This window comes from Pinus tabuliformis, chromosome 2_1, assembly GCF_031772625.1.
Source record: "Pinus tabuliformis cultivar Carrire ecotype Pingquan chromosome 2_1, CPIR1, whole genome shotgun sequence".
Lineage (NCBI taxonomy): Eukaryota > Viridiplantae > Streptophyta > Pinopsida > Pinales > Pinaceae > Pinus > Pinus tabuliformis.
Window position 1 is genome coordinate 403,710,463 of NC_142299.1, and position 72,089 is coordinate 403,782,551.

Here is a 72,089-nt window from a genome sequence, read left to right on the forward strand (position 1 = left end):
ATTGATCATATGATCTAAACTTAAAATACATCAATTGGAGCATTATGCGTCTAGATTTCACTGACAAATCTTAAGTGGAACATAGTAATAACTCATCAAAGATGAGATTTAAAGTTCATATTGTATGCGGTATCAGAATTTGTGATTGTCTAGGGATTCATAGACTAATATATCCCCCCCCCCCCCCCGAAAGTCTAAATAATTGTACCAATAACTTCTTTTCATCTTGAATTTAAAATTGTTCAACTGATCTTCAATGAACATCTCCTTGAAAAAGCACCAATATCTAAATGTTTAGAAGTGAGTAACTAATTAAGAAAATAATCTATTGTGAACAAATAAATTCTTGAAGATAGAACCGGGAGTTAGAATCTATATTACGTCTCATCACCTATTCAAGATAGAGGTAAAAACATAGAAGAAATAACAAACGGTAAAAATAAAAGATTACCCATAAATTACTCAATATGATTTTGGGCATGACTTGGATCCAATTCCATATGTTTTTTAAAGTAAAAAATGGTACTCACCACACCACACCTCAATCGGGGGCACAATGATTGAAGACACCTCTCCTACACCTTTAGGGTTGGAGTAAATTTATGTAATGAAGATGCAATAAATTGATGTAGTGAATATGGTTAGAGATAAACCCAAAACCACTATATTATTCAATTGAAGATAGTGGTAAAATAGAAACCACAACATCAATCAAATCAAATTGTTTAGTGGTCATTTGAAACTGTAACAGTCCTGGTTAAAGCTACATGTAAAAAAATATAATACCATAGTTGATGGGACACGTATTCAAAATTGAATGTTGTGCAGGACTCTTGGACACTTAGAGTTTTCTTGGAACACTTTGGCATTGAATCAAGAAAAGCTAAGAAGGAAAGAGGAAGGAAGGAGAGAGAAATGAAGAGCAAGATCAAGCAGCTACAATAGGATTCTTTGCAGGTAATTGTTTGCATTTGTGTTTTCCTTTCTATATTTGGCATGCATGGTGTTGCATGTGGTTCTTTTTTTGTAATGGCATGGGTTTTTCCAGGGGTGACAGTGTTTTCAACCTATCCTTGCCATTCCTTGATAGCCTTGATGAGATGGGTTCTCATACTTTGGTTGAGCTGGATTGTCAAATGGATTCGAAGCTAAGTGGGGTGGATCTATGAAATGACAAACACATGGCCTAATGGTCCCTGAACCAAACTATGGATCACAGTAAAGCGACTATCCTAGTAACCCCTAAGCTAGACTCTAGGTTGCGGTAAAGTCAGGATTGTGTGCCTCTGTGGGCCTAGGAATCCTTGCTGGTTAATGGTAGGATATACGGTAAATCCATGAGGTGGATTTCTCTCCATTGGGCCTAGTAGTCTCAAGATGGGATATATTGTAAAGCTTGGAGAGTGGGTCTTGATGTAGGGCCTAGTGATCCCTAGAACAAATTTTGGATTGCAGTAAAGCTTGAGAGACTAGGAGACACTCAAATTCCTCATGGTGTAGGTGGAAGAACTTCAGTAGCATCCATGCTTGTTTGGTTCTTTTCGGTTGGTTATGAGTCCCACATTCATGCTTGGAATATGGCATGGGGGTGATTAGCTGAGCCACTTAAGAGAGATTTGGCTCAGCCAATCTATGGTTGGGTGGAACATCTTAGTCCCATATCCAATTGGTTTATGTGTTCATTAATGAGAAATTCATTCCCTTCGTTTTCATGTGTAAATGTACTCATTTAGATGTGGATTTTATGGCTAATGTATTTATCTTATTTTGTTGTTACTATGTTGGCTATGTATATGTTTTATGACAATAGCTATGTATGGTCGTCATCATGTTTTTACTTGTAAATGAATGGAAAATGTATCTATGAACTAATAGATGATAATGCAACAAATGACGTGAAGTAACAATGGTTCTTAGTGATTCTCAGATAAGTATGAGATCTCAATGCTTGCTTCTGTTTTTTACACCCGTAGATTACATGTTTATGATATGTTTGATGGAATGCTTGTCATGGCTAGTAGGGGTCTGGTTAAGGGCTTGTTTAAATAATTGCTTCTGTATCATTGTTTCCTTGTTATTTTACTGCTCTTAAGATGCCATTCCATTCTGAGCAGTGACCTCGGCTCTGGGCTTGAAAAAGTGACTAGAACCCCAGGGACATTGGCATAGAACTGGACAAATTGGTCCCTTGACACTGGCATCCAGGTCTATGAGACTGTTGAGAGGTCCCTGGACTCTGGCATGCCCATAGCATGAAAGTGTATAGAGATCAAGTGATCAAAAAATTTAGTGGGACCTAGGGGAATGTTGCTTGAAGTGTTGGCATGGTTCTAAGGGGTCTTGTAGCTGATATGGAAGGTCTGTATGTTGTGTTTCCATCGATTCCACTTCCTTAATGTAACTTATGAGATTGAATCCAATCATAATAGCCTCTCATTGCATGTTTACCCTGATTGGTCAGTTACTTGGGTAGATGTGGGAGGAGGGTGTTACAGAAACCACCACTTTGTTCAATTCAAAAGAGCTAGTGGTAAGCCATAAATTACAAATATCAATGGAAGATGGTTAATGGTCAACCAAAAACCACATGAAGTGAAGATGGTTCATAGTCAACCAACAAAACTACCGTAGAAAGAATTCAAATCTCTAGCTTGGATCCCTTCAACAAACTTTTGCACTTGCCAAGGGGAAACCTAAGATAGTAAGACTTCAATATTCAAAGACTAACAAAACCAAAATTTAATCAACATTTGACAATTCCAGCATAGCAAATGGTATCATGAGAAATCAATCAAATAACTATTGGGATGATAATCAGAAAGATTGGGTAAATGTTCTAACTGGATAGTTGTTCACTTATACACATGTAGTTATTGGCGATTTTTCGAGCATATCTTCATAGAATCTTAGGTCAGTAGTTTTATATTGAAGATGACAAAATTTATTATTACATTCATTCAAACTTGTAATTGAGAGATGAAATGTTAGACTATGAGTTGCTAAATAATCAAAAAGTTTGATACTACATATATATGAGTTGTAAACCGTATCTTTGATAAGAATTTGTAATCATCGATTGATGAGTTGTCAATGAAATCTAAATCTAAAATGACTCAACTGTTATATTATAAATTTAGATCCCAAAATCAATACAAGTGTTGAATATAATATAAAACCTTTTTGAGTAGCCTCTTGTTGTGTCCTACTTATTCTTAGTTAATAACCTTCAATTAACTTTGTTATCCTTTTAAAATTTTATACTATATATATGTGTGTATGTCAATTGACATTAACATTTTGATCTTTTCAAAGATTTTAGTACATATGTAACATCATTTTAAATAACTTTATAATATATTGTATATTGTATAGATGTAAATTTAAATATATATTAACATATTAATGTTTTTTTTTTAATTTCTTTTAAATCTAAATTTTACATTTTCTAGTCCAATGTGAGTTATTTTGTTTAATCCATCATTAACAAATAAAAAAAATTATTATTATTATTTATAATATTATTTTTTATATAATTTTATAGTTATATTTTTTAATTAAATTTTCATTAATAATAATTATTTAATTATATATTTAATTTTAAGATGAAAATCCTATCTCCTCAATTATTTCAATTTTTTAACCTACATGCTTTAAAGGCATTGTGTAAGAAAATAACCATCATTTTCATACATCACAGAAATGACGTATTAACCAATGACGTCGTTCAAAGCATGGTATCTTTACGAAAAGTCAATGACTCGTAATAATGATTGAGCGTTCATGGCCCACGTGTAAACATCAAACATTTTCTTAGAGAAAATTAAGTTTGTGGGGGCACTCGGGCTGTCGCATGGATAACCAGCACTTATGCCGACGGGTTTTGGGTTTCCTCTATCTTAGGATGCGTGTAGATGGTGACGTGTTGTGTGAGTAAGTCAATGTAGTGTAAACATCAAACATTTTCTCACACAAAATTAAATTTGTGGGGCTGTCCTATGGATAACTAGCAAGCATTCAACGTTGGAATTTGGATTTTTTTTATCTATTATATAATTTTTTTTTTTGAATTTTAGGTTTTTATGCTATTTTTTAAGAAATATTATGTTTAAAAAAAATGATAAACTAACCCTTCACTAATAAAAGTTTCATTAAAAACACATATCTATTATGGGAAAAAAACAAAATGACTATAACACAGAAATGATTTATTGAATTCTCAATTTTGGTTTGAAATTGTATGGAACACTCATAATAAAATCTCCATAGCTCTGAAATCAAATGTTTTTGACTTAGACATGCCATAGCAATTGTATATATGAGATATTACTAAGGGGAGATTATGGGACATATAAGATGACCAACAAAGTAAAACTATAAGATGGACTATCTTCTACATCGTCTCCACAATTATAATCACATGGAATAAGTGTGGGGGTCCACCGCAGAGAGTTTGTAGTCAAGCAAGTACAATGTATTAAAAGTGTTTTAGTATTTCATAAGTGGTGGTAGATATCGTTCGTCATGAGCTATACTTTCAAATCTTTTAAGTGATATGTTGAGACACTTGATATCTGGTGCAGATTGTAGTCGAAGTGACACTTCCACTGTTCCACATGTGACATTGTGACATAGGATAACTTTCATAAATGAGTGGTGAGTCTGTGACACTGTGACAGGCCTCTGGCCCAAACAATCCAATAAAGGTGGGTGGCTAATACACTCAAGGAGAGCAAGTGGCAACAAGTAAGATTGTGGTCCAAATTTATCATGACAAGGAAGAGGTTTTGTTCTTTCATCTACATAGGTTAGATGATGCACTAACACACTCACAGATTGATTGTTTTTTATATTCAAGTGGGAATTTTAATGATGTTTGCATAAGAGATAGGTGCATATTCATTGGATTTCAAGGAAACTATTTGGACTTGGATTCTAATCCAACTTACCTTGACCAAATGAACGAATTGTGAGTTATTGAACTACGTTCCTTCTAATGAGCATGAAATATATATTTTTTCTTCCCCTTGTCCATTCTAGGTGACACCTATGGGAATTCAATCATACTAAGATCGAGCATCTGATGAGATCACATGATGAACAAAACATTTCAAAACAAGCCAAATTTGTTGTATTGTGGGCATATATATATATATATATATATATATATCACATTATTTGATATAAAGTCTCTATTAGACTAGATGCTTATTGTTCACTTAGTTTTGTAGACACATATTTAAGGAGACTAGGTAATAACCTTTGTTGAATCTTCTTAGATCCATTTTTCGTGGTTGTGTGTCCTTAGGCTATAGGTGCTTTTCTACAAGTTGTAAGTATCTTAATTCCTACTTTAATAAAAATATGTTTTTCTTTCTGTGTGTGTACATATTTGAATTCACTCGGGAGCTCTCTTCAATTGGCATGGTCCACTCACATGCACCTCAAGTTGCATCAATGAGAAGAAAATCAATCAAAGGTGAAAATGGGACTAAATAGATTTACCCATGGAAAATTGAAATCTTGCAATATCAATGGCACAAAAGAAAATAGAGAAAGACTAAGAATGTGAAGACTAACTCTCTTCAATTGGCATGGTCCACTCACATGCACCTCAAGTTGCATCAATGAGAAGCAAATCAATCAAAGGTGAAAATGGGACTAAATAAATTTACCCATGGAAAATTGAAATCTTGCAATATTAATGGCACAAAACAAAATAGAGAAAGACTAAGAATGTGAAGCCTAGGAATAAAAATACCCAAAATTGTTATCTATAAGTTTATAGTTTCTATTTGTAATAATCCCTAAAGCATAAAAGAGCCAAACAAATGCCATTTCTTGATGTTTTTGTTAAAAATGTTTCCAAGGAAATATATCTACATTATTATCATGTTTACAATTGAGTTCTTCAACATCATTTCTACATTTATTAATTTTAATAAATTAATAAATAGTTTCGAGTGATGTTTTAGATTTGTTCATTCTAATGGTCAAAATGTACAATTAATAAATTAGATTTTGGTTTACTTGAATGCTTAACCCACTTAATGTATTACAAGTGTGTGTTTAAGTAACACACCTTGTTGGTGATGGATAGAGTAAAACATAAACGACAATAATAGTTAAATAGTAAAAATCACATCATCAGAGTTTTACTTTGATGATGTGATTTTTACATAAAGTTTTCTTTCTTTTTATAATATGGATCACAAAAGCCTAAATTCAAATGTACACACTTCTTACAAATTTTATAAAAGAATTGTGTTTATAAATTGGAATTGTTGACAATTTTCCTTTTAGTTAAACCTAGACTCATACTATTAGTAGGGTAATTCCAAGGCCTGGTTTTTCTTGAATAACCAAGATGAGTCAACTTGCATTATGGATAGCTACTAGTATCCAATGTGAGTTTCACAACTGAATTATAATATTTTTCTCAATGTGTTAAAAGAAATAGACAAAAAAACATTAAAATATTATAGAGAACAATTCACTAAACTCCCTGAATATATTTGAAATATATTTTTAACTAAAAAAATCATTAAAAAAAACCACTAAACTTTAAAAAAAAAATGTATTTATCAAATTTTAATCTTTTAAGGTTAAAGAGGATTTTAAACATAGTGATTTATACATTGAAAAAACATTTTGTTAGAATTCCAAAATTTTGTAGTAGATATTTCAGATTTTGAAATCCTACTGCGTGAACATTTGAAATTAAAGTTTTTTTGTTGAGAGAATCATTATGGACTTATTATGGAGTTAACTTTGTGCAATTTTTTGAACTTTCTGTTGTTGGAATTTGGTGGAAAAAATTGAGGTAAAATCTTGATTTGTGTTATTTAAACTGGTTTTTTTTACTGTATATATGGATTCAACTTTCTTCGATTGCACATGATTACCCATCAAGTTTGTGATTTCAATAAGTTCCCGCTGGATTTTAGGGAAATTTAGAAAAGATTTGATTCAATGTTTTGCACATGATTACCCATCAAGTTTGTGATTTCAATAAGTTCCTGCCGGATTTTAGGGAAATTTAGAAAAGATTTCATTCAATGTTTCACATGAGCAACAACGGAACAAGGTATATATGGATTCAACGTTCTTCGATTGCACATGATTACCCATCAAGTTTGTGATTTCAATAAGTTCCTGCCAGATTTTAGGGAAATTTAGAAAAGATTCGATTCAATGTTTCACATGAGCAACAACGGAACAAGGTGTCCCATTTAGAAAAGATTTAATTCAATCTTTCACAAGAGCAACAAAGGAACAAGATGTCCCCTTTTGGAAACAATGATTTTTTGAGGTTGTTTCTCTTATGTGCTAAGTTGATCCTTGGGAAGCATCTTTAATTTCAAGTACCTTTCCTAATTTATTGTGAACGTGTAATATAAAGAAGCATACGAATTCATAAAGATTATGAAAATTCATAAGCACTAACTACAATATAATAAAATCTCTATATTTTATGTGATTCAGTGAACATTAATGCACTTCATAAAATTGATAAACTATAAAGTAAAAACAACATGCTAAAAAATATGATACAAACTTACCTTAAAACTAACCATTAATACCCACAAATCATAAAATGGTTACCGATTTAGTAAAACCAAAATTAAGGAAAAAAGACGTAGGACATGTATTTTAAGAATCAGAATTCCTATCTTGAGGATAAGAATTTTCTTAGTAATAAACGCTAGTGAGAATATGATCCTTAAGTAATGAAAATTTTAAATATTTTCATTATTGCTATATTATTTTTCCTCCACTAATGTTATAATTTAGAAAATTGAAGTACGTTGTTTCAATTTTTTTTCTTTGCTTCAGCTCACCTACTTCGTGGTTGTAAGACATGGTAGTGGGTGTGGCTGCAATCCACCATTCAGATTTCGTCATTTCTTTCCCATTGCGTTTTGAAATTTGTGAAAAAATATTAATTAATAAAATAAAGTAATAATGGGTTTGATGTCTAGCTACTCTAATTTACAACATATATATTATAATATTAGATTAATGGGTTTGATGTCTAGCTACTCTAATTTACAACATATATATTATAATATTAGATTATAGCTGTACTGCTGGTCTTGAGTTGTGTCGATTCGAAATTTGTAACAAAATATTAATTAATAAAATTAAATGATAATAGGTTTGATGTCTAGCTCCCCTAATTTACAACATATATAATATAATATTAGATTATAACTGTACTGTTATAGATTACTGCCGGTCTTGAGTTGTGTGGAAATTTCGTGAGTAGTCTAGTCCGAATTATATTCCATCGTGCTGAATTGCATGTGATTTGATGTGACATGTGAGCCTTGGACTCTGAAACATCTGAATCTTCCCATGATTCCGATATAATCCACTCCACATTAAAATTAGAATCAAGTGCACAAAGTCTCTCCCAGCATCACATTTCTTGCGTGGCTGAATTTAAAAGTCTACTTGTTTATTACATTTTGTTTTTATTAGCGCACCAGATGAAGCCTGGAATTTTAGTCGTCCTCCCACCTCCTATTAATGCAGGGTTAATTCTGCCCCAGCGACTCACTCTCATTTTCGTCTGCGGTTTGATTTAGAGAAATTTGGCCTGTCTTTATTGTGCCTGCGCCTCCTTCATGGCGGAGTTGAATACAAATCCAACAGCCGGAGATGATATTGAACAGACAGAAAGAGCGCAGGCGGTATTGTTCAACGCTACCCGCCATGCCCATGAGCTGCTGCGGTTGGAGGGCCTTCCGGCCTACAAATGCAGCGGATGTAAAGAATTTGGGGCCAACATTGGTTACAAGTGTAAGCTTAACGATTCATCCTCATCCTGCCACGACTTCACTCTGCATGAGGTTTGCGCCACCCTTCCCGATGTCCTCCAACACCCCTCTCGCAGCGATGTTACCTTAAACTTTCGTCCCAAATGGCTTCGAGGGGATCGCTGTAACGCATGCTGGGATGTGGTGAAAGGCTATGTGTTCGAAAGTGATACGCATAACTTAAGGCTTCATCCCTTGTGTATGGCCCTCCCTACAATACTCGACTTCGGTGGCCACGCAAATCACAAACTGAAACTTGTGATGGGTGATTTAAAGGGGAAACCACATACTTGTAGCGCCTGCCATAGTCACATCGATTCCGGCAATTGGAGATATGGGTGCGAGCAGGTGGAGTGTAACGTTCACGTGGATGTGAGTTGCGCCAAAAAAGACATGCTTGGTATTCACACAGTTGCACCTGTCAGCCGCAGCAAATCAGCTTCGGTCACTAACGGAAGAGTCAAGCCGTTCGCTAAATGCTGTTGCCGACCAGCTTTAGTAAAAGTAATCGTTAAGCCCTTCGTTAACTGGTTCGCTAAGGGCATCGTTAAATGCTGTTGTAATTGTGTCCACTCTGTTCTCAACGATGACTCATAAGTATTTTCAAATTGCCATGGCCAGATCTCTGATCTGGTCATCAATTTTAGGGTTATGTTTGTAAAGGGTGGTAATGAAATGAACAATAAATTAAAATTGCCATGACCGCCTCCATGAGATGGTCATCAATTTTAGGGTTCTGTTCGTTATTTTAGGTTTTAGGTTGTATTATGTAATAAAATTTTATGCATATTTTGTTTTAGAGTAATAAAAATGCGTGTTTAATGATATCGGATGAATATCAGCATGTTATTGTAGTTATAGTGATGAGAAAGTTATGATGATGAGAAGTTTCTGTAGTGAATTATAGGATAAGCTATTTCAAAAAACACGATTTTTTAAAATCTTTGCAGACACTTTTTCAAAAAAAATATTAGTTTGTCATCTATTATTAAGAAAAATATTACCAATTTTAAAATATATATTTATTTTAAAAATAATATTTTTTATTCAATTGAGATATATATTTTAAAAGTTTACAATTTTCTCCCTAAAAATATTTATAGTAAATTCTACTTTTATTCATTACAAAATCTGCAAATAGTTTCTAAACTTAATAGAAAATGAAAATATCATAAGATTGAGAGAAATGAGTTTTCCATCTTTGAATTTAAAGAAGCTTTGCATGGTAAACTTTGGTAAAAAAATTATAATCGGGCAATTCTAAGCCATTTGTATTAGATTTTTGTAAAGCTTTGTCTTGGATCTCTACTATCCGCTAGCTGGTAGTTGTAACTTGCTTCGCGAGGCCCATTTCAAATTGGTAGGAGATCTTTGGCAAACTGTTTTGAATTGTCATTCTTTGAATATCAAAATCAGACCAACCAACTTATGCTTTTTTGGTATTTCTCACAGCTTTGTATAGAAACACTGATGATGATGATGATGATGATGGTTAACGTCCATTCAGACCAAACTTTGGTCTGTCCGACCTAAAGAAACAAATTATTTAGTTTGATTTAAGATTATAATCCTATGCTCAAAAAACACTTTTAAGACAATTTTTTAAGACAAAAGAATTCTTTGATCTTAAAAAACCACTTTTTATTTTAGTTATTTTACATTAAAATTTAATATCAATTGAATTGTCTTAAATATAAACTTTAAGACAAAAAGAGTTTGAGACAAAAACATTTTAAGACAAAACTTTCTATTTAAGACAAAAATAATTTAAGACAAAAATACTTTAAGGCAAAAGCAGTTTGAGACAAAAATATTTTAAGACAAAACTCTATATTTAACACAAAAATAATTTAAGACATTTGAGACAAAACTTTATATTTAAGACAAAAATAGTTTAAGACAAAATTATTTTAAGACAAAAACAAATTAAGACAAAATTATTTTAAAACAAAACTTTATATTTAAGACAAAAGCAGTTTGAGACAAAAATATTTTAAGACAAAACTTTATATTTAAGACAATGACCACTTTGGATCAAACCTATTTAATACAATTAACCAATAAGACACAAACATATAAATTTAAGACGATATTATCTAACAACTGCAAAATTCACTATGACAGTGCGCCCTAAGTCCGCTAGCTTGTAGACAACCACTGTCTTGCACATATACCGAGGTTGTTATTTTACTTACCATTCACATTATCTTATATAAAGACAACGATTTGTTGGGCTCTTCGTTTTGTGGGGGTAGTCGACTAAGAAGAACGTGATAAGTTTTATTGACAAGATTTCTCAGACATCAATTCCTCTTCTGTCCCTTTCATATATGGTGATACGATTAGAGACAAATTGTCTATTGTTGCATTCAACACTACTACATGGAGGGGGATTTTAAGACAATTTTTTAAGAGAAAAGAAATATTTTGTCTTCAAAATTTCAATATGAGGCAATAGTAAAAAAAGGTAAAGGTAAAGGATTAGGGGCCTGTCTACTAGCATTCACCGAGTGTTTGGTTTACCATGGTTGTGAAGTGATATTCAACAAAGGAAAAGCATTCATGAGACACATAGCCACAGGGCAAGTGAAGCAGATCGGGGTTCGTGTGAAGAACCTATATAAGCTAGATGTGGAAGACTGTGCTACATTAAGCACTAAGGCGGAGAAAGTGAAGGTCGCGATGTCGATGAACTTTGATCATTTGTATCATGGTACCTCGAATATTATAGAACAAATAACCACTCGCCCCTCTAAAGGAGCACTTAACCAGTAGGATATATGCAAAGGATGTACATTGTAGAAGTACATAAAATCCACATTCCATGATTGGGACAACAAAGCACATGTAGTCCTAGAAAGGATCCACTATGATGTTTATGGGCCTTTCTGGAAAACGTACACTGTCAGACACATATATTTTGTCACTTTTATTGATGACTTCTCATGGAAGTGTTGGATCTTCTTCACGTCGAATAAAGATGAGACATTCTCTAAGTTTGTAGAATTTAAGACACTAGTTGAAAAACAAGCTAGCAAGAAGGTGAAGGCTTTGTTGTAGAGGCTGCAACACCCTCCAAAATTTTGGCCTGCACTTAAATTTCAGAGCCTACTATGGATATTGTGATCAATCATTCCTTAGTCACTTATTGGTAAGTTAATGATCTCAAGCTCCCCTTTTCGATCTTAAGAGTCGTTCATGCTTTTATATTTACATAGAATGTGTCATCTTTGGGCATGGGGGTAATCACTTGTCATGCAAAGCGAGGTTTGTTTTGCTTCAAGGGGAAATCTTTATGAGAATGGGTTGTCCTCACCACATAGACATGTTTAACACTCATTTCACACAATCTTACACAAGTGTTGCCTTTATCCTCCCAAACTCTATAATTGGAGCCGCACTTGCCGTAAGCTACCACAAAGGTTGTTGCATTAAGTGAAGTATGTGTTATATGTTTTGGATGGTCTATGTTGTATCAATAAGTTTTCAAGTGTGTGATCATAGTCAAGTTTTATCACTATTCACATAAGTTCCACTAATCCCACACTTAGCTAAATTCAGAGTTTCCTTAGCAACCTAGCTATAGAAACTCCCACTGTAGATCAACAGATTTTGTAATATACTAAAACACAATACAAGGTCTACTTCTACAACACTTTGCGGAAGCTTAATCGAATTGAGCAAGATCAAGAGAACACATATCACTGAGAACGGAGAAATCAATCACACATAACACAAAATAAATATCATAGGGAAAGCCTTAGCCTAAAACCCAAACTTTGTATTATCATACAAGTGGAAATCTTGTTCAAGTTACAAAAAGAATCAGCTCTCAAGCTATCCTGCTTTCTCTGCAATCAAGCAATACAACTCATAGACTGAATAGACATAGCATATGTCCTCTTCAAGCCCTCCAAGCTTCTTATTTCCTTGTGCAATTTTTCTTAGGGTCCAGTGAAGCCACATGTGTGAATTGGTCTCATCACACTCATTAAAACATCTGATCTAACTGCGCAATCCTCAAGGCAAGAATTCCTTTTGCATGTAAGGAATATTCACAATGGAATATTCTAGCAACTGATAGTACACTACCCCTCCATCTAATCTCAACTAGGTCTATGTCTAAACTGACATGCATGAGTTATTTATGAGAGAATACTTAGTTATCTAAAGTGCAGTAGTTACATGCATGCAAGCATTAACTAACTCAACTTACATTAATTCAACAAACTGTTTGAATTAATCTAACTGGACTTGACTCAGTTAACTAAGTCAACTAATTACAAATCAATATTACAACTCATCCTTATCTATTTAACTCATGGATAAATTCCTCAATTAATGGAGAAACTGTTGCATGTCCCCACATAGACTTCAAGTTTGATTTTCCTTAACTAATTAACTCAATATGAATTAATTAATTATTTTACAAACTGCTGCTAAGATCAAATTCGAATTTTACTTCACTATTTTAGTATAGGGACTGACTAAAATAGGAAGGTATCCCAAAATGCTATTTATAGAATGTTATTTTTAGCACTTCCATTTTTCCATCCATTGTTGCTAAGATCAACACTGGTTGAACTACTATTTATAGCAGTGCTATTTTTAGAAATTCTATTTTTAGCATTTCTTGTTGCTATTTTCAACACTCCCTCTCAACAAGAAAGGGATTATCAGTAACCCCAATCCTGTCTCTGTGGAACTTGAACTTGCATCTTGACAATGCCTTAGTCAAGATATCTGCATCCTGTTCCTTGGTCGAAACATACAGAAACAACATGATCCTCTTGACCACACAGTCTCAAAGATGGTCATACCGGATATCTATGTGCTTGGACCTGTCATGAAAAACTGGATTCTCAGAGAGTTTGATACAACTCTGGTTATCGCAGTAGATCACTGTAGGATCCATCATCTGACCAAACAATCCCACTAGAATCTTCTGCATCCAAATGGCCTCACATGCAACCTGACTAGCAGCCATGTATTCAACCTCTGCTGAGCTAAGTGAAACTGATCTCTGTTTCCTGCTATACCAGGAAACTGTAGCTGAACCAAGGTTGAAGATTCCTCCACAAGTGCTCTTCTGGTCTGATGGACTCCCTACCCAATCTGCATCTGTGAAACCTTGAAGCTTCACTCCCTTTGTCCGTTTGTACCACAATCCGAACTAAGATGTGCCTCTGAGGTATCTCAGCACATGCTTTGTTGCCTTCCAAAATAGCTTGGTAGGCTGAACCATAGCTTGACTCAGCTGGTTCACCGCAAAGCATCAATCGGGTCGTGTGTTCACCAGATACATAAGTGAACCCACCAGCTGCCGATAAACAGTAGTAGCTACTACCTCACTTGAAGTAGCATCCTTCTTTCTCTAGTTCCCAGCTAGAGGAGTCTGCATGGGTTTGCACTTCTCCATGTGAAAGTGCCTGAGTATCTCATTAGCATACTTGCCTTGAGACACAAATACTTCCCCATGTTTCTGCCACACCTCCATGCCTAGAAAGTAGTGCATAAGGCCCATGTCCTTCATCTCGAACTCTTTTGCAAGGTCCTCCTTGCAAGACTGTATCAGTTGATCATCACTTGTCAAAATCTGATCATCGACATAAAGAACAATGATCAATGGTTTACCTTCTACCATGATGTGGTAAAGGTTCGCATCTACTTCACTCTTAGTGAAGCCCAAGCTGGTGAAATAGTTGTCGATCCTGGTGTACCATGTAGGGGGTGCTTGCTTCAGCCCATACAAATCCCTCTTGAGTCTGCACACATACGACTTACCATCAAAGGTCTCGAAACCCTCTGGCTGCTCAATGTACAACTCCTGCTCAATCTTCCCATTGAGGAATGCTGCTTCACATCCATGTGGTGGATCTTCCACCCCATCTAAGCTAATAGTGCCAACGTCGATCTAATCGGTGAGTACCTTACTACGGGAAAAAAAGTGTCAATGTAGTCGATCCCCTGAACTTGTGAGAAACCCCAGGCAACAAACCTTGCCTTATGTTTCTCAACACTGCCATCAGCTGCCTGCTTTACCTTGTAAAGCCATCTGGAACTCACCACTGACTTGCCCTGAGGCCTTGGGACAACATCCCACACACTGTTCCGAATGATAGAGTCATACTCCTCTACCATTGCATCAACCCAAACTGGTTGCTGCACTGCCTCCTCAAATGAAGAAGGTTCGGTATCTACACACTCCCCAACTAGCGCACTGTACCTAGTGTACCGCTCGGGTGACCTCCTCTGTCTGCGCTGAGAAGATGGTTGTCCCACATTTTCCCGCACATCCAACATCAACCTGTCAGCTTCCCTTGAGCGTTTCCACCCATCTTTGTAAGTATCAGCATGAGTGGGTGTCTCCACTCCCGGATCCTCTGCATGCGGCTGCTCCGCATCAATCTGAGGCTCCTCATCCTTAGGAACTAAAAGTTCCTAATCTGCATGCAACCCGAGCTCCCTCTCAAGTGATAAACGCATGACTTTCTGCTCCTCGAACTTCAGACCACTGCGTACCACAATCCTCTGAATGGAAGGCAGGTACACCTGATAGTTGTGGGGTGTAGCAGTGTACCCCACAAGTATTCCCAACTCAGCTGTTGGGTCTAAATTCTTCTTGGCATCTTTGGTCACATGACAGTAAACTGATGATCCAAAGATTCGGAAGTGACTTACATTAGGTCGCTTCCCAGAATAGGCCTCCATAGGTGTCTTCATCCCGAGTATACGGTGCGGGCTTCTGCTCTTCAAGTATACTGTTGTATTGCATGCCTCAGCCAACAAATGAAGTGGTAGGCTTTGGTCATGCAATATCACTCGATTTTCTCCCACAGTGGATATGTTCTTCCTTTTGGCCACCCCATTCTGCTGTGGGTTATGGGGTGCTGTCAATTCCCGTTTAATACCTTCTGCAGCGCAAAAGTCTTTAAACTATTGGGAGATATACTCTCCACCGTTGTCGCTATGCAAGGCTTTTATTTTCTTTCTAGATTCTTTCTCTGCCAAGGCTTTAAACTCATAAAACCTCAAGAAGGTTTGATCCTTCTTTTGCATAAAGTAGACCCATTATCTAGGAGAAAAATCATCACTAAAAATAACATAGTACCTTTGTTTAGCGATGAAGGCAGTAGAGAAAGGTCCACAAACATCTAAGTGAACTCTCCCTAGGATTTCTCTAGCTCTACTATCTCGATCTGGAAAGGAAGATTTTGCATACTTACCCAAGGTAAAACCTTTGCATGTAGTCGTCTACTCAAGGTTTCCCTTAGGTAATCCGATAGAAATCTGTTGCATGATCTTCAGGGCTCCGTGGTGCAAGTGGCCTAGTCTTCTATGTCATAGATTGCCAACATCTTAGCCCTGCACCATCTCAGCTTTGGAACTCAAAGCAGCACAGTCGTCTACCTCCAACTTGTAGAGATTCTTGACTCGAATCTCTATTCGCTTTGTTTGTCCGGTACGGATATGCCTCAAGAATACCTTTCCTTCACTAAAGACTACATCATAGGCTTTATCTGCTAGCATAGCGACATACACAAGATTCTTCTTCACACCTAGTACATACTTTACATCAATCAGGGTAAGGGGAGCTCCATGCTCCCTCTGAAACACAACCGTACCTTCACCTGAAACACGGTACTTGCCATCATCACCCATCTTGATCTGCATCTGGAGATCCATCTCCTCCAAGATACTGAAAAGATTCTTATCACCTATCATGTGGAATGAAGCTCCACTGTCCAGGTACCACACACATCCCGCCATGGATGAAACCATGCATGCGATAAGCGAGAAATATAGCTCAAACTATGAGGTCAGTGGCTCACCATTAGATCCCTTTGAGGAATCCTTCTTGGATTTCTTCTGTGGACAATTCGTAGCATAATAGCCCACTTCATGACAACGAAAGCATCACACTTTCGATTTGTCAATCTTCTTCCCACCATGGGAAGAATCGGATTTGGGATGGGATGCCTTCCCTTTCCCTTCGCTTTACTCTCTAAGGCTAGATTTTTCTCATCATCTTGCTTTGATGAGGATCCATCTTTGGTGCTTCTTCTTATTTCCTCCTGCATCAGATCCGACCAAAGTCGTTCCCAATCTAGCAGTTTTTCTCTTCCATTAACCGAGTCTTGGTAGCTATGCCAGCTCTTAGGAAGACCGAGGAGCGCAAGACTCACCATGTCATCATCACCAGTCATGATCCCTACACTTCCAAACTCATCGCTATAGATGGTGAGCTTTTTCAGATATGTAGAGATCGTGTCGCCCTTTTCACACTTGATCTTACGAAGCTTGTCTTTTAGTGCCAGCTTCCTCTGATCGTTGTTGTTCTAATATAAATCTTTCAATGTTTTCCACATCAAAAATGGTGTCTCCCTCCCATGGAGGCTCGAGACATTGTGGTCTCTAACTCCCTCCAGGAGGATTCTCCTTGCTCTGGCCACAAATTTCTTCCATTCTGCCAGTTGAGTAGCATCAGTCGGCTTGGGGACTTCTTGATCAATGAAGTCCTTTAGACCGTTATCCTCTAATACTACCTCAATGCGATCCTTCCAAGCTATATAATTTGAGCGGCCATCAAGGGCATACTCGAGTCTTAAACCACTTAACGCCATAGGTGAAATGGAGATGTGATAAGAACTTGATTTATATATTCAGGAACCAAACTTCGAACTTCTCATTCTTGTATATTGTTCTTCGCCTTGATCACCTTTGCCTTAATACCATGTAAAAATTCCCATTGTAGATCAACAGATTATGTAATATACTACAACACAATACAAGATCTACTTCTACAACACTTTGCGGAAGCTTAATCAAATTGAGAAAGATCAAGAGAACAAATATAAATGAGAATGGATAAATCAATCACACACAGAAGAAATATCATAGGGAAAGCCTCAGCCTAAAGCCCCAACTATGTATTATCATACAAGTGGAAATCTTGTTCAAGTTACAAAAAGAATCAGCTCTCAAGTTATCTTGCTCTCTCTGCAATCAAACAATATAGCTCATAGACCGAATAGACATAATATATGTCCTCCTCAAGCCCTCCAAGCCTCCTACTTCCTTGCACAATTTTTCTTGGGGTCCAGTGAAGCCTCATGTGTGAATTGGCCTCATCACACTCACTAAAACCTCTAATCTAACTGCGCAATCCTCAAGGAAAGAACTCCTTCTTCATGCAAGGAATATTCACAATGGAATATTCTAGCAATTGATAGTGCATTGCCCCTCCATCTGATCTCAACTGGTTCTTTGTCTGAACTGACATGCATGAGTTATTTATGAGAGAATACTCAGTTATCTGAAGTGCATTAGTTACATGCATGCAAGCATTAACTAACTGAACTTACATTAATTCAACAAACTATTTGAATTAATCTAACTGGACTTGACTCATTTAACTAAGTCAACTAATTACAACTCGATATTACAACTCATCCTTATCTCTTTAACTGATGGATAAATTCCTCAATTAATGGAGAAACTGTTGCATGTCCCCACATAGACTTCAAGTTTGATTTTCCTTAACTAATTAACTCAAAATGAATTAATTAATTATTTTACAAACTGCTGCTAAGATCAAATTCGAATTTTACTTCACTATTTTAGTATAGGGACTGACTAAAATAGGAAGGTATCCCGAAATGCTATTTATAGAATTCTATTTTTAACACTTCCATTTTTCCATCCATTTTTGCTAAGATCAACACTCGCTGAACTGTTATTTATAGTAGTGTTATTTTTAGCAATTCTATTTTTAGCATTTCTTGCTGCTATTTTCAACACTAGCCTCATCCAACTTCCTTGAACTACGCACTTCACATATGTAACCCTCAAGTTTTTCCGTTCCCTATTCGAACTATGCAATGTGCAGAAATCCCAACCTCCCTTACCATTCAAAACTGCGCAGTGGTTTCCTCCAGTGTCCTTCCCTCATCCAGAACCCACTGTCTCCAAAAACCGTGCAGTTTTGTCCCATAACTATTCAGTCTACCTTGCATCCTGAAATTGCATAGATGTGTCCTCCCAGGGCCTCATCCCATAGCAATGCCTTGCGTCTTAAAACTATGTAAATGTGTCCTCCCAGGGCCTTATCCTGCAACAGTCACTGCCCATTGAAACTACAAAATTATGTCTCTCACGGGCCACGAAGAAATATGACATGATAGATGACTCTCAAGGAGCTGAGGAGAAAAATAAGCAGACCAAGGAACCCAAGGTATGATAAAATATCAAGACCGCATGAAGACTCCATATTATGCATAACCCTTCGGAGGCTAGGTATGGAAAACAAAGCACATCCTTTGAAATACACCTCTTAATGTAGCTTAAAAGTTTGCTTATCATTCCATCTTCAATGACATTCATGGTTGCAAGAACTGAAAGTCATTTCATGTGTTTCCTCTATGTGTCTTGCTCCCTTTCACTTGTTTATTACATAGATTAGAAGATGAAGAGTATCACCACTTGTTTATTTAAGCTACAGAGGTTGTGACCAATATGATCTTATGACTAACCAGGCATGATGCAAGGCATCATAAGTGGGACAAAAGATGTTTGATGATATGTATGTAGTTAGTCCACTCCTTTGCATTACTCCATTGCATTAATCCTTGCTTTTTATCTTGCATGTACCCTCATTGCTTAATAGATTTGGCTACCTGCTCATAGTAGTCTCTTAGCTCTTTCCTGACAAAGCAGGGGAAGGAATTTCCTTCAACCTGATCTCTTCAAGGCTCTTCATAGAAACTATAGAGCTAAGAGAGGGATATGTGGAATCTCACTATCAAACTCTTGAAAATGCTTTGCATGTTCGAATATATTCAAACGATTAAGTTGCCACTCAACAACATTGTCAATCTTGGAAGACTCAAGAAAGATCACATCTCTAGATATTATAAACTTCTTATTCACTTCATCATAGAGATGGTATGCTTTGGACGTATGATTACACAAAGAAGATACATTTGTGACTCCTTACACTGACTTCTTTTATCTGTTCCTTAGGTATGAAGGCATAATAGGAGGAACCAAAAATCCTGAGATGCCTCATCGAAGGAATGTGGCCATGCCACATTTCATAAGGAGTCTTGTTTCTAATAGCAAGAGATGGAAACATATTATCTATATACACAACACGTAGAACCACATCAGCCCAAAACCTTATGAACTTAACATGTGAACTATGCCAAGTTCATAGTGAAAGTAATACATTCCAATGAACTATGTGTTGAAAAATGCAGCAATAAATTCTCAATTTGAATTTTCCTTGATTAAATTGAAAAAAATCGAATTTCCACATCAACAAACAACTTGGATGATGTTAACTTGTGTGACATGGCTTGTGTCACCTAGTTTACTCAATAAATTTGAGTTGGAGGAGTTAGAGTTTAGTTATGCATATGTGATTGCTAATTTGTAGCAATAAAGGTCAATTATCTCAGGTTGTTGTCAGTTAAACTAGTTCTAACTTTTGGAGGAACTAGTGGAAGGTCATTTAAGCAGTGGAACTTCAGTCAAACTCAGTGATCATCTAGTTAACTAATCAATCAACCCAAAATAGTTGGGGCATGAAGAGAAGTCAAGTTCCCTAAGATTGGTGGAGATTCGAAGGCAGTTTTAATTTCTTGTAGCTCACATAGTTGCAAGAACTTGCTATAACCATAGTGGAGGAGGTAGCTTGAGTAGGAGCTTCTTGTGAAATTGGAGAGGGAATGATTGTTGGTAGCATTAATAGCCTACCAGCAATTTGTTTTGCACCACACTTCAATGTTTTGGGTAGGGTTTTTTAGGGTGGATAACTTTTTTTTATGCTTTTTGGTCATGCATGTCCTCACTAAGTATCTTGGGAGGTCTGTAATAGTTCCTTGCATCCACATCCTCACTAAATATGTTTTGGGATGTCTGTACTAGGTCCTTGCAAATTTATGTTTCCCAAGGCTTAACTACTTATGATCTTAGGTGCTCACAACAATTCGATAGTTTATGGCACTTTCCAAATCACCATTCCTAAAGGAGCCAACAAAACGAATTGAGAGGAAGATGATAAGGGCACACTCTTATTTGAACTAGCCTAGAACTAGTGGAATTGGTTGGTCCCAATGGTTTTAGAGTTGTACTAGTCTAGTTTGGTGGTTCAGATTGGCTAAGGTTGTTCTTGTATTGAATTGACCTTAAAACACCAAAGTCACTAGTTCTCTAATAAATCTACCAATTATGAAGAATGTAGTGCAACATAGCTAATGACCACCAAATAATAATTTTTTAATAAAAAATATTGAAAATGAAAAAAAAATTCCTAAATCGAGGGCCCTACAAAACCTAACCCTAGTAATTAATGGTAATATTTAATTTTTAAAGTTAAAGTAAAAGTTGACATTCTACTTACCTTTCCTTTTTGAAAAAGGAAAGATTAGGATAATGTCAACTTTTACTTAAATTTTTAATATTAACATTAATTGTTTCAGTTTGTTTCAGAGTGGTTCCAACTTCATTCAATTTTGAGAAAGTCAAATTTTAGATCCCATTCAAAGCTTAGTGGTGATTGTTTGAACCGATTCTTTGTAATGAGTCCTAGACTTTGACTTCCATTTTTTCAGGTGCAATTATTGCATAATCATATTCCTCATGAGACTTTACTGCAGAAATTGATCTTTAATCCATTGCAAGCACTTGACCTAGCTTAGGGAACCATCAGCTACCCCTCCCAAGTTTCTCCTTAACATTGAAATTTTCTTTTTCAATAGACATTCATTTTTTCCATTAGATCATTTTTTTCTACTGTGACAGTCCAACGACACCCCTGCCAGCATATGCTTGACAATCCATCTCATCTTTACTGCTACCTTATAAACACTCTTAAATTTTGTGTCTCCAATCTAAAAGAGGAAGAACCAGAAAGGGACTTCTTGGCCCTCTTCACAACCCACAATATGTTTAGATTCTCTCTTGTGCTTACACTCTAGTCTTCTTGCAGCTTTAGAATGGTGAATCTTAAACACAGTCTCATGATGTCCATTTAGGGAAGCATAATTCACCCTTTCTTTGAATCAAATTACCCCCCTAGCATTCCCTTTACCTTTACATGCAGGCATATATTTTCCTTGTGGAGGACTGTTAAGCTTCCCATCTCTATTTCACCTCCCTCTCCTACCCTCATGAACCTGATAAGCTGAATTTAACCAATCTCAATGTATCTGAGATAAACAACCCATCCAACTAGGTAGATTGAGTTGAGACCCTTTTAGAAACTAAATCCATCCCTCCACAATGATATGTCCCTCCCCAACAACATCATCATGTTGTGTTCGAGATCTATCATTCCCATGATCACCATAAATTTCCGAGTCCTTCACTTACATATTTGGTAACATCATCATTCAGATCACTTATACTTTGTTGTATTGTTTCTTGTGTTATGATTTCCTTTAATGGAAATATCTCCCTAGTAGGCACGAGTAACCAAATTCAAGTTCTTATTGAACTCTTGCATTAACATACTTAATTTTCATTTTGACCTATTTGGTTTCAAATTCTAGTGTGGTTGGTTTACTGGTTGACTACTAGCATTCACCAAGTGGTTATTGATGATCATAGTTAGTTTAGAGTGAACATTGGAATTTGCCTTGAAAACGAATATGCAATTATCATGGAACATTTCAGAGCCCATACTAGTGGAAGGCCAATTGTGTAGTGGGACTTTAGTCAAACTCAGTGATCATCCAGTTAATTGATCAATCAACCTAAAATAGCTAGTGCATGGAGAATTCGAGTTACCCAACTATGGTGGAGATTCTAAGGCAATGTAACATCAATTGTAGACTAGCCTTGAGTGTGCAAGTGTTGCATGCAGTCAAATGATCAACCTTGGGAATTTCGCAACCCATTTTGTGAAAATTCCTAAATAATAGGGACCTAATTTCTCAAGGAATTGCGCAAGGAAATATGGACTCAAACAGAGGTAGAAATTTACTAAGTCTGGGTTATAGCTTCTCATTGAGACAAGAGACAGGTTATTCACTTGCAGGTTGTGCTTAGTTGAGCAAATAAATTGCAATACATTTCTATTCATCATATTAATGCAAGCAAAGATTGGGTTTTTTAGCATATTTCTTTCCCCAGGAAAAATTATGTGTGCATGTGTGTTATTTCTTATTGCATGTATGAAATTTTTGTTCTAAATTGTGAATTAACTTCGAGAGAGCAATAGAGTAGGGTTGTGTCTTGTGATTTTGATTAAAACTTCATATGTAGTTGAAACTCTACACCATAATTTCTACAAGGATGGTGGAGAGAAATTACAAAATATTTGTTAATAGACAATATCCCTACTTCAAAGTATCTATGACAACTTTTGCGAGAAGAAGACGTTGAGGATAAAATATTAGATTGTGGAAGAATTAGTCGCAAAATTCACAAGGGCAGTAATTTTGGTTGCAGGTGTGGAGGTAGATGGATTAAATGTAATTATGTAGTTAGACAAGTCATAGTCACTCCTTTGATATTTGTCGATGATGTGTTACTATTTGGTAGATTGACCTCTTTTGATCGGTCTCTGGACTCCTTATGAATAATAATAAATCTCATATGATTTCTTCTTACCCAAATGGTGCATTGGTACTGGAGATTTATCATATTTTTTTGTGTTATCTCCAATGCACTGGATGCAGATTTTAAATATCTTAGATTTATGCTCCAACCAAATTGTTATGGAATTAAGGATTGGAGTTGACTTATAGAGAAAATCCACTATCAACTTTTATCATGGGCATATAGGTGGCTCTCCCTAGGAGGCAAGTTGACTCTAGTTCGAGCAGTCGTCCAGAGAATCTCTGTATATTGGCTTCATATTTTTGCTCTGCTTAAGAATATCAATAAATGTATATTTCTGGCTTCATCTTGGCATGGGACAATGTGTCGTAAAGGATAGAGTGGGCCTGGTTTTGTTCACTATGTATGGGCCAGACTCATCTATTTCTTTGATTCTCCTTAGATAAATCATTCTGGAATGGTGTATTTAATATGTTGCATTTATAGGCAGATTATAACTACTCTTTTGTGGTTGATTGTATTCGAGACTGGATTATTGACATTTGGACCACTTCCAATATACATTGGGGTTTCGACCCAAAGAATGAATTATTGTCTTGAGCTCCTTTTTTGTGATACATCCACCTCCATCCTTGTCAAAAAAGCTAAAAGCCTCCCTGAACTTAGACATAACCTCCATCCAATATTCCTTTAGTAGATAAAACCCTTCTCTCATTTTTTGACTATGCCAATCTGCCCTCCATCCCATATTCTCTCATGAGCCCTGTGTAAACCACCATTTCATTCAAGGATGGGGATTTTGATTCGTACTCTAACCATATTTGTTAGATACTTTCCTTCTTTTCTTCCTTATGGTTTCTTGAGTTGGCCATCTCTAAATATCACCTACTCTCCTTAAATTATTTGGAAGGTAACCTTTGGCTGCTAACCCCATTTTACTGGAGATCCTTGACATGTCCCTTGAAAGTTTGATTCGTCCCCATGATCTATTTTATGCCACTGAGTCAAAATATTTAGATTGATTTGCCACATATTCATTCATTGCCAAACACTATACCACTAGTTCTAAGAATCTCGTGGATACTATCACCACAATAAATGTATAATTTATTTTAGAGGAGACAAGAATTGTATATTTCCCTTTGGGACACTCCAAAAATATTTTGATGCACCTTTGTGACCTTTATGACTTTATGACCTTAATTCCTGTTAGTTCTGCTACATACTTTGACATTCTGAGGGTCAAGTGCAGGCTTGGCCGTGTTGTTTACTCTCATAAAAGGAATCGCACCGGTCATCTTCTTCTTTCTCCTTCACTCCGCTTGCCCTCTCATAACCCCATGGCCTCCGTTTTACCTCTAAAATCATGTATAAGCCCTTGTTCCTCAGGCCCCCGAGCGCAGAGCTCAAACCGTCATGTGACCCCGTTCATGTGACTCTATGCTCCCATGACCCTTCCTCACCTTTAAACCGTGGCCATTCACTTTCCTCGCCACATTCAATGAAAGCTGCTCGATTGAACCTCCACTGTCCGATCACCTCCGCCATGATCGGACGATGATCGCTTCCCCCGCTCCCGCAAAACAATCGCGCAATAACGTGTGATGAAAAGCGGTTTTCCCGCACCCTTTGCTGCCATGCGTTGCCCTCTGAGTGGGATCGCTCGCCCCTGTACGATTACCACCCGACGATCCATAGCAGTGTGAGCAATACCGCTTACCGCTCAAGCCCGCTCTTCCCGCTTGATAAGCTCCGTGCATCTTCGGCGACCAGTGACTGTTGGATCTGCCTGCCTAAGATCCAACAGCCTATGATCATCTTCTGCCTCGCCTTCCCGATAGTCCCCGCCAAGCCATATCCGCCATCCATTCGTTCAATTCGATGGCCAATGTTGTTCCTCCATCCAGTTCATCAAATCTGCTATGTAGCTCACATCCTTGAACTGTTCCATGCACCTAAAGGATGAAGGCAACTAGTTACTAGTACACGGCGCATTAGATCCTCAACCACCATATTCAAGAGATAGTAAGCCCGAGAAGGAAAAGGACAGAGCCGAGTAGGTAAATGCATTCATCAGTTATGGGACTTCATCCCATATAACACTCCACCTACTTGAGAAGGAAAATAGAGCACCCAAGCAGATCAAATCATTCACTGAAGCAGGCAAATTGCACCAAAGACTCCATCACGAAGTTAAAGCGGTTGGTGCTCAATTATGACCCCTCCACACCTAGAATGGTAGAATGCCTTTGTATTCAAACTCTATATATACCCAAAAATCAGATGTAATCAAGGTTGATGGTTGTTATTTTGATGTAAGGTTCAACTTCTGGAGACTGTAACTACTTTGATACTTGCAGCATCTCGTCTTCATTTTCAGATAATACAAGCTTCTTTTGCTATTAATTGCTCACTTTCCATCTCTATTCTGTTCTAGGCTGTACTTGATATGCATTTTTCCTGAACTCTTGATGTATAACATTAGAGGAGTTGTCATCCTACCTCTGTGTTTGAATCTTGCATGTATCAGTGAATGTGTTAATCAGGTTTCTTTTCACTTAGTGACAGAGAGTTGTCATCCTACTTGTGCACTAGGGAATTAGATTTGTAGACCTCTTTACTAGTTGCAGCCGGCCATCACAAGGTCTTGTGCATCCGCTGGTGTGGTCATTATTCTCCATATTCACTCAATCCTGAAATAGTGAGTAATTGGTGGTCTAAAGCCTTGTCGTCTGGGGGTGTTCACGCATGTCTAGAGTCAATCAAAGTAAAAGTGGTTATCTGGCTTGAACAAGCATCATTCCTTCCATTCATCCATTTCCAACATTTAGTTGAGTTTGTAATGTTCCCGAGCATCTCCGAGTTACAACCTAGGAGAGTTTCTTGGGGTGATAACATTGATTGGCGCCATTGCCAGGGAGAGGAGACTGAAGCTCAGCTTCCCTGGGAGAATGACACAGTTCCATGCTTTGATGATAGACAAAGTCCAGACACATTTCTGGTTGTAATCATCTATCTGGCGACTCTACCGGAGAACCAACTTGGTGTTGACTCCACATTATAGTTCTAGCTCAGTTTGTGAGGCATACTTGGAGAAATTCTCAGAAATCACTAGCTGACCTAGTGCCTAACCCTGAGAAGATTGCTAAGCGAGGTAAAACATCACAGAAAGGAGCACCAAAATCAGGTAAGCCTAAGAAATCTTATGCATCTCTGAAAGAGAAGGTTACAACTGAGGATATACAGTTTGAAGATTTAGAGCCTAGCATTGTTAGTGAAGAAATACCTTCAAAGATTCATAAATCTCCTTGTTCAATCGGTTCCCCTTTGGAGTTAGTCCAAAGAAATCCTCCCATATAGTCCATCATACTCCTTTGTGTCTAACATATATTTCATTACTTCCTATCATTCAATCTGCCAGTATCTTTCCACCCATCCCAGTCATGGCCGGTCAGCAAGCTCCCACAAAGATGGAAAGAATTATAGCTGCTAGGTATGGACCCGTGGTCTTGCATGTTCCTTTCAATGCCATGCCTGCAGGAGAATATCATAAATATATGCCCAAATTCACTGGTACAGGGGGAGTAACAACTGAAGAACACCTTGAGTCTTTTTATAGCCATGCTGATAACCTAGATATCAATGAAGACAATGTGTGGATGAGAGTATTTGTCCAGAGCCTTGATGGAGAGGCTATAAAGTGGTTTAGAGAACTGCGCCATAGGTCCATAGCAGACATTGAAGCATTGGATGATGCATTCCTGAAGCAATGGGGAGATAGGAAAGATCTGCTCTAATACCATACAGAGTTTGGAAACCTAAAGAGGGAAAATGGGGAATCATTGCCTGATTTTAATAAAAGATTTAACCGTATGTATAGCAAGGTACCAGCTGAAGTAAAGCCTACCCCCACCTCTGCCAAAATCACTTATTCCAATGCTTTTGACTCAAATTTCAGCCTTCTTTTGAGAGAAAGAAGATGTGCCACTCTAGCTGATATGCAAGATGCAGCACTGGAGGTGGAATCAGATATTATGGCTACAAAAAAGCTTAAGAGTCACGCCGACAGAAGGAGATAGAGAGGTGAGGCTTCTTCTTCCTCTGCTTCATCTTCAGAACCCAAATTAGATAAAATGACTAAAATGATAGAGTCATTGGCTGTTGATATATCTAAGCTGAAAGTTGAGCAGAGTTCTGGGAAATCAAGGATTCAAAACACATTTGCTTCAAGAAATCCAAATCCATTCAAAAGAGCAAATGAACAGCTACAAATAATTCAAAGAGGTAAAGAAGCAAATGAAGAACAAAAGGTTAAGGCTCCTTTCCAAAATGTAGTCATGGAGGACAAGCAGTTTGAAGATGAGGATGAAATTCGTTTCATGGAAGACAAAGGTAGTGCTACATTTTTGAAATTGGCTGCATATGAAGAAGCATTACTGCAGGACCAAACCAGTCAAGAGTGGGATAGAGAGGCTGTTCTGCAGACTAGTGAACAACAAAGATATAATCTGAGGTCAAAACCAAACAATGTTAAGGAGAATCCTACCTAAAGAGCTGCTGTCCCAACAGAGTCACAGAATATCAGACAGAAGAGACCATCAGCTGATCCAGTCATCCTCAAAGCACCAACTCAAGAGGTAAGACGTCCTAATAAGTCCCCTTACCCTTTCGGTTTTGAGTCAGAAGTCTAGAAGTTGAAAATATCTGTACCTCTGATAGAACTAGTAAAGAGTGAAGTTTTTAGAAAGCCTATACTTGATGCTCTTGAGCTAAAAGCCACACAAACCTCTACCGACTATGTCAATTTGCAAGATGATAAACTTGTAGTTGTGCTTAGCCCAATGAGCGAACCCGCTGATAATAATTCTCTATCATTTTATGTCTCCTTGACCATTCATGACAAAATCCTCCACAATTGCTTGCTAGACACAGGGGCTAGCCACAATTTGATGCCTAAAGCTTTCATGGAAGAGTTAGGCCTCGATATCACCAGACATTATCATGATTTATTCTCTTTTGATTCAAGGAAAGTAAAATGCCTAGGAATAATAAAAAACCTGGCCATTACCCTAACTCAGCTGCCCATGAAGAGTATGATGATGGATATTGTGGTAGTAGATGTCCCTCCTAAGTTTGGCATGCTGTTGTCTAGAGGATGGATTAAGAGACTAGGTGGGACACTACAGAATGATCTATCTTATGCCACTGTCCCAATTTTTGGAGGAGAAAGCAGGAGATTGTACAGAGAAGCACAGCTGGCCTACATCATCAGTGATGAGAGGAATCCTTCTAATCATCCCATATATGCTGTGGACACTGATTTTGGAGCTTGTATTCTCCAAATTGAAGAATCCTAGAAGGCCTCAATGCAGATCAAGAAACCAGTGAATCAGGCCAAGGGAGAGCAAGGAAGTCAGGTTTGGGAAATGTTCTTTGACTGCGGGAGTAGGGGTGGTGCTGATATCTCCAGAACAAGAAAGCACACATCTGTCTTTTAAGCTAGCCTTTCAAGTCACGAACAATATAGCAGAGTATGAGGCTCTATTGTTGGGCCTTAATGCAGCTAAAGACAGAGGAATAAAAAAACATAAGGGTGTTTGGAGATGCTGATCTTATCATTCAGCAAGTAAATAGAACATTTCAAGTAAAGCACCCTAGGCTGAAAGCATACAGAGATGAGGTATGGAGAATTAAAGATTCTTTTGATAATTTGTTATAAAACCAGCTCAAGAAAAGATAGAAAAGATAGATCAATGCCTTAGAATTGAGCCTCTTCGAGGGGTCAACCTCCTTTACATTACATAAATGAACAATTCTTGGATGATTCAAATGACAAAACCTCCTTTCTATATATAGGAGTCTAAGGAGTCACAATATAATCCAGCCGACCTAACAATAATAATATAAAGCCACAAAAATAACAATAGAGGAATTCTATGGGGCACAGTAATAACAATATGGGGGCAATAGGGGCACAACAATATTAATAAGGGGTATAACTACAATAGTAATGGGGTAATCACTAGTATTATAGAGACCCAACATGCCCCTCGCCTTCAAAAAAGTGTTGTCCTCAACGCTTGAGTAGTTCTGGATACTTCTGCATAAAATTCTTATCCTCCCATGTGGAATCTTCAGTGGATAAGTTCTTCCACTTGATAAGATACTCTGAAATTGATCGATTTCGTAGCTGTCAAGTTCTTGTTTCTATGACTGCTTCCGGTTCCAATATAATTTTTCCTTCCTCATCAAGTTCTGGCAATATTGTTTGAATTGGGAGCTTGTCGCCTATAACCTTTTTTAAACATGAAACATGGAAAACTGGGTGCAATCGAGAAGCTGCAGGAAGCTCCAATTTGTATGCCATAGTACCAATCTTTTGCAACACCTTGTACGGACCATAATACTTTGGTGATAATTTATTATCCTTCTTAGCTTGCTTGAGGGACATTTTCTTATATGGTTGTAGCCGTAGGAATACCCAATCACCTACATCAAAACTTCTTTCACTGCGATGTTGATATGCCTGTTGTTTCATTCGATTTGTGCCAACACGAGGTTATCCTTTAAGAGTTGGAGGACTTGTTGTTGATGTTTGATGTGATGTTCCACTGCCTGAACCTTAGAATTTTCTCTTAAATATGATGTGATGGATGGTGGTTGATACCCATAAAGTGCCATAAATGGGGTCATTTTTGTTGCTGTATGGAAGGAAGTGTTATACCACCATTCAGCCAGAGGCAACCATTTGACCCATTGTGTCTGTTTATCAGATACAAAGCAACGAAGATATCCTTCCAAACATTTGTTTACTATCTCAGTTTGCCCATCAGATTGAGGATGATAAGATGAGCTATGAGCTAACTGAGTACCAAGACAAGAAAATAATTCTGTCCAAAAATTTCCAGTGAAAATGGGATCTCTGTCACTTACAATAATCTTTGGGTTTCCATGTAGCTTTTGAATTGTTTCCATAAATGCAGTAGAAACTGTACTGGCTTTAAATGGATGTGATAATGCACAAAAGTGTGCATACTTGGTAAGTCTGTCAACTACCACCATGATGACACTCTTTCCCTCAGACTTGGGTAAACCTGTGATAAAATCCATTGAAACCTCCTCCCAACGTTGGCTTGGAATGGATAAAGGTTGTAATAGACCCAGTGTCTTAATTGTTTCAACTTTATTTTGTTGGCAAACCAAACATTCCGCCACAAACTTTTGAATATCTGATTTAAGGCCATCCCAAAAAAATTCCTTCTTAACCCTGTGGTAAGTTTTTAAAAATCCTGAGTGCCCTCCTAAGGGAGAAGTGTGCAATTCCATAAGAATCTTTTGTTTTAGCTGGGAATTCTTACAGAGGTATAAGCGATCTTTGTACCATAACGAATCATTTTGCCAGCTAAATGTATCAGACGTACTGGAATCTTGTTGTAGCTTTCGAATAAGTGCCCACACTTCTTCGTCATTCTTCCATTCCTCCCTTGCTTCGTTTATCCAATCTGGTTGGATAATAGAAATGGCGCACAACAATGCTTCCACATCCTCATCCTTTCTTGAGAGTGCATCTGCCACCACATTTTGCTTCCCTTTTTTGTAGATGATTTCAAAGTCATAACCCAACATCTTTGTGACCCACTTTTGTTGCTCTTCAGAGGATAATCTTTGTTCTAAAAAGTATTTAAGGCTATCATGATTCGTTTTTACCTTGAAGTGTCTTCCCATTAGGTAGGTCGCCATTTCTTAAGTGCATGGAGTATTGCCAACATTTCCTTCTCATAAATAGCTTTGTTTAAAAACTTTCCCTTGATTGGACGACTTTCAAAAGCAATGGGTCTTTCATCTTGCATTAGAACAACACCAATTCCATTTCCTGAAGCATCACATTCCACAATAAAGGTTTTTGTGAAGTCCGGTGTAGCTAAGACCGGTGCTTGGCACATTGCCTCTTTAAGATGTTCAAAGGCCTTTGTTGCTTCCGGAGTCCATGAAAATGCATCTTTCTTCAATAATGTTGTTAGAGGTGCTGCTATTCTCCCATAATTCTTAACAAACTTGCGATAATACCCTGTCAACCCAAGAAATCCTCGCAGATGCTTTATGGATGTGGGGATTTTCCATTCCTTAATGGCTTTAATTTTGCTAGGGTCTACCTTAACTCCTTCATGAGATACAATATGACCCAAATATTCCACCTCTTGGACTCCAAAGAAACATTTGGATCTTTTTGCATATAATTGTTTCTCCTCCAATAGTTGTAGCACCCTGTCAACATGTTCAACATGATCCTTCCAAGACTTGTTGTAGATTAGTATATCATCAAAAAATACTAACACAAATTTTCTAAGGAATGGTTTGAAAATTGAATTCATCAAACCTTGAAATGTTGAAGGTGCATTGGTAAGGCCAAAAGGCATGACCAAAAATTCATAATGACCCTCATGAGTTCTAAATGTTGTTTTCGGAATGTCTTCAATCTTCATTCTGATTTGATGATATCCTGAACGAAGATCCAACTTGGTGAAGTAAATTGATCCATGCAATTCATCCAGTAATTCATCAATGACAGGAATGGGGAACTTATCTTTAATAGTGAGCTTGTTGAGCTCCCTATAATCCGGACACATGCGCCATGATCCATCCTTCTTGTGCACCAATACTACTGGAGCAGAGAAAGAACTTTGACTCGGTTGAATTATACCAGCCTCTAGCATTTCTGCAACCATACGTTCAATTTCACTCTTTTGGACATAGGGATATCTGTACGGCCTGATGTTTGGAGGAACACTTCCTGGAATCAGATGAATAGCATGATCATGATCACGCATAGGTGGGAGACCTTTGGGAGTCTCAAATACCTTGGAATGATTGTCCAGGACTTTTTGGAGATCTGGAGAAATAGATGATTCCAATGTGGAAACATCTAGCGAACATAATTGTGCAATTACACCTCTTTGCTCCTTTTTTAGAAGCTTTGTCATACCATTAGAGCTGATTATCTTTCCTGGTTTCCCTGCAATACCCCTTAATTCAACTTCCTTTCCTTCCGCAGAAAATTTGATGAAAAGTTCTTGAAAATTAAAAGCTATTGTACCCAAGGATTGTAGCCATTGGACTCCTAGTACAACATCAACACCTCCCATTGGAATGGAAAGCATTGGGCTAGTCAATACATATTCTCCCATGGATAGCTTGATATTATGGCACTTTCCAGAGCAATTTATTGTTCCTCCATTTGCAATCATCACTTGACGCGTTGGTGCTAGAAATAGGAAGCAATTCAATTCTTTTGCTACCCTACAATGAATAAAATTGTGGGTGCTTCCTGAATCAATCAACACTATTACCTTTTTCTCTTGATTTGTCCTTCTATCTTGATGGTTTGAGGAGTGGTAATTCCCGCCAATGCATTACAAGATATGGTCGGATTTATTTGTTCTTCATCTAGGCTTTGTTCCTGGAGTATATTCCTTTGACCTTTCTTGCTCCTTTTCTTCTTCCTCTTCACAATCTATGTAGAATAATTTCTTCTCAGCACACTTATGACCTTTAGTGTATTTGCTATCACAACTGTAACAAAGCCCTTTTGCTCTTTTTTCTTCCAATTGTTGTGGTGTCAACCTTATAGGTTGTGGAAGACTAGGGGCAACAACACTTCCCTCTTTATAGTTGTGAGTGGTATGCTTCCTGGTTGCCATAATTTTGCTTTCCATTTTTCTTGCTAACCTGAATGCCTTCTCTAATGAATCAGGTTCCCAAAGGCGAACATCATGTTGGATATTATCCTTTAAAGACCCTATGAACACATCAATCCTATGCTCCTCTGGAATATCTTTTACCCTTATGTTCAATTTTTGGAACTCCTCAATGTGCTCCATTATTGAACCCTTTTGTTTGAGACTTATCAATTGGCTAAAAAAAGTGTTGCTTTTTGTATCCTCATAATGTGCTATCAATTCTTCCGTAAAAATTGCCCAAGTGATAAATTATTTATGAGAGCAAAGCCATTGATACCATACAAACTGATTTGGTTCCAAATATAAAGTTGCCATACGTACCTTTTGTGTGTTTTGCACATTATTGAGATCGAAAAATTGCTCCATCTGTAATATCCATGTTGCAGGATCCTTGCCATCAAACTTCCTCATATCAATTTTTGGAATATGGTGGGGCTTCGATCCAACATTAGAGTCTATGATATCATGATTAACATTTCTTTTGTTCGCATCATGAGTTTCCTTTACTACCTTTTCACCATTAGTAAGTATTTCTTGTAGAAAATTTTTCAAATCTGTCTTCATATCTGTCATGCCTGTCTTCAAGTTTGTGTTCAAATCTATCTTCAATTCTTCCATGTCTGTCTTCAAATCTGTCTTCCAATCATCCATCTTAGCTTCCACACCCTTTATCTTAGATTCCATGCCATTTATCTTAGCTTCTGTTAGCTTTTGAGAGCGTGACATTTGTTGCACTTGTTCTTGTAATTTTGATATATCATGTAGCATTTCTTCCTCTTCTTCGTGAGTCATGCTAGAGCTTTCAGGTTTCTTACTAGGTGTTTGCATTTTATTTCCTCAGGGCATCAGTCACCGATAATAATTCTTTACTATGCCCTTTGAATTCCTTCAAACCAAGCTTACGCAAAAATAAAAATAAAAACTACACACCTTTTTTCACTTTGTAGAAGCCTAATATTGAATCTGATGTATCTCTGTAATTTCAGATCCTCCAATTTTGAAATTGTGAACTGTAGTAGCCTTCTACGTCCTCTTTCCAGTGCCACAAGTCTGACCCAAATTGGATTCTCCAAGGAAGAGTTATGCGAAATTTCCCACAGTGACTTGATTATAGAATAGTTCAGTAGAGTGAACTTGTACGACGTGCCACGAGTCACTGTTTCGACCTTTGGATCTGAAAAATGCATACAAGAAACTACAGTCCGTCCTCTTTCTGTACCTTCTTATGAAATTTCAATCCGATCCCCAGAAAGAAAGTTATGACGATTTTCCCCAGGTCACCTATTTGGAATGTAATTCAGGAGTCTGCAAAAAGACCAACTTCCTCAGATCATATCTCCGCAAATATAGCGCGAAAAGCTCTGAAATTCGGATCCGAGGTTCAGAGCGATTTCTTCTCAAATGGGTTTTTTTTTAAACTTCTGAAACATCACAGAAAAAAAGTTATATCGAAAATGCCACGATGACCTGTTTGGAGCAGCGAAACCCTAGAATCCAAAGCTCTGATACCAAATGTTATGAAACCAGCTCAAGAAAAGATATAAAAGATAGATCAACGCCTTAGAATTCAGCCTCTTCGAGGGGGCAACCTCCTTTACATTACATAAATGAACAATTCTTGGATGATTCAAATGACAAAACCTCCTTTCTATATATAGGAGTCTAAGGAGTCACAATATAATTCAGCCGACCTAACAATAATAATAGAAAGCCACAAAAATAACAATAGAGGAATTATATGGGGCACAATAATAACAATATGGGGGTAATAGGGGCACAACAATATTAATAAGGGGTATAACTACAATAGTAATGGGGTAATCACTAGTATTATAGAGACCCAACATAATTTTTGTGTCTCTTATATCCCTAGAGTAAAAAATCATCTTTCTGATTCCCTTGCTGTGTCTGCTAGCATGTTTATCCCTCCCATGCCTCCCAAACTAGTTTATGAAGTTCAAATGAAATATAGACCGTCCTTACCTGATAATGTCCAGCATTGGAAAGTATTTGAAGATGATGATGAAGTGAATAGGTTTCTGCAAGTCATTGATGAATTTTTTGAAATGTAAATTAACCAAGAGAATGAAGCCTTGGAAGAAAACCCCCAGTCCCAGCTTAGAAACAGAATTGGTAAGGATAGCATTGTCGAACTGCTTAGCAATCATATACCTAAGGGTTTAGTTCCTTTAGAAAAGTTGTTTGACCAGAATGATGTGCCTTACAAGGCTACCCAAAAAGAAGACCAATCTACAATCTGTAAGCATAATATAGGGAGTCCAGATCAGCCCAGATACATAAATTTGTCCACTCATCTGTCTGCGTACCAAAGTTCTGAGTACTACAATCTAATGAAGCAATTCGCTTATGTCTTTGCCTGAGAATATAGTGACCTGAAAAAATATGACAAAAAGATCATCCAGCATAAAATCCCTTTGGAGAAAGACACCATCCCTTTCAAGCAGAAGCTGAGACCAATAAACCCTTTGCTCCTTCCTTTGATTGAAAAATAAATAAAGAAGTTACTGGCTGCCAAAATCATAGTTCCTCTCAGATATTCAAAATGGGTAGCCAATTTGGTAGTAGTGAGGAAGAAAAGCGAAGAAATCAGACTCTGTGTTGATTTCAGAAACTTAAACAAGTGCTCCAAGAAAGACAATTACCCTTTATCCAAGATGGAGCATTTGCTGTAGAAGGTCTTAGGAGCCAAAGTGATGTCTTTCCTGGATGGATTTTCAGGGTATTATTAGGTTGCTATACATCCAAATGACCAAGAAAAGACTACGTTCACCACTCCTTGGGGCACTTTTATGTACTCTAAGATGCCTTTTGGACTGGTGAATGCTGGAGCCACATTTCGGAGAGCTATGGATATAACATTTGTAGGAGAGAAGGATAAATTTGTCCTTGTCTACCTTGATGATATAATAGTGTATTCCAACAACCATCATGACCATTTATAGCATTTGAAGAAAGTGTTCCTAAAGTGCAGAAGGTTTGGTATTTCAGTCAATCCTAGAAAGTCACAGTTTGCTTTAGAGGAGGGCAAGTTGTTAGGACATGTTGTTTCTGCTGCAGGTGTCAAAATTGACCCAGAAAGAGTAAGAGAAATACAAACTTTGTCTGTCCCGAGGTCAAAGAAGGATATCCAGTCTTTTCTGGGCAAAATAAATTTTGTGAGGAGGTTTATCTCAAATTTTGCAGAACTTGTAAAGCATATTACCTCCATGTTGAAAAAGGGGTCAGAGATCAAGTGGACCGATTTAGCAAGAAAATTCTTTGAGTCCATTAAGAAAGCTATTATGGAAGCTCCCACTTTAAGAAGTCTAGATTACAGCAAGGATTTCCATATATTTTCATTTGCCTCTGAAGACACCCTTGGAGCAGTTCTATTGCAAGCAGATGAAGAAGGCTCAGAGAATGTAGTGGCTTTTTTCAGTAAAACATTAAGGGACGCTGAGCTGAACTATGATATCATCAAAACACAGGCATATGCTCTTATCAGGTCTTTGAAAGCTTTCTGAATTTACATTCAGCATTCCAAGATAATTGCATATGTACCCTCTGCTTCAGTAAAAGAGGTTCTAACGCAGCCTGATGTTGATGGAAGAAGGGCTAAATGGATTGCAAAGCTCATTGAATTTAACATAGAACTGAAGCCCACCAAGCTTGTCAGAGGTCATGGCCTTGCCAAATTATTGACCGAAGAAAATTGTAGAACATTGGACATAAATCTCATGGGCACAATTTCAGAAAGTGGTCAAACAAAAGAAGAGGAAGCAGCTGAACTAGGGAAAGAACAATCATTAGCAGAAAATCTAGCTTCTTGTGAATGGTACTATTCAATAGCCCAATTCTTGTTGAAGGTTAGAAATCCCTTCATGTCTTATTGCAAGACAAGCCAGAACTATTAAGCTCAGGGCAACAAAATATTGCATCTATGAAAATCTGCTCTATTGGAGGGACCCCTCTGGAATTATTTTGAGGTGTCTGGACAAAGAACAATCCATTGAAGTCATGCAGTAGTTCCATTCCAGCATATGTGGAGGACACCACTATTGGAAAACTACAGCCCACAAGATTCTCAGAGTTGGGTACTATTGGCCCACTTTATTTTCTAATGTCTTTTCATTTGTTAAATCTTGTGACAGGTGCCAAAGATTTGAAGGGAAACAAAAATTGAAGTCCCTGCCCTTGAAACCAATACATGCAAATGGCCCTTTTCAGCAGTGGGGCTTAGACTTCATTGGAGAAATCAATCCCCATTCCAGTGGCCAACACAGATGGATCTTAGTAGCCACTGATTACTTTACTAAATGGATTGAAGCAATCCCTGCCAGAAAGGCTGATCAGAATGTGGTCATGAAGATTTTGACAGAGCATATCTTCACCAGAATTGGTTGTCCACATAAATTGGTCACAGACAATGCAGCAGCCTTTAGGGCAAAAGAATTGGTGGACATGTGTGACTCAATGGGCATTAAGCTGGTTCATTCCACCTCATATTATCCCCAAGGCAACGGTCTAGTATAATCTTCCAACAAAAGCCTAATAAGGATAATTAAAAAGATGTTGGAAGACAATAAGAAGAATTGGGATTCTAAGCTCAAATATGCACTATGGGCTGATAGAGTAACCACCAAGAAATCCACAGGGAATTCTCCTTTCAAGTTGGTATATGGCACTGAGGCTGTATTCCCAATTCAGTTAACCCTCCCTATGGCAAAATTCCTGCAAGAAGACCAGAATGAGAAAGAAGATATGGCAAAAAGGATCACTTATTTAGCAGAGGTACATCAGATCAGAGAACAGCTGATGGAAAGGTCTATGGCACATCAGAAGAAGATCAAGGAAGCTTTTGACAGAAAGGCCAAAACATATAATTTTTAGATTGGGGACTTAGTCCTTAAGTGGGATGCACTAAAAGAGAAGAAAGGCAACCATGGGAAGTTTGATGCTTTCTGGACAGGGCCTTTTATCATTTCTCAAATCCAGGGGAACAATACCTTCATACTACAAAGCATGGAAGGGGAGACAATTTTTGATGGCCCAGTTAATGGGCGTTTTCTAAAAATTTATGTTATTTAACGTCTTTTGGTCTTGAAATTATAAATATGTTGCTTTATTAGTTTTAGTGTAAGCTCAGTTAGACTCCATGACCAATGGAACACTAGGAAATTTTGCTAATTTGTTTTCACGGGAAAGGCATTGATCTACAAGTTCTTGAGACCTCATAGGGAGGATCTCATCCCTAGAAGGAGCCAGTGTTAGTTCTGCTACATAATTTGACATTCTAAGGGTCAAGTGCAGGCTTGGCCGTGTTTTTTACTCTCATAAAAGGAATCACACCAGTCATCTTCTTCTTTCTCCTTCACTCCACTTGCCCTCTCATAACCCCGTGGCCTCCGTTTTATGTCTAAAATCATGTATAAGCCCTTGTTCCTCAGGCCCCCGAGCATGGAGCCCAAATCGTCATGTGACCCCATTCATGTGACTCTGTGCTATCGTGACCCTTCCTCACCTTTAAACCATGGCCATTCACTTTCCCCGCTGCATTCAACGAAAGCCGCTCGATTGAACCTCCACCGTTTAATCACCTCCGCCATGATTGGATGATGATCGCTTCCCCGCTCCCGCAAAACAATCACGCGATAACGCGCAATTAAAAGTGGTTTTCCTGCCCCTCTATTGCCACACGTCGCCCTTCGAGTGGGATCGCTCGCCCCTGTACGATTACCAGCCGATGATCCATAGCGGTGCGAGCAATACCGCTTACCACTCAAGCCCGCTCTTTCCACCTGATAAGCTCCGTGCATCTTCGACGCCCAGCGACCATTGGATCTGCCTGCCCGAGATCCATCGGCCTGCGATCATCTTCCACCTCGCCTTCTCTATAGTTCCCACCAAGCCGTATCCGCCGTCCATTCATTCAATCTGACGTCCAATGTTGTTCCTCCATCCAGTTCATCAAATCTGGTATGTAGCCCGCGTCCTTGAACTATCCCATGCACCCAAAGGACGAAGGTGACCAATTACTAGTACACGGCGCATTAGATCCTCAACCACCATATTCAAGAGATAGTAAGCCTGAGAAGGAAAAGGACAAATCCGAGCAGGTAAATGCATTCAACTGTTATGGGATTTCATCCCATATAACACTCCACCTGCCCAAGAAGGACAACAGAGCACCTGAGAAGATCAAATCATTCACTGAAGCAGGCAAATTGCACCAAAGACTCCATCAGGCAGTTAAAGCGGTTGGTGGTCAATTATGACCCCTCTGCACCTAGAAGGGTAGAATGCCTTTGTATTCAAACTCTATATATACCCAAAAATCAGATGTAATTAGGGTTTATGGTTGTTGTTTTGATGTAAGGTTCAACTTCTAGAGACTGTAACTGCTTTGATACTTGCAGCGTCTTGTCTTCATTTTCAGCTAACATAATCTTTTTTTGTTGTTAATTGCTCACTTTCCATCTCTATTCTGTTCTAGGCTGTGCTTGATATACATTTTTCTTGAACTCTTGATGTATAGAATTAGAGGAGCTGTCATCCTACCTCTGTGTTTGAATCTTGCATGTATCAGTGAATGTGTTAATCAGGTTTCTTTTCACTTAGTGACAGAAAGCTGTCATCTTATCTGTGCACTAAGGAATTATATTTGCAGACCTCTTTACTGGTTGCAGCCGGCCATCACAGGGTCCTGTGCATCTGCTGGTGTGGTCAGTATTCTCCATATTCACCCAATCCTGAAACTATGAGTAATTGTTGGTCTAAAGCCTTGTCGTCTGGGGGTTTTCACGCATGTCTGGAGTCAAGCAAAGTAGAAGTGGTTATTTGGCTTGAACAAGCATAATTCCTTCCATTCATCCATTTCCAACATTTAGTTGAGTTTGTAATGTTCCTGAGCATCTCCGAATTACAACCTAGTAGAGTTTCTTGGGGTGATAACAATTCCCATTCCATGTTCATCCATGTGGACGCACTTTATGATGTTCTAGGACAACCTAATGTCCTTGTCAACTTCCTCTTGTCTTCCTTGTCATGTTTTCTAGGACTTGTGTATCCAACAAGAAATTTGGGAGATGAATGCCATCAAGGTAGAAAATCAAGGGGGTTTCAAGTCATTTATTTAGGGTTCCCACTAGCATAGTCCCACCATATGATCCACCCAATCCCTAAATTGGGGTCTACTAATATTTCAATTAATTATTAGATGACCATTGTGGGCCATAATTCCAAGTTAAATATTATGACTCTTCATAGGATATTATTGGAGATACTTGAGGAGACATCTTTTTGGCTAAAGGGTTAAGGGAGGATTTTGACTTCAATATCGAACCATCAACCATATCCTCAACATTTGTCCCATCAACCATATCCTCAACATATCAAACCAACAATCAAGAAGACAACTGAGGTGAAGCATGGGCATCCTCTCTCGCCCACGTTGTTCAAGATATATATCAATCTATGAATGCCTCTACACTCCACCAAATATGCATCAATAAAATTTTGGGTTGCCCCACTATCCTCCAAGATGGATACATGTTGTCCCTGCATTGTGCCTTTGATTGCCAAAATTGCAAAATTGGGATTTTCGATGTCAAAATTTTAATTCAAGATTTACCATGCATTGGAAGGCCATTAACACAAACCTAAGACATAAAAAATGAATAATTGACACAATACCAAGTACAATACATACATTGAGTTTTATCTCACAAGGTATCTAGATGCTAATTGAGCAAGTTCACACGAAGAGAGAAAGGCAATGTCATGATACATTGTTCAATTTGTAATTAAGAGCATTATCTTGGATAAGGGAGAAGTAACATTTATTTTCTTTCTCATATACAAAGGAAAAATTACGAAGCAATGTCAAATGCCTTTCGTGAAGCAATGTTGTTGTAAAGGGTGTTAGAAAGTTGGCATTGTAGGAAAGACCCTCACACCATACTAGATTGTGTTAACCAAAGCATGTTAACCATGTCCAATGATCTCAAATTTCATGAGCATGTTCAATGAGTGACCATAAATGAGGGTTGTCAGAGTGGCTAATAATCATAGTTTATAGTGGATGATTGTCATCATACATAACATCCGTAGTCAAATTCATTTGTTTGGTGCCCAATGTTGGTGAATCATTGTATTGCATCATGCTAGCATATATATTACATTTTTTAAAGCAAAAATATATTGAAAAAGAAATTAAGTTATTTCTCATACAAATGTTCAATATTATTGTGTTGTGAGTGGTTTGCATATTATATGTATCATATATCTATAATAACTTATTTCAAGCCTACTTTAAGAAATAAAGGAAGAGGTGCAAGCCCTTGCCATAAGGACTCCCACCAACTCCTCTTCTCGTAGAAATTTTTGAGACGTTAGCCCATAAATCAAACACATGCCCTTGTTTCTCTAGTTTGGAAACCTTTGGATGTATCTGACAATAAACTCCTCCCAACACTACTTTAACCATCTATTGAATGCCTTTGATTTGTATGTGTAAATGATTTTGCAAATAAGCTATTTCCTAAGATATATAATTCATGCAAATGAAGCAACCAAATAAACCATTCAGATGGATATTCATATTAACAACTCCATAAGGAAGGAGAGGTCTTCTGCGGTATTAGATCTCAAAATTACCCGTTAATAACAAGTTAAGAGAAAACAGTGTGGCGAATATAAACCCAACTTTAAACAGGATAATATCATTTCTCCCTCATACAGGGGGAAAGTAATAAGTAAAGGAGACGTTGCTCCGAGTATGACCGAAATAAATACCTATCTATAAAATTGAAAAACCCGATAGTTGCAAAACATTTTTGCTTAACCGTTAACTGGTCAAGCTCAGACAAAATCTATGAACGCGGTGGGGATTCTACAGGTTAAAATCCTTCACACTAAACCCATTACTGGGTATTCTAGCAAACCGAAACCCTATAAATTCAGGAACAAGTTGCTAATTAAACACAAAAAGGCTGCTGGAACAATATTTCACGTTGAATGACCCTGGAATGGCAATGGTGGATGGCTCGATCTCTACTCTGTTGAAACATATGTTACCAACATGGCAACAACAGATCTGCATATAGATCGGGTTATAGTATTGCTAGACAAAGACACGAGGGGACAACAAAATTGGCTGTGTGTGTTTTTTTTTTCCAAAGAAAGCCAACTCCAATGATCTGATACCAATTTGAAGCTGGCCTTACCAAGCAGGTTTCAATGGGGAAACTGTAGTGCTGCCAAGCAGTGAATAGAAGAGATCAAAGCAAATTTCTGAAAAAAACAAACTCTATGAATATAAAATTTTAAAATATAAATATAAATTTTAAAATTTTAAAAAATAAATATCTTTAAAATAAATATATACTTTAAAATTAATAATATTTTATTATTATTTAAAATTAATAATATTTTTTTAATAATAAATAATCAAGTAATATTTTTTTGAAAATTACCATAATTTTCTTATGGTTATTAGGAAAACATTATTATTATTATCTAATTTTAAGGTCAAGGCAAGACATACAGCAAATTACTCTCTTGTTTATAGGATAAGGGATCCTTGTTATTTGATTATTATGTCTAAAAAGACATACATACACTATCCCTCTAATTTTTGAACTTGTAACCCCTTACCAGGAAACACACACTCTTAACCATTAAACCCACTCAAACTATATTTATCAATACTCAAACTATTAATATTCATCAAAAATCATTAAACACTTTATTTTATTAATCTAAAATAAAGTTTTGGATAAATTAATAAAATAAAATAATAGATAAATTGTTATTACATGATAAGTGACAACCTAAAACCTAAAATAACGAACAGATCCCTAAAATTGATGATCATATCATGCATGCCTGTCATGGCAATTTTAATTTATTGTTCATTTTTACACCCTTAACAAACATAGCCCTAAAACTGATGATCAGGTGAGAGATCTGGCCATGGGAATTTGAAAATATTATTCATTTCATGAGTTATCGTTCAGAACAGAGTGGACACAAATACAACAACATTTAATGAAACCATTAGCGAACCAGTTAACGAAGGGCTTAACGATTACTTTTACTGAAGCTGGTCCGCAACAGCATTTAACGAAGGGCTTCACGATTACGTTAGTGACCGTAGCTGATCTGCTGCGGCTACTAGGTGCAACTGTGTGAATACCAAGCATGTCTTTTTTGGCGCAGCTCACATCCACGTGGACGTTACACTCCACCTGCTCGCACCCATATCTCCAACTGACGAATCGATGCGACTATGGCAGGAGCTACAAGTATATGCGGTAGTCTAATTACCCGGAGATTTTGAGGCGGGTAAATTATGGAAATTTCTCTTATATTTTAAGGCAAATTGATAAAGATTTTTATAAATTCAAGTTATAGTTATTAAACTTCAAAATTTTAGGTGTTTTAGATGTTTTTGATGGTGCTGAATCTATTTCCACCATTCAAACACTGACTCTAGAAAATTTTTTGAAATTTTTTATCCCAATTCCAATCACTTTCCACCCGACAATTCCAATTCCTCAACCTCGATAGACTACCCCATATGGTTTCCCCTTTAAATCACCCCTCACAAGTTTCCGTCTGTGATTTGCGTGCCCATACACAAGGGATGAAGCATTAAGTTTTTCGTCTCAGATTCGAACACATAGCCTTTCACCACATCCCAGCAGGCGTTACAACGATGCCCTCGAAGCCACTTGGGACTAAAATTTAAGGTAACATCGCTGTGAAGGTGGTGTTGGAGGCCATCGGGAAGGGTGGCGCAAACCTAATGCAGAGTAAAGTCGCAGCACGATGAGGATGAATCGTTAAGCTTACACTTGTAACCAATGTTGCCCCCATATTCTTTACATCCGCTACATTTGTATGCCGGAAGGCCCTCCAAGCGAAACAGCTCATGGGCATGGTGGGTAGCGTTAAACAATATAGCCTGCCTGTCCTCCCTCCATCGGTTCAATATTATCTCCGACTGTTGGTTTTGGTTTCGACTCCGCCATGAAGGAGGCGCAGGTGCAATAAAGACAGGCCAATTTTTTGTCAAACAAAATGCAGACGAAAATGAGAGTGAAGTTGCTGAGCCAGAATTAGCCGTGCATTGACTTTATCTAGAGGGGGTGGGAAGATGACTAAATTTCCAGGATTCTTCTGGTGCCGCTAGGAAAGAAGAATGGACAAGTAGACTTTAAATTCAGCCACTAAAGAAATGTGATGTCGGGAGAGACTTGCGGCACCCGCATCCGACTTGGGCGCACTTAGAGTCTCATTTTAAGATGCAGTCAACTCAATCAGAATAATGGGCGGCTACGGACAGATGATTAATTTCAAGGGCAACAAATCACATTCAATTCAGCACCATTGAATATTCCTACTATACTACTTCCAAAATCTCCGCACAACTCAAGACCAGCTAAGTACAGCTATAATCTAATATTTATAAGTACATCTAGAATCTAATATTTATATTATATATGTTTTAAATTAGAGGAGAGAGACATCAAATCAATTATTATTTAATTTTATCAATTAATATTTTATCACACATTTCAAAACGCAATTGTCAATTCTCTAATACCAATGAAGGAGAAGAAATGGTGACGAAATCTGAATGACTGATTGCAGCCACACCCTACCATATCTTACAGCAGTGTTGCGAACATCGTGTGAGTCCTGGACAGCGCGTTTTAAAAGCGAATTTATGGTTTTTATTTGTCATTTTTAGCAGACAGTGGACTAGTTTGAGAGCAGAGGAGGAGAGAAAGGCGAATAGTAGGGCAGAAGAGGAGAAAAACGGGAGAGAAAGGCGAATAGTAGGGCAGAAGAGGAGAAAAACAACTGAAAATTTTAGTATCCCAGCAAGAAAAATTGGTATTTGGAATCATGGTATGAGATATATTATTATATTTTTTTTTTTGTTGATATTTGGACCTTGATTTGGAACTTAGGACTTAATGACATGGACATGGACATAATTCACTATTATGTGTTTGATGTAGCACTAAAAATGATGTTACACTTTCTATATATATATTATGTGTGATGTAGCATTAAAAATGATATTACACATTTTATACATACTTGTATTTATTTTATGTTGTAGATGCTTTAATATTTAAGAAAGTATATTTTCCAATTTTTTTTCTATTTTTACTCATTTTCCTTAGTTTTTACTATTTTTTCTCTCCCCATATTTTCACAACATTGTCTTATAACCATGACATAGTTTTACTGAAGCAAAGTAAGTAAATTAAACTACCTATTCATATTTCCTAAATATATAATTTCTTAAGATAATAATAATATATATTAATTAAAAATAATAAATATAAATAACAATTATAACAATTTAATCAATAAAAAATAATAATATAGATTAATTAAAAATAAAAATAATAATTAATTTAAAATATAATAAATAATAATAATAATAAATATAGTAATTAACAATAATAAATTATAATTATAATCATATATCATTATAACATTTTAAATTAATTTGGCAGAGAGAGAAAATTAATTTGAGATATAATGAAATTATGTAAAATTTTAGTTTATAGTTTTTATTTTGTATTTTTAAAATTAATGTTCTATATCATTTTTCTTTAAATTTGTAACAATTTTATGATTAGAAGGTGCTAATTATTAATTTTTATATAAATTTATATTATAATTTTTAGGATATTGTTTTTAGTTTACTATTCATCCATTTTCTTTTCTTTTTTGAAAAATGTTATCATAATTATTGGAATTTATGAAGTATGTTAATGTTTATTGTGTACCTTGAAAGTAACACAAAATATTATAGAGGTTTTATTACGTAATTATTTATAGATATTCATATTTCTTATGAATTCTTATGTTTTAAAATTTGATATTTCCTGTTAACTTTTTCATTTCCATTTATAATTTTAAAGATTTTTTATTAATTAAGATGAATGTCTATATCTTTTTAAAATTAGATAAAGTAGTGTTGATGTACTATGTTAATAACCTTCATCCTTATTACTAATACAATTTGATAAATCAATATGGATGTCATTAAAAGTTAATAACCTTTTTATAGAAATTAGATGTCTATTTTTTATGTTGTAAAACAAAATTTACATTAATTTTATTTATAAAAAATTTTCTTCCTATATATATGATTTATTGATAAATTTTATAATATAGCAACATAAATGCATAACACACTTAAAAAAAATTAAAAATTCTAAACATTATCTTTTATAACATTTTCTCACTCACCAAATTATATTATATTATTAGTATTATTTTATTGTATTTCACATTAATAACATAATGCAAATATATTTCTTATTATTATAATGATTTATATTTCATTATTTAATATTATAGATAATGTTTATAGAATGCATTTAATCAGTTTTCCATCACAATAACTAATTTTAATAATTTATATTTTTAATCTTATTTCTTATTCAAAAAATTAATCAATCCTATGAAATATATATAGTTTTGTTTGTTTAATGTGACACTATGAGTCCTTATTCTTTCACACAGTTAGAAATTATATATATATATATATATATATATATATATATATATATATATATATATATATATATATATATAAAAGTTGTAAACCTTATTTTTGATATAATGTTTTGATTTATTGAGAATTTGTGAGTGATATATACAAATAGAATGATTCAATTGATGTACTATAAATTCAGATCCTAATGTCAATATAGTGACTTAAATATAGAATAAAAGAATTTACACCATTTTCTTGTCTCCCGCGGTTAGTTATTAACGTGGAAAACTCATTTTTTCATATTCAACTCATTATATTGATCATATGATCTGAACTTATAATAAATCAATTGGAGCATTCTGCATCTAGATTTCACTGACAAATCTTAAGTGGAACATAGTAATAACTCATTAAAGATGAGATTTAAAGTTCATATTTTATGTGGTCTCAGAATTTGTGATTGTCTAGGGATTCATAGTCTAAGATATCCTCCCCCCTCCCCAACAAGTCTAAAGAATTGTACCAATAACTTTTTGTCATCTTCAATTTAAAATTGTTGAACTGAGCTTCAATGAACATCTCCTTGAAAAATCACTAATATCTAGATGTTTAGAAGTGAGTAGCTAATTAGGAAAACAATCCATTATGAATGACTAAATTCTTGAAGATAGAATCAGGAGGTAAAGAAACTATATTAAGTATTTTCACCTAAGCCAAGACAGAGCTAAAGACAAAGAAGAAAGAAGAAACCGTAAAAATAAAAGATTACCCACAAATTAATCAATATGATTATTTGGGCATGACTTGGATCCAATTTCATATGTTTTGTAAAGTAAAAAATGGTACTCACCACACCACACCTCAAGGGAGAACATAATGATGGAAAACACCTCTCCTACACCTTTAGGGCTGGAGTAATTTGATGTAGTGAAGATGCAATAAATTGATGCAGTGAATATGGTTAGAGATAAACCCAAAGCCACTATATTATTCAAGTGAAGATAATGGTAAAATAGAAACCACAACATCAATCAAATCAAATTGGTTAGTGGTCATTTAACACTGTAACAACCCTAGTTAAAACTCCATGTAAAAAAATATAATACCACAGTTGATGGGACACGTATTCCAAACTAAATGTTCGGTAGGACATCCTCATATGGGTTTTCATTTCGGTTTATTATGGCTAAGGAAATTGGCAAAGCAATTAAAAGGAAAGAAGGCATTTTGGCATATTTATTTATGAAAAGGAAGGTGAAAGATCACAGGTTGCATGTGAGGAGGAAAATGAAGGAAAATAATGGAAAATGAAGAAAATAAAGACCTCATTAATAAAAAGGCTTCTGAGGATTAGTGGGTAACATTTTTCGAGTTCAGCTTTGGAGATCTCTGATTATTCACTCTCTCTCTCTCACTCTTGGACACTTAGAGGTTTCTTGGAGCACTTCGGCATTGAATCAAGAAAGGAAAATAAGGAAAGAGAAAGGAAGGAACAAGAAATGAAGAGCAAGATCAAGCAACTACAACGGGATTATTTTCATGTATTGATTTGCATTCGTGATTTCCTTGCTAGATTTGGAATGCATGGTGTTGCATGTGGCTTTTTCTGTAATGGCATGGGTTTTTCTAGTGGTGACAATGTTTTCAGCATAGGCTTGTCATTCCTTGATAGCCTTGATGAGATGGGTTCTCATATTTCAGTTGAGCTGGATTGTCAGATGGATTCAAAGCTGAGTGGGGTGGATCTTTGAAATTACAAACACATGGCGTAATGGTCCCTGAACCGGCCTGTGGATCACGGTAAACCCACTAGCCTAGTAACCCCTGAGCCATATTATGGGTTGCGGTAAAGCTGGGATTGTGTGCCTTGGTGGGCCTAGGAATCCTTACCGATGAATGGTAGGATATACGGTAAATCCAAGAGGTGGGTTTATCTCCATTGGACATAGTAGTCTCAAGATGGGATGTATTGTAAATCTTGGAGAGTAGGTCTCGATGTAGGGCCTAGTGATCCCTAGAACAGACTGTGGATTACGGTAAAGCTTGAGAGACTAGGAGACACTCAAATTCCTCATGGTGTAGGTGGAAGAACTTCGCTAGGATCCATGCTTGTTTGGTTCTTTCGGTTGGTTATGAGTCCTGCATTCATGCTTGGAATATGGCATGGGGGTGATTGACTGAGCCATTGAAGACAGATTTATCTTAGCCAATCTACGGTTGGGTGGAACATGTTAGTCCCATCTTTGGTTGGTTTCTACATTCATTAATGAGAAATTCATTCCCTTGCTTTTCATGTGTAAATGTACTGGTTTAGATGTGGATTTTATGGTTGTTTTTACTTGTAAATGAATGGACAATGTATCTATGACCTAATAGATGATAATGCAACAAATGACATGAGTTAACAACAGTTCTTAGCGATTCTCAAATAAGTATGAGATCCCTATGCTTGCTTCTGTTTTTTACACCTGTAGATTACATGTTTAGGATATTTTTGACAGAATGCTTGTCATGGCTAGTAGGGGTTTGGTTAAGGGCTTGTTTAACTAATTGCTTTTACATCATTGTTTCCTTGTTATTTTACTGCTCTTAAGATGTCATTCCATTCTGGGCAGTGACCTAGGCTCTGGGCTAGAAAAAGTGACTCAAATCCCAGCGACGTTGGCACAAAACTGGACAAATTGGTCCCTTGACGCTAGCATCCAGGCCTATGATATTGTCGAGAGGTCCCTGGACTCCTGCATGCCCATAGCATGAGAGCGTCCAGAGTTCAAGTGATAAAAAAAATTAGTAGGACCCAGGGGAAAGTTGCTTGAAGTGTTGGCATGGTTCTTAGGGGTCCTATAACTGATATGGAAGGTTCGTATGTTGTGTTTCCATTGATTTCACTTCCTTAATGTGACTTAGGAGCTTTAATGCAATCATAATAGCCTCTCGTCACATGTTTACCCCGATTGGTCGGTTACTTGGGTAGATATGGGAGGAGGGTGTTACAAAAACCACCACATTGTTCAATTCAAAATAGTTAATGATAAGCCATAAATTACAAATCTTAATGGAAGATGGTTAGCGGTCAACCAAAATCCACCAAATGAATTGAAGATGGTTCATGGTCAAGCAAAAAAACTACCATAAAAAGAATTCAAAGCTCTAGCTTGGATCCCTTCAACAAACTTCTAACCTTGCACTTGCTAAGGGGAAACATAAGATAGGAAGACTTCAAGATTCAAAGATCTAGCAAAACCAAAATTTAAGCAACATTAGAGAATTGCAGCATAGCAACTGGTATCCTCAGAATCAATCAAATAACTATTGGCATGATAATCAGAAAGATTGGGAATGTTCTAACTGGGTAGTTGTTCAGTTATACACGTGTAGTTATTGGCGATTTTTCGAGCAAATCTTCATAAAATCTTAGGTCAGTAGTTTTATATTGAGGGTGACAAAATTTATTATTACAATCATTCAAACTTGTAATTGAGAGATGAAATGTTAGACTATGAGTTGCTAAATAATAAAAAAGTTTGATACTACATATATATGAGTTGTAAACCTATCTTTGATAAGAATTTGTAATCATCGATTGATGAGTTGTCAATGAAATCTAGATCTAGAATGACTCAACTGTTATATTATAAATTCAGACCCCAAAATCAATACAATTGTTGAATATGATATAAAACCTTTTTGAGTAGCCTCTTGTTGTGTCCTACTTATTGTTAGTTATTAACCATCCATTAACTTTGTTATCCTTTTAAAATTTTATACTATATATGTATGTGTGTACGTCAATTGACATTAACATTTTGATGTTTTTAAAGATTTTAATACATATGTAACATCATTTTAGATAACTTTATAATATATTGTATAGATGTAAATTTAAATATATATTAACATATTAATGTTTTAAAAAAAATTAATGTTTCTTAAATTTCCTTTTAAATCTAAATTTTACATTTTCCATAGTCTAATGTTAGTTATTGTGTTTAATCCATCATTAACAAATACAAACGAATTTATTATTATTATTTATAATATTATTTTTTAATATAATTTTATAGTTATATATTTTTTTATTAAATTTTCATTAATAAGAATTATTTAATTATGTATTTAATTTTAAAATTAAAATCTAATTAACACATCGTATTTTTTACATATCAAATACTTATTTAAGATGAAAACCCTATCTCCTCAATTATTTCAATAATAATTATTTAACGTAACTCAAAAATACAATTATTCCAATTGTTTAACCTACATGCTTTCAAGGCATTGTGTAAGAAAATCACCATCATTTTCATACATCACAGAAATGACGTATTAACCAATGACGTCGTTCAAAGCCATCATTTTCATACATCACAGAAATGACGTATTAACCAATGACGTCGTTCAAAGCAGGGTATCTTTACGAAAAGTCAATGACTCGTAATAATGATTGAGCGTTCACGGCCACGTGTAAAAATCAAACATTTTCTCACAGAAAATTAAGTTTGTGGGGGCACTGGGGCTGTCCCATGGAGGCGATTCCTAAATCCAATATTATAGAAAATTTATTACGCCTTGACATGCGTCGGAGATAGGCAGATATAACACGCGCCCGGATGACTATTGGGAAAAAAAAAAAACGGCGTGTTACAAGGGGCTATCTCCGGCGCATGTCAGGCGCAATAAATTTTCTCTAGTGTTGGATTTAGGAATCGTCGTCCCATGGATAAGCAGCACTTACGTCGACCGCGTTTTGGGTTTCCTCTATCTTAGGATGCGTGTATATGGTGACGTGTTGTGTAAGTCAATGTAGCGTAAACATCAAACATTTTCTGACAGAAAATTAAGTTTGTGGTGTTGTCGCATGGATACTAGCATTTAAGTTTGGAATTTGGATTCCCCTTTACTTGATATACAATTTTTTTTTTTTTTTTTTAAGTTTTAGGTTTTTATGCTGATTTTAAGAAATATTATGTTTAAAAAAAATTTCCTTCAAGGGTGATGTTTTGATAATAAATTAACCCTTCATCAATAAAGGTTTCATTAAAAACACATATCCATCATAAGAAAGAAAACAAAATGACAATAACACAAAAATGACTTATTGAATTCTCAATTTTGGTTTGAAATTGTATGGAACACTCATAATAAAATCTCCATAGTTCTGAAAGCAAATGTGTTTGACTTAGACATGCCATAGCAATTGTATATATGAGATATTATGGGACATATAAGATGACCAACAAAGTAAAACTATAAGATGGGCTATCCTCTACATCCTCTCCATGATTATAATCACATGGAATAAGTGTGGGGGTCCACCTCAGAGAGTTTATAGTCAAGAAAGTACAATGTATTAAAAGTGTTTTAGTATTTCATAAATGGTGGTAGATGTCGTTCGTCATGAGCCAAACTTTCAAATCTTTTAAGTGATATGTTGAGACACTCGATATCTAGTGCAGATTGTAGTCGAAGTGACACTTCCACTGTTCTACAGGTGACATTGTGACGTAGGATAACTTTCATAAATGAGTGGTGAGTCGATGACACTATGACAGGCCTCTGGCCCAAACCATCCAATAAAGGTGGGTGGCTAATACACTCAAGGAGAGCAAGTGACAACAAGTAAGATCGTGGTCCAAATTTATCATGACAAGGAAGAGGTTTTGTTCTTTCATCTACGTAGGTTAGATGATGCACTAACACACTCATGAATTGATTGTTTGTTTCATTCAAGTGGGAATTTTAATGATGTTTGCATAAGAGATAGATGCATATTCATTGGATTTCAAGGAAACTATTTGGACTTGGATTCTAATCAACTTACCTCGATCAAATGAATGAATTGTGAGTTATTGAACTACATTCCTTCTAATGAGTATGAAATATATATGTTTTCTTCCCCTTGTCCATTCTAGGTGACACCTATGGGAATTCAATCATACTAAGATCGAGCGTCTGATGATATCACATGATGAACAAAACATTTCAAAACAAGCCACATTTGTTGTGTTGTGGGCATATATATATATATATATATGAATGACATTATTTGATATAAAGTCTCTATTAGACTAGATGCTTATTGTTCACTTAGTTTTGTAGACACGTATTTAAGGAGATTAGGTAATAACCTTTGTTGAATCGTCTTAGATCCATTTTTCGTGGTTGTGTGTCCTTAGGCTATAGGTGATTTTCTTCAAGTTGTAAGTATCTTAATTGGTACTTTAATGAAAATATGTTTTTCTTTCTATGTGTGTGGATATTCAAATTCACTCGGGAGCTCTCTTCAATTGGCATGGTCCACTCACATGCACCTCAAGTTGCATCAATGAGAAGAAAATCAATCAAAGGTGAAAATGGGACTAAATAGATTTACCCATGGAAAATTGAAATCTTGCAATAATAATGGCACAAAAGAAAATAGAGAAAGACTAAGAATGTGAAGCCTAGCTCTCTTCAATTGGCATGGTCCACTCACATGCACCTCAAGTTGCATCAATGAGAAGCAAATCAGTCAAAGGTGAAAATGGGACTAAATAGATTTACCCATGGAAAATTGAAATCTTGCAATATTAATGGCACAAAAGAAAATAAAGAAAGACTAAGAATGTGAAGCCTAGGAATAAAATACCCAAAATTGTTATCTATAAGTTTATAGTTTCTATTTGTAATAATCCCTAAAGCATAAAAGAGCCAAACAAATGCCATTTCTTGATGCTTTTGCTAAAAATGTTTCCAAGGAAATATATCTACATTATTATCATGTTTACAATTGAGTTATTCAACATCATTTCTACATTTATTAATTTTAATAAATTAATAAATAGTTTCTAGTGATGTTTTGGATTTGTTTCATTCTAATGGTCAAAATGTACAATTAATAAATTAGATTTTGGTTTACTTGAATGCTTAACCCACTTAACGTATTATAAGTATGTGTTTAAATAACACACCTTGTTGGTGATGGATAGAGTAAAACATAAACGACAATAATAGTTAAATATTAAAAATCACATCATTAGAGTTTTACTTTGATGATGTGATTTTTACAGAAAGTTTTCTTTCTTTTCATAATATGGATCACAAAAGCCTAAATTCAAATATACACACGTCTTACAAATTTTATAAAAGAATTGTGTTTATAAATTGGAATTGTTGATAATTTTCCTTTTAGTTAAACCTAGACTCACACTATTAGTAGGGTAATTCCAACGCGTGGTTTTTCTTGAATAACCAAGATGAGTCAACTTGCATTATGGATAGCTACTAGTATACAATTTGAGTTTCACAACTGAATTATAATATTTTTTTCAATATGTTAAAAAAAATAGACAAAAAATATTAAAATATTATAGAGAACAATTCACTAAACTCACTGAATATATTTCAAGTATATTTTTAACTAAAACATCATTAAAAAAACCACTAAACTTTAAAAAAAAATTGTATTTATGAAAGAGGATTTTGAACATACTGATTTATACATTAAAAAAACATTTTGTTAGAATTCCAAAATTTTGTAGTAGATATTTTCAGATTTTGAAATCCTACCTGGTGAATATTTGAAATTAAAGTTTTTTTTGTTGAGAAAAATCATTATGGACTTATTATGGAGTTATCTTTAGTGCGACTTTTTGAACTTTCTGAATTAAAGTTTTTTTTTTGTTGAGAAAAATCATGATGGAATTATTATTGAGTTATCTTTAGTGCAACTTTTTGAACTTTCTGTTGTCCGAATCTGGTGGAAAAATTTGAGGTGAAATCTTGATTTGTGTTATTTAAACTAGTTTTTTTTACTGTATATATGGATTCAGCACCCTCGAAAACTCTAGGGCACTTCCCTAAGGCACTTCCATTGCACAGGATTACCCATCAAGCTTGTGATTTCAATAAATTCCTACTGAACTTTAGAGAAATTTAGAAAAAAATTGATTCAATGTTTCACATGAGCAACAATGGAACAAAATGTCCCCTTTTGGAAACAAGGATTTTCTGAAGTTGTTTCCCCTATGTGCTAAGTCGATCCTTGGGAAGCATCTTTAGATTCAAGTGTCTTTCCTAATTTATTTATTTTGAACATGTAATATAAAGAAACATAAAAATTCATAAAAATTATGACAATGCATGCGCAATAACTACAATATAATAGAATCTTTCTAATATGCTCAATGAACATTAATACACTTCATAAAATTGATGAATTATAAAATAAAAACAACATGTTAAAAAATATGATATTAACTTACCTTAAAACTAACCATTAACACCCTCAAATCATAAAATGGTTACAAATTTAATAAAACCAAAATAAGGAAAAACGACGTAGGAGAATCAGAATTCCTATCTTGTGAATACGAGATAAGAGTTATCTTCTTACTAATAATCGGTAGTGAGAATATGAACCACAATTTTAAATAATTTCATTATTACTCAATTAATTTTCCATCTTTTTTTTTTTTTCAAAAGGTGGAAAAACCTATTAATTTTCCATCTTACTAATATTATAACTTATATTATTATTTAATATTTTTAATTAAAATATATTATTATTATTTTTTATTACATTTAAAAATATTATATATTTAAAAAATTGAAGTACGGTTTTTCAATTTTTTTTCTTTGCTTCAGCTCACCTACTTCGTGGTTGTAAGACATGGTAGTGGGTGTTGCTGCAGTCCACCATTCAGATTTCGTCACCATTTATTCCCAATTGCGTTTTGAAATTTGTGACAAAATATTAATTAATAAAATTAAATAATAATTGGTTTGATGTCTAACTACTCTAATCTACAACATATATAATATAATATTAGGTTATTAGGTTATAGCTGTACTGCTGGCCTTGAGTTGTGTGGATTCGAAATTGGTAACAAAATATTAATTAATAAAATTAAATGATAATTGGTTTGATGTCTAGCTACTCTAATTTACAACATATAAAATATAATATTAGATTATAGCTGTACTGCTAAGATTACGGCTGGTCTTGAGTTGGGTGGAAATTTCGAAAGTAGTCTAGGTCGAATATTCCATCGTGCTAAATTGCATGTGATTTGATGTGACATGTGAGCCTTGGACTCTGAAACATCTGAATCTGCCCATGATTCCGATATAATTGACTACACATTAAAATGAGAATAAGTGCACAAAGTCTCTCCCCACATCACATTTCTTGAGCGGCTGAATTTAAAAGTCTACTTCTTTATTACTTAATCTTTCTTTATTAGAGGCACCAGATGAAGCCTGGAATTTTAGTCGTCCTCCCACCTCCTATTAATGCCGGGTTAATTCTGGCCCAGCGACTTCACTCTCATTTTCGTCTGCGGTTTGCTTTAGAGAAATTTGGCCTGCCTTTATTGTGCCTGCGCCTCCTTCATGGCGGAGTCGAATACAAATCCAACAACCGGAGATGATATTGAACAGACAGAAAGAGCGCAGGCGGTATTGTTTAACGCTACCCGCCATGCCCATGAGCTGCTGCGGTTGGAGGGCCTTCCGCCCTACAAATGCAGCGGATGTAAAGAATTTGGGGCCAATATCGGTTACAAGTGTAAGCTTAACGATTCATCCTCATCCTGCCACGACTTCACTCTGCATGAGGTTTGCGCCACCGTTCCCGATGCCCTCCAACACCCCTTTCGCAGCGATGTTACCTTAAACTTTCGTACCAAATGGCTTCAAGGGGATCGCTGTAACGCATGCTGGGATGTGGTGAAAGGCTATGTGTTCGAAAGTGACACGCATAACTTAAGGCTTCATCCCTTGTGTATCGCCCTCCCTACAATACTCGACTTCGGTGGCCACGCAAATCACAAACTGAAACTTGTGATGGGTGATTTAAAGGGGAAACCACATACTTGTAGCGCCTGCCATAGTCACATCGATTCCGGCAATTGGAGATATGGGTGCGAGCAGGTGGAGTGTAACGTTCACGTGGATGTGAGTTGCGCCAAAAAAGACATGCTTGGTATTCACACAGTTGCACCTGTCAGCCGCAGCAAATCAGCTTCGGTCACTAACGGAAGAGTCAAGCCGTTCGCTAAATGCTGTTGCCGACCAGCTTTAGTAAAAGTAATCGTTAAGCCCTTCGTTAACTGGTTCGCTAAGGGCATCGTTAAATGCTGTTGTAATTGTGTCCACTCTGTTCTCAACGATGACTCATAAGTATTTTCAAATTGCCATGGCCAGATCTCTGATCTGGTCATCAATTTTAGGGTTATGTTTGTAAAGGGTGGTAATGAAATGAACAATAAATTAAAATTGCCATGACCGCCTCCATGAGATGGTCATCAATTTTAGGGTTCTGTTCGTTATTTTAGGTTTTAGGTTGTCACTGATTATGTAATATTTTGTTTTAGAGTAATAAAAATTTGTGTTTAATGATATCGGATGAATATCAGCATGTTATTGTAGTTATAGTGATCAGAAAGTTATGATGATGAGAAGTTTCTGTAGTGAATTATAGGATAAGCTATTTCAAAAATCACGATTTTTTAAAATCTTTGCAGACACTTTTTCAAAAAAAATTAGTTTGTCATCTATTATTAAGAAAAATATTACCAATTTTAAAATATATATTTATTTTAAAAATAATATTTTTTAGTCAATTGAGATATGTATTTTAAAAGTTTACAATTTTCTCTCTAAAAATATTTATAAGAGCAAATCTATAAATCTACTTTCATTTGTAGTAAATTCTACTTTTATTCATTACAAAATCTTCAAATAGTTTCTAAACTTAATAGAAAATGAAAATATCATAAGATTGAGAGAAATGAGTTTTCCATCTTTGAATTTAAAGAAGCTTTGCATGGTAAACTTTGGTAAACAAATTATAATCGGGCAATTCTAAGCCATTTGTATTAGATTTTTGTAAAGCTTTGTCTTGGATCTCTACTATCCGCTAGCTGGTAGTTGTAACCTGCTTCGGGAGGCCCATTTCAAATTGGTAGGAGATTTTTGGCAAACTGTTTTGAATTGTCATTCTTTGAATATCAAAATCAGACCAACCAACCTATCCTTTTTTGGTATTTCTCACAGTTTTGTATAGAAATAATGATGATGATGATGGTTAATGTTCATTCAGACCAAACTTTGGTCTGTCCGACCTAAAGAAACAAATTATTTAGTTTGATTTAAGATTTTAATCCTATGCTCAAAAAACTTGGACCTCCAACTCACTGTAATTTTGCACTACTACACCAAGGGCACTTTTAAGACAATTTTTTAAGACAAAAGAAATCTTTGATCTTAAAAAACCACTTTTTATTTTAGTTATTTTACATTAAAATTTAATATCAATTGAATTGTCTTAAATATAAACTTTAAGACAAAAACAGTTTGAGACAAAACTTTCTATTTAAGACAAAAATAGCAAAAGTAGTTTGAGACAAAAATATTTTAAGACAAAACTCTATATTTAACACAAAAATAATTTAAGACATTTGAGACAAAACTTTATATTTAAGACAAAAATAGTTTAAGACAAACATTTAAAGACAAAACTTTATATTTAAGACAAAAATAGTTTAAGAGAAAATTATTTTAAGACAAAAACAAATTAAGACAAAATTATTTTAAAACAAAACTTTATATTTAAGACAAAAGCAGTTTGAGACAAAAATATTTTAAGACAAAACTTTATATTTAAGACAATGACCACTTTAGATCAAACCTATTTAATACAATTAACAATTAAGACACAAACATATCAATTTAAGACGATATTATCTAACAACTGCAAAATTCACTGTGATAGTGCACCCTAAGTCCGCCAGCTTGTAGACAACTACTGTCTTGCACATATACCGAGGTTGTTATTTTACTTACCATTCACATTATCTTATATAAAGACAACGATTTGTTGGGCTCTTCGTTTTGTGGGGGTAGTCGACTAAGAAGAACGTGATAAGTTTTATTGACAAGATTTCTCGGACATCAATTCCTCTTCTGTCCCTTTCATATATGTTGATACGATTAGAGACAAATTGTCTATTGTTGCATTCAGCACTACTACATGGAGGGGGATTTTAAGACAATTTTTTAAGAGAAAAGAAATATTTTGTCTTCAAAATTTCAATATGAGGCGATAGTAAAAAAAGGTAAAGGTAAAGGATTAGGGGCCTGTCTACTAGCATTCACCGAGTGTTTGGTTTACCATGGTTGTGAAGTGATATTCCTGAGACACATAGCCACAGGGAAAGTGAATCAGATCGGGGTTCGTGTGAAGAACCTATATAAGCTAGATGTGGAAGACTGTGCTACATTAAGCACTAAGGCGGAGAAAGTGAAGGTCGCGATGTCGATGAACTTTGACACAAAATACTTGGTCATTTGTATCATGGTACCTCGAATATTATAGAACAAATAACCACTCGCCCCTCTAAAGGAGCACTTAACCAGTAGGATATATGCAAACGATGTACGTTGTAGAAGTACATAAAATCCACATTCCATGATCGGGACAACAAAGCACATGCAGTCCTAGAAAGGATCCACTATGATGTTTATGGGCCTTTCTGGAAAACGTACACTGTCAGACACAAATATTTTGTCACTTTTATTGATGACTTCTCATGGAAGTGTTGGATCTTCTTCACGTTGAATAAAGATGAGACATTCTCTAAGTTTGTAGAATTCAAGACACTAGTTGAAAAACAAGCTAGCAAGAAGGTGAAGGCTTTGTTGTAGAGGCTGCAACACCCTCCAAAATTTTGGCCTGCACTTAAATTTCAGAGCCTACTATGGATATTGTGATAAATCATTCCTTAGTCACTTATTGGTAAGTTAATGATCTCAAGCTCCCCTTTTCGATCTTAAGAGTCTTTCATGCTTTTATATTTACATAGAATGTGTCATCTTTGGGCATGGGGGTAATCGCTTGTCATGCAAAGCGAGGTTTGTTTTGCTTCAAGGGGAAATCTTTATGAGAATGGTTTGTCCTCACCACATAGACATGTTTAACACTCATTTCACACAATCTTACACAAGTGTGGCCTTTATCCTCCCAAAGTCTATAATTGGAGCCGCACTTGCCGTAAGCTACCACAAAGGTTGTTGCATTAAGTGAAGTATGTGTTATATGTTCTGGATGGTCTATGTTGTATCGATAAGTTTTCAAGTGTGTGATCATAGTCAAGTTTTATCACTATTCACATAATTTCCACTAATCCCACACTTAGCTAAATTCGGAGTTTCCTTAGCAACCTAGCTATAGAAACTCCCACTGTAGATCAACAGATTTTGTAATATACTAAAACACAATACAAGGTCTACTTCTACAACACTTTGCGGAAGCTTAATCGAATTGAGCAAGATCAAGAGAACACATATAACTGAGAACGGAGAAATCAATCACACATAACACAAAATAAATATCACAGGGAAAGCCTTAGCCTAAAACCCCAACTCTGTATTATCATACAAGTGGAAATCTTGTTCAAGTTACAAAAAGAATCAGCTCTCAAGCTATCCTGCTTTCTCTACAATCAAGCAATACAACTCATAGACTGAATAGACATAGCATATGTCCTCTTCAAGCCCTCCAAGCCTCTTATTTCCTTGTGCAATTTTTCTTGGGGTCCAGTGAAGCCACATGTGTGAATTGGTCTCATCACACTCATTAAAACATCTGATCTAACTGCGCAATCCTCAAGGCAAGAATTCCTTTTGCATGTAAGGAATATTCACAATGGAATATTCTAGCAACTGATAGTACACTGCCCCTCCATCTAATCTCAACTAGGTCTATGTCTAAACTGTCATGCATGAGTTATTTATGAGAGAATACTTAGTTATCTAAAGTGCAGTAGTTACATGCATGCAAGCATTAACTAACTGAACTTACATTAATTCAACAAACTGTTTGAATTAATCTAACTGGACTTGACTCAGTTAACTAAGTCAACTAATTACAACTCAATATTACAACTCATCCTTATCTATTTAACTCATGGATAAATTCCTCAATTAATGGAGAAACTGTTGCATGTCCCCACATAGACTTCAAGTTTGATTTTCCTTAACTAAATAACTCAATATGAATTAATTAATTATTTTACAAACTACTGCTAAGATCAAATTCGAATTTTACTTCACTGTTTTAGTATAGGGACTGACTAAAATAGGAAGGTATCCCGAAATGCTATTTATAGAATGTTATTTTTAGCACTTCCATTTTTCCATCCATTGTTGCTAAGATCAACACTAGCTGAACTACTATTTATAGTAGTGTTATTTTTAGCAATTCTATTTTTAGCATTTCTTGTTGCTATTTTCAACACTCCCTCTCAACAAGAAAGGGATTATCAGTAACCCCAATCCTGTCTCTGTGGAACTTGAACTTGCATCTTGACAATGCCTTAGTCAAAATATCTGCATCCTGTTCCTTGGTCGAAACATACAGCAACAACATGATCCTCTTGACCACACAGTCTCGAAGATGGTGATACCGGATATCTATGTGCTTGGACCTGTCATGAAAAACTGGATTCTCAGAGAGTTTGATACAACTCTGGTTATCGCAGTAGATCACTGTAGGATCCATCATCTGACCAAACAATCCCACTAGAATCTTCCGCATCAAAATGGCCTCACATGAAACCTGACTAGGAGCCATGTATTCCACCTCTGCTGAGCTAAGTGAAACTGATCTTTGTTTCCTGCTATACCAGGAAACTGTAGCTGAACCAAGGTTGAAGATTCCTCCACAAGTGCTCTTCTGGTCTGATGGACTCCGTGCCCAATCCGCATCTGTGAAACCCTGAAGCTTCACTCCCTTTGTCCGTTTGTACCACAATCCGAACTAAGATGTTCCTCTGAGGTATCTCAGCACATGCTTTGTTGCCTTCCAAAATAGCTTGGTAGGCTGAACCATAGCTTGACTCAGCTGGTTCACCGCAAAGCATCAGTCGGGTCGTGTGTTCACCAGATACATAAGTGAACCCACCAGCTGCCGATAAACAGTAGCAGCTACTACCTCACTTGAAGTAGCATCCTTCTTTCTCTAGTTCCCAGCTAGAGGAGTCTGCATGGGCTTGCACTTCTCCATGTGAAAGTGCCTGAGTATCTCATTAGCATACTTGCCTTGAGACACAAATACTTCCCCATCTTTCTGCCACACCTCCATGCCTAGAAAGTAGTGCATAAGGCCCATGTCCTTCATCTCGAACTCTTTTGCAAGCTCCTCCTTGCAAGACTGTATCAGTTGATCATCACCTGTCAAAATCTGATCATCGACATAAAGAACAATGATCAATGGTTTACCTTCTACCATGATGTGGTAAAGGTTCGCATCTACTTCACTCTTAGTGAAGCCCAAGCCGGTGAAATAGCTGTCGATCCTAGTGTACCATGTAGGGGGTGCTTGCTTCAGCCCATACAAATCCCTCTTGAGTCTGCACACATACGACTTACGATCAAAGGTCTCAAAACCCTCTGGCTGCTCAATGTACAACTCCTTCTCAATATTCCCATTGAGGAATGCTGCTTCACATCCATCTGGTGGATCTTCCACCCCATCTAAGCTAACAGTGCCAACATCGATCTAATCGGTGAGTACCTTACTACGGGAAAAAAAGTGCCAACGTAGTCGATCCCCTCAACCTGTGAGAAACCCCAGGCAGCAAACCTTGCCTTATGTTTCTCAACACTGCCATCAGCTGCCTGCTTTACCTTGTAAAGCCATCCGGAACTCACCACTGACTTGCCCTGAGGGCTTGGGACAACATCCCACACACTTTTCTGAATGATAGAGTCATACTCCTCTACCATTGCATCAACCCAAACTGGTTGCTGCACTGCCTCCTCAAATGAAGAAGGTTCGGTATCTACACACTCCCCAACTAGGGCACTATACCTAGTGTACCGCTCGGGTGACCTCCTCTGTCTGCGCTGAGAAGATGGTTGTCCCACATTCTCCCGCACATCCAACATCAACCTGTCAGCTTCCCTTGAGCGTTTCCACCCATCTTTGTAAGTATCAGCATGAGTGGATGTCTCCACTCCCGGATCCTCTGCATGCGGCTGCTCCGCATCAATCTGAGGCTCCTCATCCTTAGGAGCTAAAAGTTCCTAATCTGCATGCAACCCGAGCTCCCTCTCAAGTGATAAACGCATGACTTTCTGCTCCTCGAACTTCAGACCCCTGCGTACCACAATCCTCTGAATGGAAGGAAAGTACACCTGATAGTTGTGGGGTGTATCAGTGTACCCCACAAGTATTCCCAACTCAGCTGTTGGGTCTAAATTCTTCTTGGCATCTTTGGTCACATGACAGTAAACTGATGATCCAAAGATTCGGAAGTGACTTACATTAGGTCACTTCCCAGAATAGGCCTCCATAGGTGTCTTCATCCCTAGTATACGGTGCGGGCTTCTGCTCTTCAAGTATACTGTTGTATTGCATGCCTCAGCCAACAAATGAAGTGGTAGGCTTTGGTCATGCAACATCACTCGATTTTCTCCCACAATGGATATGTTCTTCCTTTTGGCCACCCCATTCTGCTGTGGGTTATGGGGTGCTGTCAATTCCCGTTTAATACCTTCTGCAGTGCAAAAGTCTTTAAACTATTGGGAGATATACTCTCCACCGTTGTCGCTATGCAAGGCTTTTATTTTCTTTCCAGATTCTTTCTCTGCCAAGGCTTTAAACTCATAAAACCTCAAGAAGGTTTGATCCTTCTTTTGCATAAAGTAGACCCATTATCTAGGAGAAAAATCATCACTAAAAATAACATAGTACCTTTGTTTAGCGATGAAGGCAGTAGAGAAAGGTCCACAAACATATAAGTGAACTCTCCCTAGGATTTCTCTAGCTCTACTATCTCAATCCGGAAAGGAAGATTTTGCATACTTACCCAAGGTAAAACCTTTGCATGTAGTCATCTACTCAAGGTTTCCCTTAGGTAATCCGATAGAAATCTGTTGCATGATCTTCAGGGCTCCATGGTGCAAGTGGCCTAGTCTTCTATGTCATAGCTTGCCAACATCTTAGCCCTGAACCATCTCAGCTTTGGAACTCGAAGCAGCACAGTCGTCTACCTCCAACTTGTAGAGATTCTTGACTCGAATCTCTATTCGCTTTGTTTGTCCAGTATGGATATGCCTCAAGAATACCTTTCCTTCACTAAAGACTACATCATAGGCTTTATCTGCTAGCATAGCGACATACACAATATTCTTCTTCACACCTGGTACATACTTTACATCAGTCAGGGTAAGGGGAGCTCCATGCTCCCTCTGAAACACAACCGTACCTTCACCTGAAACACGGTACTTGCCATCATCACCCATCTTGATCTGCATCTGGAGATCCATCTCCTCCAAGATACTGAAAAGATTCTTATCACCTATCATGTGAAATGAAGCTCCACTATCCAGGTACCACACACATCCCACCATGGATGAAACCATGCATGTGATAAGCGAGAAATACAGCTCAAACTATGAGGCCAGTGCCTCACCATTAGATCCATTTGAGGAATCCTTCTTGGATTTCTTTTGTGGACAATTCCTAGCATAATAGCCCACTTCATGACAACGAAAGCATCACACTTTCGATTTGTCAATCTTCTTCCCACCATGGGAAGAACCGGATTTGGGATGGTATGCCTTCCCTTTCCCTTTTCTCGCTTTACTCTCTAAGGCTATATTTTTCTCATCATCTTGCTTTGATGAGGATCCATATTTGGTGCTTCTTCTTATTTCCTCTTGCATCAGATCCGACCAAAGTCGTTCCCAATCTGGCAGTTTTTCTCTTCCATTAACCGAGTCTTGGTAGCTATGCCAGCTCTTAGGAAGACCGAGGAGTGCAAGACTCACCATGTCATCATCACCAGTCATGATCCCTACACTTCCAAACTCATCGCTATAGGTGGTGAGCTTTTTCAGATATGTAGAGATCGTGTCGCCCTTTTCACACTTGATCTTATGAAGCTTGTCTTTTAGTGCCAGCTTCCTCTGATCGTTGTTGTTCTAATATAAATCTTTCAATGTTTTCCACATCGAAAATGGTGTCTCCCTCCCATGGAGGCTCGAGACAATGTGGTCTCTAACTCCCTTCAGGAGGATTCTCCTTGCTCTGGCCACACATTTCTTCCATTCTGCCAGTTGAGTAGCATCAGTCGGCTTGGGGACTTCTTGATCAATGAAGTCCTTTAGACCGTTATCCTCTAATACTGCCTCAATGCGATCCTTCCAAGCTATATAATTCAAGTGGCCATCAAGGGCATACTCGAGTCTTAAACCACTTAACGCCATAGGTGAAATGGAGATGTGATAAGAACTTGATTTCTGTATTCAGGAACCAAACTTCGAACTTCTCCTTCTTGTATATTGTTCTTCGCCTTGATCACCTTTGCCTTAATACCATGTAGAAATTCCCATTGTAGATCAACAGATTATGTAATATACTACAACACAATACAAGATCTACTTCTACAACACTTTGCGGAAGCTTAATCAAATTGAGAAAGATCAAGAGAACACATATAAATGAGAATGGAGAAATCAATCACACACAGAAGAAATATCACAGGGAAAGCCTCAGCCTAAAACCCCAACTATGTATTATCATACAAGTGGAAATCTTGTTCAAGTTACAAAAAGAATCAGCTCTCAAGCTATCTTGCTCTCTCTGCAATCAAACAATATAGCTCATAGACCGAATAGACATACTATATGTCCTCCTCAAGCCCTCCAAGCCTCCTACTTCCTTGCACAATTTTTCTTGGGGTCCAGTGAAGCCACATGTGTGAATTGGCCTCATCACACTCACTAAAACCTCTAATCTAACTGCACAATCCTCAAGGAAAGAATTCCTTCTGCATGCAAGGAATATTCACAATGGAATATTCTAGCAACTGATAGTACATTGCCCCTCCATCTGATCTCAACTGGGTCTTTGTCTGAACTGACATGCATGAGTTATTTATGAGAGAATACTCAGTTATCTGAAGTGCAGTAGTTACATGCATGCAAGCATTAACTAACTGAACTTACATTAATTCAACAAACTGTTTGAATTAATCTAACTGGACTTGACTCAGTTAACTAAGTCAACTAATTACAACTCAATATTACAACTCATCCTTATCTCTTTAACTGATGGATAAATTCCTCAATTAATGGAGAAACTGTTGCATGTCCCCACATAGACTTCAAGTTTGATTTTCCTTAACTAATTAACTCAAGATGAATTAATTAATTATTTTACAAACTGCTGCTAAGATCAAATTCGAATTTTACTTCACTATTTTAGTATAGGGACTGAATAAAATAGGAAGGTATCCTGAAATGCTATTTATAGAATTCTATTTTTAACACTTCCATTTTTCCATCCATTTTTGCTAAGATCAACACTGGCTGAACTGTTATTTATAGTAGTGTTATTTTTAGCAATTCTATTTTTAGCATTTCTTGCTGCTATTTTCAACACTAGCCTCATCCAACTTCCTTGAACTACGCACTTCACATATGTAACCCTCAAGTTTTTCCGTTCCCTATTCGAACTATGCAATGTGCAGAAATCCCAACCTCCCTTACCATTCAAAACTGCGCAGTGGTTTCCTCCAGTGTCCTTCCCTCAGCCAAAACCCACTGTCTCCAAAAACCGTGCAGTTTTGTCCCATAACTATTCAGTCTACCTTGCATCCTGAAATTGCATAGATGTGTCCTCCCAGGGCCTCATCCCATAGCAATGCCTTGCGTCTTAAAACTATGTAAATGTGTCCTCCCAGGGCCTTATCCCGCAACAGTCACTGCCCATTGAAACTACACAATTATGTCTCTCACGGGCCACGAAGAAATATGACATGATAGATGGCTCTCAAGGAGCTGAGGAGAAAAATAAGCAGACCAAGGAACCCAAGGTATGATAAAATATCAGGACCGCATGAAGACTCCATCTGATGCATAACCCTTCGGAGGCTAGGTATGGAAAACAAAGCACATCCTTTGAAATACACCTCTTAATGTAGCTTAAAAGTTTGCTTATCATTCCATCTTCAATGACATTCATGGTTGCAAGAACTGAAAGTCATTGCATGTATTTCCTCTATGTGTCTTTCTCCCTTTCACTTGTTTATTACATAGCTTAGAAGATGAAGAGTATTACCACTTGTTTATTTAAGCTACAAAGATTGTGACCAACATGATCTTATGACTAACGAGGCATGATGTAAGGCATCCTAAGTGGGACAAAAGATGTTTGATGATATGTATGTAGTTAGTACACTCCTTTGCATTACTCCATTGCATTAATCCTTGCTTTTTATCTTGCATGTACCCTCATTGCTTAATAGATTTGGCTACCTGCTCATAGTAGTCTCTTAGCTCTTTCCTGACAAAGCAGGGGAAGGAATTTCCTTCAACCTGATCTCTTCAAGGCTCTTCATAGAAATTATAGAGCTAAGACAGGGATATGTGGAATCTCACTATCAAACTCTTGAAAATGCTTTGCATGTTCGAATATATCCAAACGATTAAGCTGCCACTCAACAACATTGCCAATCTTGGAAGACTCAAGAAAGATCACATCTCTAGATATTATAAACTTCTTATTCACTTCATCATAGAGATGGTATGCTTTGGACGTATGATTACACAAAGAAGATACATTTGTGACTCCTTGCACTGACTTTTTTTATCTGTTCCTTAGGTATGAAGGCATAATAGGAGGAACCAAAAATCCTGAGATGCCTCATCGAAGGAATGTGGCCATGCCACATTTCATAAGGAGTCTTGTTTCTAATAGCAAGAGATGGAAACATATTATTTATATACACGACACGTAGAACCACATCAGCCCAAAACCTTATGAACTTAACATGTGAACTATGCCAAGTTCATAGTGAAAGTAATACATTCCAATGAACTATGTGTTGAAAAATGCAGCAAAAAATTCTCAATTTGAATTTTCCTTGATTAAATTGAAAAAAATCGAATTTCCACATCAACAGACAACTTGGATGATGTAACTTGTGTGACATGGCTTGTGTCACCTAGTTTACTCAATAAATTTGAGTTGGAGGAGTTAGAGTTTAGTTATGCATATGTGATTGCTAATTTGTAGCAATAAAGGTCAATTATCTCAGGTTGTTGTCAGTTAAACTAGTTCTAACTTTTGGAGGAACTATTGGAAGGTCATTTAAGCAGTGGGACTTCAGTCAAACTCGGTGATCATCTAGTTAACTCATCAATCAACCCAAAATAGTTGGGGCATGAAGAGAAGTCAAGTTCCCTAAGATTGGTGGAGATTCGAAGGCAGTTTTAATTTCTTGTAGCTCACATAGTTGCAAGAACTTGCTATAACCATAGTGGAGGAGGTAGCTTGAGTAGGAGCTTCTTGTGAAATTGGAGAGGGAATGATTGTTGGTAGCATTAATAGCCTACCAGCAATTTGTTTTGCACCACACTTCAATGTTTTGGGTAGGGTTTTTTAGGGTGGATAACTTTTTTTTATGCTTTTTGGTCATGCATGTCCTCACTAAGTATCTTGGGAGGTCTGTAATAGTTCCTTGCATGCACATCCTCACTAAATATGTTTTGGGATGTCTGTACTAGGTCCTTGCAAATTTATGTTTGCCAAGGCTTAACTACTTATGATCTTAGGTGCTCACAACAATTCGATAGTTTATGGCACTTTCCAAATCACCATTCCTAAAGGATCCAACAAAACGAATTGAGAGGAAGATGATAAGGGCACACTCTTATTTGAACTAGCCTAGAACTAGTGGAATCGGTTGGTCCCAATGGTTTTAGAGTTGTACTAGTCTAGTTTGGCGGTTCAGATTGGCTAAGGTTGGTCTTGTATTGAATTGACCTTAAAACACCAAAGTCACTAGTTCTCTAATAAATCGACCAATTATGAAGAATGTAGTGCAACATAGCTAATGACCACCAAATAATAATTTTTTAATAAAAAATACTTAAAATGAAAATAAAAATTCCTAACTCGAGGGCCCTACAAAACCTAACCCTAGTAATTAATGGTAATATTTAATTTTTAAAGTTAAAGTAAAAGTTGACATTCTCCTTACCTTTCCTTTTTGAAAAGGAAAGATTAGGATAATGTCAACTTTTACTTAAATTTTTAATATTAACATTAATTGTTCCAGGTTGTTTCAGAGTGGTTCCAACTTCATTCAATTTTGAGAAAGTCAAATTTTAGATCCCATTCAAAGCTTAGTGGTGATTGTTTGAACCGATTCTTTGTAATGAGTCCTAGACTTTGACTTCCATCTTTTCAGGTGTAGTTATTGCATAATCATATTCCTCATGAGACTTTGCTGCAGAAATTGATCTTTAATCCATTGCAAGCACTTGACCTAGCTTAGGGAACCATCAGCTACCCCTCTCAAGTTTCTCCTTAACATTGAAATTTTCTTTTTCAATAGACATTCATTTTTTCCATTAGATCATTTTTTTCCAATGTGACAGTCCAACGACACCCCTGCCATCATATGCTTGACAATCCATCTCATCTTTACTGCTACCTTATAAACACTCTTAAATCTTGTGTCTCCAATCTAAAAGAGGAAGAACCAAAAAGGGACTTCTTGGCCCTCTTCACAACCCACAATATGTTTAGATTCTCTCTTGTGCTTACACTCTTGTCTTCTTGCAGCTTTAGAATGGTGAATCTTAAACACAGTCTCATGATGTTCATTCAGGGAAGCATAATTCACCCTTTCTTTGAATCAATTACCCCCCTAGCATTCCCTTTACCTTTACATGCAGGCATATATTTTCCTTGTAGAGGACTGTTAAGCTTCCCATCTCTATTTCACCTCCCTTTCTTACCCTCATGAACCTGATAAGCTGAAGTTAACCAATCTCAATGTATCTGAGATAAACAACCCATCCAACTAGGTAGATTGAGTTGAGACCCTTTTAGAAACTAAATCCATCCCTCCGCAATGATATGTCCCTCCCCAACAACATCATCATGTTGTGTTCGAGATCCATCATTGCCATGATCACCATAAATTTCCGAGTCCTTCACTTACATATTTGGTAACATCATCATTCAGATCACTTATACTTTGTTGTATTGTTTCTTGTGTTATGATTTCCTTTAATGGAAATATCTCCCTAGTAGGCACGAGTAACCAAATTCAAGTTCTTATTGAACTCTTCCATTAACATACTTAATTTTCATTTTGACCTATTTGGTTTCAAATTCTAGTGTGGTTGGTTTACTGGTTGACTACTAGCATTCACCAAGTGGTTATTGATGATCATAGTTAGTTTAGAGTGAACATTGGAATTTGCCTTGAAAATGAATATGCAATTATCATGGAACATTTCAGAGCCCATACTAGTGGAAGGCCAATTGTGTAGTGGGACTTTAGTCAAACTCAGTGATCATCCAGTTAATTGATCAATCAACCTAAAATAGCTAGTGCATGGAGAATTCGAGTTACCCAACTATGGTGGAGATTCTAAGGCAATGTAACATCAATCATAGACTAGCCTTGAGTGTACAAGTGTTGCATGCAGTCACATGATCAACCTTGGGAATTTCGCAACCCATTTTGCAAAAATTCCTAAATAATAGGGACCTAATTTCTCAAGGAATCGCGCAAGGAAATATGGGCTCAAACAGAGGTAGAAATTTACTAAGTCTGGGTTATAGCTTCTCATTTAGACAAGAGACAGGTTATTCACTTGCAGGTTGTGCTCAGTTGAGCAAATAAATTGCAATACATTTCTATTCATCATATTAATGCAAGCAGAGATTGGGTTTTTTAGCATATTTCTTTCCCCAGGAAAAATTATGTGTGCATGTGTGTTATTTCTTATTGCATGTATGAAATTTTTGTTCTAAATTGTGAATTAACTTCGAGAGAGCAATAGAGTAGGTTTGTGTCTTGTGATTTTGATTAAAACTTCATATGTAGTTGAAACTCTACACCATAATTTCTACAAGGATGGTGGAGAGAAATTACAAAATATTTGTTAATAGACAATATCCCTACTTCAAAGTATCTGTGACAACTTTTGTGAGAAGAAGACGTTGAGGATAAAATATTAGATTGTGGAAGAATTAGTCGCAAAATTCACAAGGGCAGTAATTTTGGTTGTAGGTGTGGAGGTAGACGGATTAAATGTTATTATGTAGTTACACAAGTCATAGTCACTCCTTTGATATTTGTCGATGATGTGTTACTATTTGGTAGATTGACCTCTTTTGATCGGTCTCTGGACTCCTTATGAATAATAATAAATCTCATATGATTTCTTCTTACCCAAATGGTGCATTGGTACTGGAGATTTATCATATTTTTTTGTGTTATCTCCAATGCACTGGATGCAGATTTTAATCCTACCCTCATGAACCTGATAAGCTGAAGTTAACCAATCTCAATGTATCTGAGATAAACAACCCATCCTACTAGGTAGATTGAGTTGAGACCCTTTTAGAAACTAAATCCATCCCTCCGCAATGATATGTCCCTCCCCAACAACATCATCATGTTGTGTTCGAGATCCATCATTGCCATGATCACCATAAATTTCCGAGTCCTTCACTTACATATTTGGTAACATCATCATTCAGATCACTTATACTTTGTTGTATTGTTTCTTGTGTTATGATTTCCTTTAATGGAAATATCTCCCTAGTAGGCACGAGTAACCAAATTCAAGTTCTTATTGAACTCTTCCATTAACATACTTAATTTTCATTTTGACCTATTTGGTTTCAAATTCTAGTGTGGTTGGTTTACTGGTTGACTACTAGCATTCACCAAGTGGTTATTGATGATCATAGTTAGTTTAGAGTGAACATTGGAATTTGCCTTGAAAATGAATATGCAATTATCATGGAACATTTCAGAGCCCATACTAGTGGAAGGCCAATTGTGTAGTGGGACTTTAGTCAAACTCAGTGATCATCCAGTTAATTGATCAATCAACCTAAAATAGCTAGTGCATGGAGAATTCGAGTTACCCAACTATGGTGGATATTCTAAGGCAATGTAACATCAATCATAGACTAGCCTTGAGTGTACAAGTGTTGCATGCAGTCACATGATCAACCTTGGGAATTTCGCAACCCATTTTGCAAAAATTCCTAAATAATAGGGACCTAATTTCTCAAGGAATCGCGCAAGGAAATATGGGCTCAAACAGAGGTAGAAATTTACTAAGTCTGGGTTATAGCTTCTCATTCAGACAAGAGACAGGTTATTCACTTGCAGGTTGTGCTCAGTTGAGCAAATAAATTGCAATACATTTCTATTCATCATATTAATGCAAGTAGAGATTGGGTTTTTTAGCATATTTCTTTCCCCAGGAAAAATTATGTGTGCATGTGTGTTATTTCTTATTGCATGTATGAAATTTTTGTTCTAAATTGTGAATTAACTTCGAGAGAGCAATAGAGTAGGTTTGTGTCTTGTGATTTTGATTAAAACTTCATATGTAGTTGAAACTCTACAC

General features: G+C 36.5%; 1 long non-coding RNA gene across 1 annotated transcript; it reads left to right on the forward strand.

The window, feature by feature from the left end:
• Positions 1 to 8,593: 8,593 nt before the first annotated feature.
• LOC149200586 (uncharacterized) lies at positions 8,594 to 44,024 on the forward strand. Its single transcript, XR_016253374.1, has 2 exons — positions 8,594 to 8,852; positions 43,957 to 44,024. It is a non-coding gene; the product is annotated as an uncharacterized LOC149200586 (long non-coding RNA).
• The last annotated feature ends 28,065 nt before the right edge of the window (positions 44,025 to 72,089 follow it).